At 40.9% G+C, this 62,134-nt stretch overlaps 1 protein-coding gene across 3 annotated transcripts; it reads right to left on the bottom strand.

The window, feature by feature from the left end:
- Positions 1-1,563: 1,563 nt before the first annotated feature.
- Positions 1,564-54,055, bottom strand: MIER1 (MIER1 transcriptional regulator). Of its 3 annotated transcripts, XM_032771902.2 has the most exons (14): positions 53,902-54,055; positions 40,374-40,398; positions 38,410-38,448; positions 36,969-37,114; positions 33,600-33,770; positions 24,239-24,371; positions 21,555-21,619; positions 19,020-19,092; positions 15,652-15,803; positions 14,568-14,649; positions 12,501-12,595; positions 10,079-10,206; positions 9,077-9,216; positions 1,564-4,873 (listed from the first exon to the last, which is right to left on the bottom strand). In XM_032771902.2, exons 1-14 carry the CDS (start codon positions 53,908-53,910, stop codon positions 4,548-4,550), a joined length of 1,584 nt encoding a protein of 527 aa, XP_032627793.1. In that variant the 5' UTR covers positions 53,911-54,055; the 3' UTR covers positions 1,564-4,547. The 3 variants fall into 3 exon arrangements, with proteins under 3 accessions (XP_032627793.1, XP_032627794.1, XP_032627795.1); XM_032771903.2 differs by lacking the exon at positions 38,410-38,448 and having other exon boundaries at positions 53,902-54,053; XM_032771904.2 differs by lacking the exon at positions 33,600-33,770 and having other exon boundaries at positions 53,902-54,043.
- Between the last annotated feature and the right edge of the window lie 8,079 nt (positions 54,056-62,134).

The raw sequence follows: 62,134 nt of genomic DNA, 5'->3' as shown, positions 1-62,134 counted from the left end.
GCACAGCTTGTTAGCTGTACAGCAATTTTCATGTAGGGAAATAGGCACCAATGGCCCTAGCATTAACACAAGCCATCAAGTTTATGCCATTCAAATTACACTCATATTAATTTATTTTTCTAACCCCTCTGTACAGATCATAGTTGAAAGAACATGAATCAATTTCCATATTCTTTATTGAAATGGGATGGAAGTCTGGAGCCATGGGCTGAGGCCAGGCAAGAAGCTTGCAGTGAAACAGGCAGAGCATGTGATCAAAATTCCATTTTATATCCAAGACCCCATGTCAGAGCAGAGCACTTCCCTCACACTCCAGGCCTCCCTCTCTAAATCCCCACTTCTTCTTCAACCTTCCCATACAGTCACTCACCATCTTCCCTGCTGATTACCCTCAGGGAACATGGGGCCCATAATCAGGGAGGGCACCCAATGCCTCTACACAGAGGCAACAGTGGTTGGCAGGACTTCCCTAGCATGGCCATATTTGTCCTCCAAAGCCATGGTCAGCAGCACTATGAGAACCCTTAATATTCAGATAACTAAGTGCAGACACACTGCTGCCCAGCGTTTCAAGGCAGGAGACAGACACTGGGCTCCTTGCATCTCAGGCCTCCCTCTCTGACCACCAGGCCTCCCTCTCTGACCACCAGGCAGCCCTGTGTGGGGCTAGCTGGATTTTAGGAGGTTTGGTAGGCATGTTGTGGGGACTGAGAGAAGGTGAACAAGGGGCCTGTGAAAGGGGAACTGCAGTTGAGCTGATAGCCTAGGATGAAGGTGGGAAAAGCAGTTCCTCTGGACTAAGGCATCTGTATTTGATACCTCCATCATGGAGGAAGGAGAATCTTAGTGGGGAGCTCTTAGTATGCCAATGCCTTGGTACAGAGACCCTGCTCACCCTGTGCTGCTGTATGGTAACCAGAGCTGGAGCAGCTCTCTGTAGAACCAAGGTCCCTCACCCCCAACCCCAGGTTCCCCGCACCCCTGTTCCTCCTCTGTCCCTCTGCACATCCCTCACTAAATCTCTCACCCCTCAAAGCCCCACCAACTTGTCTGCCCTCCCACATTTCTCTCAGAGCCCACCTCTCACAGCCTTGCTTGGCTCTCTGAAGGAACTAGTGAGTCAGGAAGGCAGGAGGCATTGGGAAAGAGAAGTAGCTGATGTAACTGCACAAGTTTGTTGGTTCACAGTGTAGCCCAATTAGATAATCACAAATTAGGGAAATAACTGAGTATGAGAGAAGTTTGGAGTTTCTGGTTACATAGCTAGAAAATGAGAGAGGAAAAAAGGTAAAATTTGAGAAGGTACCTTTCTCAGCTGTTTCCTCTGCAACAATTAGGAAACAAATAAAATTCAGTTCACAGAAGTGAGTCTAAAATTTGGAGACTCAACTCAAACTGGAAAGTAGAAGGAATTTCACAATCACAATCTTCCCTATGGAATCGCTACCAACTCCCCTGTAAGACATGACTGTACACTTGCATGTACTTCAGAAGCACAGCTATTCACTCAATTACAAGTTCTGCTCTGAATTTAAATACCTCAATAATTGTATACAAAGACAATCCATTTTAAAAAATATTTTAATAAGCTTTTCCAGAATTGCAGACAGGGAATGGGGAAAGGACAAGGGAATTACTAACAGTGCAAAATTACTGTGTGTGAAAAAAATGTATAAAAACTAATTTGTAAATTTATGGGTTTTTTCCAAAATATCGCTTTAAATCCTTTAGAAAGCCCAACAAAGGTTTGTTCTGTTGAACTGAATTTTTGATTGAGGCTGCACTCTTAAAGCACTTCATGAACCAGGACACCTGACCCAGCTGGATACATCATGACAGTGCTTGAAAAATCTACTAAGTGTTACACATAAGCTGCTGTCTTTTCAATGCAGTTTGGAAGCTGGTTGAAATATTCCTTGGTTCCAAACTGTGCTGAATGTTTCTAAAATGAATCAAAGTTACTATATTACTAGAATTTTAAATAGTACTAGCAGTGCAATGACTTATCAAATTCTAGTGGCTGCATTTTGAAGAACACGAACCAAATATTGTATAAAACACAACACAAATTATAATTAAATACTCCTTTAAGAATAGCTGCACATTACATATTATATGGTTACGGAATGTCAGATCTCTTTAGGCATACCACAAAAAGATTAAAAACAAATCAACATTTCTGAAAATGTACACAGTGCCATACTTTACACACAAGCCTGAGACAATTTACTTATAAACTCTCCTATAAAATGTTTTTGCAAGTATTTCAACTTGCAAACAAAACTGCATACAAATAATACATTGAAAATAAGATTCTGATTAAAGATGTAAAGATTTTTAGAAGCACTGCACTACCTTCATTCTGAAACTTTCTAAATATCATCTTTGATATAAGACTTGATACTTTGGATTTCTGTTAAACCACATTTTAAAATTGACAATGACTTCCTCCTAAAACGATCACTCCACAAGATTAATGCAGGCGATACATTAAACGCTCTCGATTATGTCTCTCTGTATAAACTGCTATCTAGTTTTAGTTAGATTAATGTCAAGGCCCTAATGTCGGCTGAATTCATTAAAGAGATCTCCTAAAACGTCTGAGAAAAATGGGCTAATTTCACACCCAGCCTAACTAATTACGTCAATAGAGTTACACCAGGTCTGAATTTGGCTCAGTGTATCTAACTGTGCCTCATGATTGTTTGTGAAAAGCAAAAAGTGGTGGGAGGGAGGAGTTGTGTTTTTGTCAGTCAATGTGATAATTAAATTAGTTTGAAATCACATGACCATAATTTTCAAAGTAAAGCTCTGAAGATGTATATAAACTTTTGAAGACCAGAAGACATAACCATGTTTAAAAAAAGGTAATAGTATATTTGTAAAACCACAGAAGTAGAAGACAACAGTTTATAAATTAGACAATCAGGGCAACGTTTGTTCTGAGTTTCTTTACACTATTTTGTGTAGCTGTGGCTAAAAAGCACTAGTACTGTAAACTTTGTACTTCATAGACATAACCTCCCACCTCAACAAAATTGCAAACATTTACTGGGAAAGCTAGAAAGAACAGATTTAGCATCCCCCTACCTTGATACGAGTTTTTCTTTCTAGCACCATCTCTTAAAATAGATACCAACACTTACTATTGCCTCTTACATGTATATATGTTTACATACATGCTGTGCCAACTATGTACATAGATTCTGCTTCTGCACCTGAAGTAGTCAATAATATGAATCCCAATGGTTCACACAGATGCAAGATGAGGCCCACAGTAGCCAGCTGTGCCTTAAATTCCTAACTTACACAATCAGAATCACTTGACCCATTTCCTACCCCTTCTATGGCCACTGAAATGCACAAGATTATTAAAAATCATCAATGAATAATCTAATGCCTGAACTTGGCTAACAAAGTTTAAACATATTTAAGGATTTGGCTGAAATTAAGCTTTTGTCTTACCTCAAAAATAAAATTTGAAAATGTATAATAAAAGCAAGAAAGTTTGTGCAATAAAAGCATCATGCTTAACTCCAAAATTCTCAAAATCACTATTTGTCCTTAGACAGAAATTTGAGAAGTCAGATTCTCATAATTATGTGACTGCTTTAACCATCCAATTTTAACGGTTTACAGTTTTCTGAGAAAAAACATGACTTGGTAATAACTACATAAACACTTAAAAATTTGTTTTTAGTGTTTTTTTTTTTTTTTTTAAGAAAAACTTTAGTAAAATAAAATGAAGCTGACAAGACTCAGAATATCTATTTTCTCATAAAAGTTTACCAATTGTACAAGTTAAGAAAATTATACAAGCTTTTGTTTTAAGAAAGGACAGCTCAATCAAGACATAAGTACTGTAAAAATCTTTCAAAGGCTACAAAGAAATCTGGAAAAATACAGAACGTATTTCTTTAGCCCAGATAAGAATATGGAAGACATCATTGATGTCAACAATTTTACATATACAAACCTGACTTGGTTTATTTTTTAAAAACTTCTATATATAAAAATAATCGTGCTCATAACTTTCAGGATTCATAGGAGTTCCTTAATTGTATACCACTTCTCTTCATCTAGACTGAAAATCTACACCAGCTTCTCCATTGTGTCTTAGAATTCTAAAATTTCACATTAACTACTTGTGACAATTTAAATTTGAATCAGCTCTTCTCTTTAAAAATATAATTTGTACAGTAGAACTACAGCTACAAACAATTTGAAGAATGTGTATAATAGAAATTTCCTTAATAAATTAAGCAGGAAATGTGTTTACCATATAAACAAGTTTATGGATTCATTTCTCAAACAACTTAAAATACCTAAATGTTGCCAGAACAGTAATAGCCCATAGGTCTGTGAAACAAAATATTCTAGTTCTGCATTTCAGGTCTGAAAAAACAGCAGAACTTCAGAGCCAACTAAAAGGTGTAAGAAAAATCTCAGATTGTTTCAAGGACTTTGATTTTGTAAGGTAACCCATCAACCCTGAAAATTTTAGGCACCCCAGAATTTACTCAAAGGAATAAAATCAGTTCCCATATTCAATCATCCAAAGTCTCTAGTTCTTCAAACTTCCCATGTGATATTGCTTCTTGAAAATACTCTGAGGAACCTGGACTTTCTTTTCCATTGCTGTTGATTCTTCTCCTCTTTGAAGGTCTTTCATTTTTTTCTTCAAAATCATTTTCATTTCTTGCAGCTGAATGAGCAAGTTTAGGGTCAATGGAAAGGTTTTCAGTTTCATATCCATTTGTGTCCAGATCTGTGAGAGATGTTTTCTTACCAACTGTAGGTCCATTCACATGCAATCCTTCAATTTTTACTTCATCTTTACTGGATATCTCACCTGGTCCATTCGTAGATACACCTGCATTACAGAAGAAATATGAACTAGACATTTAAGCAATTTCTATCAAAACAATAGACCCTCATAGATTCATAGACTCTAGGATTGGAAGGGACTTCGAGAGGTCATCGAGTCGAGTCCCCTGCCCTCATGGCAAGACCAAATACTGTCTAGACCATCCCGGATAGACATTTATCTAACCTACTCTTAAATATCTCCAGAGATGGAGATTCCACAACCTCCCTAGGCAATTTATTCAGCATTTTAACCACCCTGACAGTTAGGAACTTTTTCTCCAACCTAAATCTCTCTTGCTGCAGTTTAAGCCCATTGCTTCTTGTTCTATTAGAGGCTAAGATGAACAAGTTTTCTCCCTCCTCTTGATGACACCCTTTTAGATACCTGAAAACTGCTATCATGCCCCTCGGTCTTCTCTTTTCCAAACTAAATAAACCCAATTCTTTCAGCCTTCCTTCATAGGTCATGTTCTCAAGACCTTTAATCATTCTTGTTGCTCTTCTCTGGACCCTCTCCAATTTCTCCACATCTTTCTTTGAAATGCGTGGTGCCCAGAACTGACACAATATTCCAGTGAGGCCTAAACCAACGCAGAGTAGAGCAGAAGAATGTTTTGCGTCTTGCTACAACACACCTGTTAACATTGCTCCCATCGAATCACGACTTTGCTTTTTTTGCACGCAGCATCACACTGTTGACTCACTATTTAGCTTGTGGTTCAGCTATAACCCCTAGACCCCTTTCTGCGTACTCCTTCCATGACAGTCTCCTTCCCTTATGCTGTAGCTGTGAAAAACTGATTTGCTTCCTTCCTAAGTGGAGCACCTTGCACTTTGTCTTTATTTAAACTCATCTCGGGCTTCCTCATTCATTTCTCCAATTTTGTCCAGTCATTTGAATTATGACCCTTCCTCCAAAGCAGTTGCACTCCCTCCCAGTTTGGTTGGTCTGCAAACTTATATAAGGTAGCGTAACTTCAATATCGTCCCGAGACTATCATAACGTCTTGGAGCAAATATCTGCTAAAGAGTGAGACCCAAGCCACAGACCCCTGCGTGTAACCACACCACGTATGTAGTATACCTTGGTTCCAGCAGGATGGGAACCATAACAACTACTCTCGATGTTTCAGCCGGTTATCCAGGCCAGTTATGCACCCACCATCTATAGAGCCCCTTCTAAGTTGTATTTGCCTAGTTTATCAATAAGAAATCCTGCGAGACCGTTATCAAATGACCCTAACTAAGTCTAGGTACACCACATCCACCACTTCTCCCTTTATCCGCCAAGACTCATTATTCCTATCAAAGAAAGCTATCAGATGGATCTTGAAGAACAACTCATGTTCAAACACAACTGCTGGCTATTCCCATCACCTACCATCCTTCAATGTATTTGCAGATAATTCCTTTAATTACTTGCCCTCCATTTATCTTCCCTGGCCAGAATTAAAACTTAACTGGTCTGTAGTTTCCTGGTTGTTTATTTCCCTTTTATAGACGGGAAATATATTTGCCCTTTTTCCAGTCTTCTGGAATCTCTCCCGTCTCCCATGATTTTCCACAAGATCAATAGCCATGAGGCTCAGATACCCATCCTGCTATTAGCACCTCCTATCCGAGTATTCTAGGAACGCATTCATCAGGCCTTGTTTCTAGTGATTTTCTAACTTGATTCTTTTTTTAATTTTTTTCTTCTAAACCTACCTCTTCCCATAAGCATTCACTTCATGTTTCAGGCATTCACTTCAGACTTCTCGAGTTGAAGACTGAAACAAGAAGTCATACGCAATCATCTTGCCATTTTTCCAAGTTTCCTGTTACTGTTTCTCCCTTCCATCAATGAGCAGCGGGCCTACCATGTCTTGATCTTCCTCTTGCTTCTAATGTATATAAGAAGTTTTCTTGTTTCCCATTATTCCCATAGCTAGCTTTGAGCTCATTTTGTGCCATTTGCCTTTTCTATCTTGCCCCTGCATTCCTGCTAGTTGTTTGCCTATTATTCGATTCATTTAGCCTAATCTGACTGAGTTTCCATTTTGATTGACTCCTTTTTATTTTTTTAGATCATGCAAGATCTCTGTGGTTAGCCAAAGGTGGTCTTTTGCCACATTCTCTCTCTTGTCCCGCTACCCAGCCGGAAATAGCTGCTTTTGCGCGCCCTTAATAGTGTCCCTTTGAAAAACTGCCAACTCTCCTCAGTTGTTTTTCCCCTTAGTCTTGATTCCCATGGGACCTTACCTATCAGCTCTCTGAGCTTACCAAAATCCGCCTTCTTGAAATCTATTGTCTCTATTTTGCTGTACTCCCTTCTACTCTTCCTTAGAATTGCAAACTCTATGATTTCATGATCGCTTTCACCCAATCCATACTTGGGTCCATAAAACCAAAAAGCCAATCTTTGATATAAGTATCTTCATCATGTGATATCTTGAATTTATTGCCATTCCAAGAGATCCATCCTTGAAGCTATGCTAAGCTGTAGCTCATATACAGCCACAACAACATCCTATAGAATACAGCAGTACCACACAGTTTTGCTGGATAATCAAACTACAGCTTTTACAGTCAATCTAGTTAGGATACATATGTCTAAAGTACCACAGATCTCTCAGTCCTATTGTAAGAGTCATGCCTGTATCAAACTGAGAGGCATTACTGAATAGTTTTCCTCCAGGTTGCAGCACTCATTCTACAGTGCCCGGAAACGTCTTAATCAAAACTCCAAATTGTTACTTGATCTAAATAGTACAAGATGAAAGCAATAAAAGGAAACTGATCCACCATGAAGATAGTGTCAAGTTTCTGCGTCTAAGCTACAGCGACTGGAAGTTGGGGGGGGGGGGGGTGTTGGGAAAAATACTCCTAGCCCTGCCTGGAGGTTAGACAGACTTTCAGGTCCATCTCACGTGCAATAAAGGAGCTGTTTCTTTTCCACAATCCTACTGTAATTTTCCTCTCTACATTTTAACATTACTTAGCAAGAGATGATTGATAGTTTGTTCTCTTTAATTTTCAAAGTTGCTTAATGCATTCTTTTTAAGGCAGTGGTCCCCAGCCTTTTCATTTGGCAGGCGCCAGACGAAGGACCATGACAGCAGTGGAGCATCTGCCGAAATGCTGCCGAATTTCGGCAGTGATGCCTCTCGATGACATTGCTTGTCGGTGGCAAGCAACGTCATCGGAAGCATCGATGATGAAATGCCGCCGAAATTCGGTGGCATTTTGGCAGATGCTTGACCGCCAGCCAGGACGCAGGTGTATTTAGGGTTGGGGACCCTTGTTTTAAGGTATTAGATCATTTTAATCAAGGAGTAGCAATGACAAATGTTAAAATGTTCTAATTAAAATGCTCTTCTATGCTGAAGACTCCAACAAGAAACTGCAGAATTGGAAATTAATTTGCAAACTGGACACCATTAAATTAGGCTTGAATAAAGACTGGGAGTGGATGGGTCATTATACAAAGTAAAAACTATTTTCCCATGCTAATTTTCCCCCTCCTGTTACTCACACTTTCTTGTCAACTGTTGGAAATGGGCAATCCTGATTACTACAACAAACTTTTCTGTTGCTAATAGCCCACCTTAATTGATTACTCTCATTATAATTGGTATGGCAACACCCATTTTTTCATGTTCTCTGTATATATATATGTGTGTGTGTACATACATAACATATATATCTTCCTACTGTATTTTCCACTGCATGCATCTGATGAAGTGGGTTTTAGCCCACGAAAGCTTATGCTCAAATAAATTTGTTAGTCTCTAAGGTGCCACAAGTACTCATTCTTTCCACTTCAGATGCGTCACCTGAAGCAAGCACCGGAGAAGCATTAACATGTCACATCCACTGACTTTAAAGTTAAGTAACTATTCAGTTAAGCACCTGTACAGATGCAGGTAGGACTGAATCTGAAAAGGCTAAAACACTTAAGAGGAAGAAAGTTAAACTTGCCAAACATTTTGTATTGAAATTTGTGCGCAAATATGGTCTTTTAATTTTGTAATTTACCACTGATACCTGGGCCAAAACTCCTTGGAAATAAGGTATTTCAAGGGTTCTCTCTATGCTCATTAAAAAGAAAAATCCCTTTTATAACTTTTCAGCCCATTTCCAAGATTGCTATGATGTGGCAACTTTTTATAAGTTAGCAAGATAGGGCAAAAAAAAAATAAAATAAAAAAAATCAGTGTTTACTTACCATTTTGATTACTGTTGCTAGCTGTGCTGTCCTCCCTCTCAGACTGGCTGGTGCTGCTGTTTGAGGTTGTAGGAGGTGGTGACGGAGCTCGACTGGAAGCAGCACTTTCACTTTCATCTAAAAGACGGTCCATGTAATCCCTAAAAATGAACACTACAGTCAGCACTGGTTTGGCTTTTTAGAAGTTTGTTGTGTGTGTAATATAGTGTGTGTACACACTTCTTTTTTATACCTGCTTCAAGTATTTAGATGGTACCTTATACAGTCAGTTAATGTTACAATCTCCTTATACTAATTTTGATCCTCCTGTTATTTGTCCATGAGAAATAAGGGGCCATGTATAACCTGAAGGTTGTGTATACATGGAGTCCCCGAAATAGAATGTGATGGGAGGCTGGCATACCGGGGAGGGAATACTGAGGAATACAAGGAGCTTCTGGCTGTGTGCAAAATGCGCTCAACATACAGACGCAACAAAAAGTGTGGCCATCTAGTCAAATACTGAAAATAGTTACCTGCAAACATTTAAATGTAAACAAACAGGCTCTGTCTGCGTGCGCACACTATTGTTTGTTCTCTGAATATTCAAGTGAAGAAAGTTTATTGGCATGAATGTTTGCCAAAACAAAAAATTTAAAGTAACTACTGCAGAATACTTCCAGAAAGCCAAATTAAAATTTGTGATTGTGATGGATTTGCATAAAACATCCATCAATGAATGTAACTGTAGAAATTGTGATCTGTTCAGACAATGCACAACCAGAAAACAGGCTAAATTAAATTAATTGTTCAGTGTAAATGGTTAGCCTTAATACTAACAGGTGTTCTATTTTAGCAATTACATTAAAAACTGAACTGATTGAATCTCTTCTCCTTTGGCCACTGTCCTGCTGGAAACTGAGATTATGGAGTAATCAAGTTCTTACTCTATTTTAGAAGAGAGCAATATTAAAAAAAGACTATATATCTGACATGTATGTAAGAAAAGACAGCACCGCTTACGTTACACCAGGATGGAGATTGTACTTCTTTTTCCCAAATCGGGTCTGCTGTGCAAAGAAGTCATACCGCTCTGATTTTTTCCACATGTAATAAAATGCTACACACTCACCAACTGATCTTGTTCGTACCTGTGAAAAAGGTGCCACACAAAACATTGAAAATTCAAATGTATTTTCTGCTAGAGACCATGAGATACATTATACTTTGAGAGATTCTGCATGCCGAGAGCAGACTCAAAGCATACTATGAATGATTCCCTTAAGATTTTTCAGCTTTATATGATGAGTGACAGGATAAAAGTATATAAAGTAATAAATGGTATAGAGAAGATAGATGGAGAACATTTGTTCTCCTTGTCTCCGAACACAAGAACAAGGAGATGTTCAATGAAATTAAAAAGGTGAGAAATTCAAAACCAATGAAAACCTTTCCACACAATATGTAATTAAAAACCATGTAACTTACTGACACAAGAACTTGTTGCAGCCAAGAAATTAACAGGGAATTGGTCATTGATATGTAGATCAAAAATACCCTGCGTTGTGAAAATTCATGACAAAAGTTTTGGAAAGGATGTCTAAACCACGTGTTTCAGGGTTTATGCCCATCTTTAACTATTAGACTTTAGGATGAGAGCATTGGGATGGGGGTGTGGAAAGCAGATTATCCCACATCTGCCTATAGGAGGGATTTTACACTTTCCTTGGCAGTATCTGGTGCTGGCCACTGTCAGACAGGATACTGAATCAAACCAGAGGTCCATCTAGCCCAGTATGGCAATTCTTATATAGGTGTGATATACCCTTTTAGCATAATTCAGAAATATTCTGGAAGTTACTTTTCCAGATAAAGCTAAATGCCAAATCCTGATTTTGATCAATTAAAAAGGAGTAAGTTAAACAAACATTAATTCACAATGGCAGAAAAATTCTGTGCATGTCCATATCCACACATTTCAATGACTAGTTTAGCTCAAAAAAAAACAAAACACAAGGGGCATGGGTTCACACCCACGAGCAAAATCATGGCATACTACCAGTCATGCAACTATCATGCAAATACAGCCTAAGTATCTAGGTGGGAAACAAATATTTAATAATGGGCTCTTCAATCTACCAGAGATAGGTATAACATGATTCAATGGCTGGAAGTTGAAGCTAAACAAATTCAGACCAGAAATAAGGTGTACATTTTTGACAGTGAGGGTAATTAACCGTTGGAACAATTTACCAAGGGTTGTGGTAGATTCTCCATCATTAACAATTTTTATATCAAGATTGGATGTTTTTCTAAAAGATATACCTCTAGGAACTATTTTGGGGAAGTTCCATGGCCTGTGATATACAGGAAGTCAGATTAGATGATTAAAATGGTCCCTTCTGGCCTTGGCATCTATTTCAAATAGCAGAGTACTTTATCGCAGCACTGAGCTGGAGTAAGTCCAGTGGTGACAGGAGGTGTGTGCTGCAAGAAGAGCACTCAAGTGACCAGGGGAAGCATCGGGAGCATGCTAACACAGAGGATGCCTCAAGCCTTGACGCTATTAAGGGGAATGATTTGTGAAGCAGGTTTCATGCCCCTAGGTATGACGGAGGGAACAACTTTTAGGAACCTGGAGCAGACAATGTAATGGTCAAATGCTCATTTGACTTCACATTTTACACCTGCTGAGGATCTGCCCTAGAGACTGCAGGTGAGGTGGGCAAAAACTTACAATGGAAAACTGTAGAAAGCAGATTCTGAAGCTCCCCTTTCATGGGTTTTACATATGTTCTGACACCCCTCTGGACAAAAAGCAAAATCACCATTGTGTCAGTATTCCTGCAGATTGCAGTATGAATTTTTGTTGCTTACTAGAGGGAGACTCCACCTATAATTTTATTTCCCAGTGGGTTCTGTAAAAAAGCTTTCATTACCCTCCCAGGGCTCTGAACAAAGTACACAGTCCAATCCTGAACTCAACTCCAAAATGTCCAGGTAGTCAATCAGTGGAGAAACTCAAGAATTATTACCATGTGAAAATTCCTACTAACATTGCTGTAACTACCTTGGTTGCAGCATTTCTGAAGATGCCTACCACCCTCTACAGAATCTTTAAGTTTATTTAACAAGATTATAATACATTCTGACCAGTTAACCATTAGGTGATATTGACGATAAACTCCTTTTTGTAAACAGACCCATTTGAGGCCTTGCACAATGAAATCTCGTCGTTTCAGAATTGTTTTCCCACATCCCATACGTCAGCTAACTCTTTAAGCTAATCAGAACACCCTCCTGTGATAGATCAAGTGAAAGAAGGATATGTACAGTACAGTGACTAGAAAAAAACTGATTTGGAAGGAAGTCAAAAGATATTTAATATCTTTTCAGCTACAAAAAAAGTAGGCAAATAACTTTTTTTAAAATCAATCATCCTTACCTTGTTTGCCTGAATCAAATGAAAATCCTTTCCATAGGCCTTCAGTCCTTGTTCAAAATTCCTACATTCTTCTTCTGTCCAAACAGCTAACTCTTCTGAAATAAGGAACACAAGACAGAAAACATGCTTTAAAGTGACAGCATAATGATAACAAATGGAAACTCAAAAGTCTGATACAAGAATCACTATTTAAGTTTCTTAAAGACTCAGAAGCAGAGCAGGCAAGGAGTGCTAAGAGATGAGTGCATAAAGAAAAGAACAGAAAGAACTAATTTAAAAATTTTATTAAGATGATGTTAAAAAAGTGAATGGTACAGAGTTTAAGCATAGACGTTTCTGGTCATCAGGGAAAAACATACAGACGATTGAGGGTGCAAAGTGTGGTTTAAGATTGGGTGGCATAAGGAATACATTATCTGTAATATCTCCGATTGGGGGTAAAAGGTTGATGGGTCAAAGTACAGACACTGAGATATGAGGGTATGAAGTTCATAAAGTGGCTATGTTCGGGTGTGGAGTATAATGAATGGATAGGATGATGTACTAAGACAGAGGGTAAAAAGTTAAATGAATGAAGAAACAACAACAGACAGAAGGATACAAAGGAAAGATCTGTACAAGGACAGAAAGTGCACAACGCAGTCAAAGGCGCTTCTATAGATTTAGGTTCATTTATTAAAGTTTGGAATCTTTTTCTGTCAACAAATAAGATTTAGAGCAGGGGTCGACAACCTTTCAGCAGTGGTATGCCGAGTCTTCATGTATACACTCTAATTTAAGGCTTCGCGTACCGGTAATACATTTTAACATTTTTTTAGAAGGTCTCTCTAAGTCTATAATATATATATAACCAAACTACTGTTATATGTAAAGTAAACAAAGTTTTCAAAAACTTTCAGAAGCTTTATTTAAAATTAAATTAAAATGCAGATCTTATTAGTTTAGTGCGATCCTTGCCCTTGCTTTTCCTTGCTGAGTTTTCCAGTGTCTGGTGGCACGTATTTGGATACTTTAAGCAGCACACAGGCTTCTGAGTGATCAGTTGCTAACTGGCTGGAACTCCAAATTGGCAGCTGAGGTGAGTGGAGCTGAAGGTCGTAGGGCTGAGCAGGACTGGAGGCCGGGACCCTGTCTGGCAGGGGGCCTGCACTGGAACTCCAACCAGAAACAAGGTGAGTGGGGCTGCAGCGGGGACACTGGCTGGCAAGGGGCCAGCAGCCAGAACCCCAGGGCGGTGGCAGGCCAGCCCACCCAGCTCTGGGGTTTCGGTGGTGGGCTGAGGATATCCACCTGCCCCTGCTCTAGGGTTTCAGCCGCTGGCTCCTGTCAGCCGGGGTCTCAGCCTGCTGCCAGTCTGGGGCTCCTTCCCCCAGCCCAGCAGCGGGTGCTGAGTGGGACTATTGGCAGGACCTTGGCTAGCAATGGGCCAGCAGCGTGAACTCGAGAGCGGTGGTGGGCTGAGTGGCTCAGCCCGCCCCATGTGCCATCAAAAAATCGGCTCGCATGCCATATGTTGCTGGTCCCTAATTTAGGGGCCTAATCTTTTTCTACTTTGAATTCTTGTGTATTTCACACACATTAACTTGAGTGAATTATATAAAAGTCCAGAGGCATGAATAGAGAGAATAAGCCCTCCACAATTCCTATTTTAGTTGGATGCACTAAAATTCTACATTTAGGAAGTTACAAAGTAATGAATAAAAATGTCAAGTTTTTATTCACACACTCTTCTTGTGAGTTATTGCCTAGGTACTTATATATTCATACTATACCCATCACTTCGTCCTCCAAAATCTCATTTTGGCCCTCAACTTTTAGAAGCACAGTGTCAAGCTCATATGGCTGCATTAGAAGTGAACTCTGAACATGGGGTCAGAGTTCATTAATTCCTGGATTTGAAGAAGAGCGATAATAGTGCTACAAAATACTGATGTGAAATCCTGCCGTAATTGGAGATATCTGACAGAAGCAATCAATGCCCAAATTATAATGATTTTGCCAAATTAAAGGAGGCATGGGATAAAAAAAAAACCACACAAGTACATTTAAAATTTGATGTATTCTTACCTCTGGCTGCTTTTACGTTAAATCTTAATCTTCTCAATGATTCTTCTGTATCAAAATTGCACTTAACCAATTCATACAATGCCTGGAAAGGTGAAAAACTACACATTTAATATGCGCGACTCCATATACTACTGAATTTGTGTATTGCTACAATGGTGCAATTATCAGTTACTTATTCTGAAAAGTCTACTTTCTCTAAAAATCCAGTAGAACAAATGGTTTTAAAACAGCAATATAAGTATACAGAAGACTTACAGATAACTTTTAGGTTTTACACCTCCTGGATAGCGTATGTATAACACACACTTTTCCCAACATTTCTTGTTCTAAAATATTGTATTGCAGTGTTATGTACTGTAAAAATAGTTTCCCTTCTTTATCCTAATTTATAGGACACATTTTTACAACTGATCTTTAAGATGCAGAAGTGAGGTATAGCCTATGACCACTCTGTGGCGAGACTCAGAAATGAAATTCTGATATCCCAATAAACGTGCACATGTGGTTAGTTACACCAAGAGTAACCAACCTGGGCTGGAAATTTTGTTTTTACCATACATCCTAAAGCTTAGCAAATCTGCAGGACTGGTCGTCTTGTGCTTTAAGGAATTTATGCACATTTCTTCACAGGTCCAGCTCCCCTCTCCAAAAGATGCATATTAACAAGATTTACATTGTTCTGACATGAGAATTGGACACGTGCACACATCAAAGGGCTCATCAATGCACACATTTGTCAAGTCCATGTTCTTTTGCTCCGGGCAAGAGCAGAATTTGGTTTTAGTTAGTAAAGTGCTATAAACTACAACAGGAAGATAGAGACCAGAGCTTAGGTTATTGCAGATAAAAATGTTTCTTAATGCACTTAATTTTAAAACTGAATACGCATTGTGGTATTGATTTGGGTTCTTAAACATTTGCTTTTGTTGGGGACAAGAAGGGTGGAAGCAATTCAGTTCCTCCGATGGGGATAAGAGAAAAAAGAAGCAACCTCAAATCAGATTTTGAGGTATGGGGGCAGCAAATGCAATAGTTACAATACAAATTATAACACACTATGGTCACTACAAATGCTAATACGTACCTGTTCATTGTCTTTAATATGTGATCCTTCAGGAATTGCCTCTAGTCCTTTCTCATCTCCTGTTCGCCTGGAGGCTTCGTTGAGGAATTCAATCACTTTATCTTCTGTTAAATAATCCGGATTCCACAGCAGCTGGTCATCATTTTCATACACTAAATTAAGAAAAACATAAGTGAAGCATATTCTGTAAGACTCCAACTTCTACTCAACCTCAAAGAATTGCTAGTTTAAAACACAAGAACATTGAAAATTACGTACATGACTAATGGGACAATCTGACTGGGCAGAGGACTGAGCATTATATTCATTTGAAATGTATGGTACTATCAATGCTCTTCCAAATGGTTTCTATGGTTCGCTGTTAACTATGTTAGATCATGTACATACACACACAGAATACAATGCAGTGCTGCAAAATACATTGTGCATCTAATCAGATCTGTTTCACAGGGCTTGTCTACACTGAAAACACTGCAGTGCTTCAATGAAGATACTATCTACACTGACAGGAGGGCTTCTCACATCAGCATAGGTAATCCATGTCCCAAGAGAGATGGTAGCTAAGTCAACAGGAGAATTCTGTATACACTGGGGGTTAGGTCAGTTTAACTGCATCATTCAGTGGTATGGATTTTTTACATCCCTGTGCGATGCAGTTATACCAACCTAATTTCCTAGAATTATCCCTAAATTCTAAAAATAGCCTACATGTTCTTCAGAACAACTTAGTTCTGCCCACATATTAACAACGTGCTCTCTTAACAGTAACACAATGCCGCTTAGCCTCTCTTGGTAGTGGATGTGGCCTGGGGTAAAATATGGAAATCTTTCAGTTCCCAGAGTGATTTCTCCATTTCCAAATCAAATAGCTCTGGATATCATTGTCCACCTCTGCTTGCCCATCAAGGGGATGATCTGAAGATTTTAGCAAGAAAAAAAAAACTCTCTTCATCATAGTTAAAATTCACTTTTCTGTCATGTCAGAAACAAACAGCTCTGAGCATATCCTTCACAACTTGGAGGTCCTCAGCAATGATACACTGGGAGCCCTTTTTGCCTTTTCTGTCAGTTAGTCTAACAATGAAGTTTCAAAATCAAGCAGCCATATTATCTTAGCCAGCTCTGTAATTTGCTATGCACATCTGAAGAGTAGCATTTTCTTCCCCAATGGTTTAGGAGCTTTTACACTTTTGTCCTTGGTAGTGGACCAGTAACGACTAGCCTTCTTCGAGAGGAGTAAAGAAGTTCAGCGTGTAGATAAGAAGCGTAGTCGGGAAAATAACAAATACTTTCCTGATGTCTTGTATTTTCTAAATGGACAACCTACCCTAAATTCTCAATTATTGAGGGACAATCTTCACTCATTGCTATATTTGCTTTCCACAACCAACTCTCTGTACAACTTTTCATGAGTGATGTACCCAAATACTTGGATGCTAATATCTAAACTGTATTTTTTAATTTATCCACCTAAATTTGGGTTATTACCAATTATGCACTATATGTATTTTATGACTTTAAAAACAAACTTTGTATTTGTGGATCATCTAAGCACTATATCCAGATGTACAAAGATACTTCTCTTAACCTGTGTATTATATAATTTAATGTTAGCTTTAATAACATTTTTAAATCTACTCAAGTTCCCTCAGAGACCTGGGTCAGATCTTTCACTGAATAAATTTTCCTAGTGCCAAGGGATTCGACACCAACATAATCCGCTCTTCCATTGTCCAGGTACCCAAGGGTGAAACATGAAACAAACATCAGACACCAAAACACGACTGGAGCTACATTGATCATGATGTTAACTAAACTCACCTACCTCATGTCTTCATTACTTATTTTTCCTGGGCTCTGCTCAGCTCAGGGCAAAAGTGTTTGCCTTACGAGACACAGATGCAGAGTCCCTAAGTATAAACTCTTTCAATTAACAACACAGGAGTCAATAAAATTGGATTGGGATATCCACAGAGAACGTGATAGACGTGTGTGTGTGGTGGTGGGGCAGGAGGAGAGAGACGAGGCCTGCATAATCACTTCAAGGAGCTGGAACTTGTAGACTCAGTTTCAGTGGGAACAGTTAATAAAGGCCCCACAAAGAGATAATTTATAAATATCCATCTCCCTGAGAGAAAATAGGTAGCTAGTGTGTTCATCCTCCACAGACACTGTGCAGTTACAGGAGGGACCTGGCTTAAAGGTAGCAGATTGGCCTGTATTCCCAAACAGAGAGGGGACCCAAGAACTAAAAGGTATACAAAACTGCCAATATGTAAGCTGCAGCACTTATGTACCAAGGCATATGCATCACAGACTGGAAATCCATACAGGAAGAGTTCAAAGAATAAATTATACCAAACTGCATTTGTTATGAAATCTTCACGGAAACAGAGTAAGTCATTAAGCTATTATGTTCAGACAAGTGCTAAATTTTCTAGATGGTCACAATAATGTAATCTACCCAAAATTACAAATGTTTATATTAGCAGTACATAATAAGTTATACTTTAAGAACAAGATCTCATCAGCTGAGAGTCAAAGGGTACGACTGCACATTGTCAGCCTCATTTATTTTCCCATTGTAAATGTCAACACTAGTCCAATTTGAGGCCCATGAATAAAGGTTTCATCCAAATACAGTGGGTGGAGAAGGAAAAAGTACAGAACAAAAATTATACCAGCACTAGTGTAACAACAATTTAGTGAAACTTTAATTCCCCCGCCCTCCCCAAACAGTCTGTGTCCATGACTCATATTTTCAGTTCTCAAACCAGTGACTGGATGCAAGGCATGAAAAGCTGGTTTTTGTAGGCTTCTGCAGTGAAAAAAAAACCTATATAGTTTTATTACAGGAGGCCACAAGTCATTTTCAGTACAGTAAACTAATAAGAATGGATGAATCAGCAGCAAATTACAAGTATACCTTGTTGAATTTCAGAGAAATACAGAGTTCAAGCTCTATGTTAGATACCTACCAGATAAAGAAAGGAGCACCAAAAGTAGTTTCTCCACAGCTAGTAGCATATACTTCATCTTTTAGTGCATTAATATTTAAAATAGATTTATTCCTTCCAGTGACATTTTTTAATAGCAAGAGCAACTACCACACCATTATAGCTAGAGATGCATTATGGCTTCCATTTTAAACCCAGATTCATTTATCTGGAACTTTCAACCTATCTAGCTGTAATTTTTTGGACTTGATCTCTGCCTGATTTTTTTTTAATTCAAGCAAAGAAAGATCTGCCATTTCAATTAATAGCATTTAATTTTTTCTAAGATGCCCTGTCTGAAATCCGCCCTCAAACTTTAGTACAGAAATTCGAACAAATCATTTCAGAAACGCTGACAGCATCAAAGCTCACCTTTCTCATTCTCCTTGTATTTGCATATGCCAGCTGGAATTTCAGCTTGAAACATAGAACCCACCATGATTTCCTGTTTTAAAAACAAACAAAATATTATTTTATATATACACACACACACACACAATGCATTTGACAGTCTTATTTGTTTTCTATAGAATGAAAGAGTGACAATATCCTTTTAAGCACTAAAAAGTCCTGCCACCAATAACCTACAAAATGTGTGACAAAAACTAATAGGAATTAAAAAAAAACAATATGGAAATTTACTTTTTGTCTATGAGGCTTTCATAGGGTATTAAAAGAAACATACAATAACACTAAAGCTGTTCATTTTTAACTGTTGGGAAAATCAGGAGAGGAAGCAGATAGATAATTTATAAAACTCAAAGTTATCATGAGTTAAAACAAACTTCAATCCTTTTCCTCTATTTTGGGAATTAAAACCCTTCACATTGTGCAGAAAATGTATTATGGTTATTTACTTTATGTGGCATAATTGGCAGAGGAAAAAGAAAAGTAAATATGCATTTTTCTACATCTACTTATTGAGATTAAAAACAATTACATGTACTTCATATAATGCTTAGGTTGTATTAAAGCACCCCATCTGTAATGATAATTAGAACAAAGATAGCAATTATTTCAGTGTGATTTCTCACTTAAATCACAGAATTTATTTCACTAAATGAAGTTATGTTCTCCTGATCGGTCAGATGGAGACTGATGGATATAGAGCTGCTCTGTGATAATACTGTATGTGACATGGTTATCGGGATTTCACAGTATGAATATGTTGGTTTAGTTTAATAGCAGGCTGCTGGAAAATACAAGCAGGAAGTGAAACAATAGTATACTAAGAGGAGGCCCCGAGATATAAACCTTGGTATCAGAGGCCTGGTATGAGGCCCAAGGCCTGAACTAAAGTAACGGTCAAGACTTTTCTAACATAAAGCAAAGTTAAGCTGTGAGCCGGAGGCAGGCCCTGCTCACAGAAGCTGGCAAGGAAAGGGCTGATGCTGCAAAAAGAGACATATCTAAAGGCACTGGACACCAGATATCAGAACATTCGCATACTTGTACACTCTACACAGATAACAAGGAACAGGCTGATCCATCCCAATGACAGGGCCAAAAAGGTAATATGATGAATAGAGTTGTTTTGTTTGAACCAACATGTAAAAGGTGAGAGGCGGCACCTTACTACGTAGAGGGGTTGTACCTTGCTACGAAGAGGGGTTGCACCTCAATACGTCAGGAGTGATGTGTAACTTGTTTGTACCTCTGTATAAAGAATGCACCTCTGAGTGGATGTCTTGGTCCAGCCTAGGGGGCAATGGAAAGTCCCACCACTGACTGAGATGAGTCCATTGTCAGGCAGCATGTATGTACTAGCTAGCAGCACCTTAGCAGCATCTTGACTTCTATGCCACGGAAAGCTGGAGACTGCTTCTCTTCAACAGTAAACCTGGTCCGACGTGCCTTCGTACCTTACTAGAGGCTGTGGTCATTGAGGTGTCTCTCAGGGTCTGCTGTGCCAACTATCTGTGCAGAGCCGGAGCAGCACACAGAAAGAACACACGCACGCAGCCAACTGATATCAACATTGAACAGAGGAGAGTACCACACCGGGAGCATCCGACAACAAATAGCTCAAGATACACTACTCAGTAAATGTTTCAGCATGGTTAAAACACAAGGCCTGAGCTACAACTGAAGATCCTACCTCTAGGTTACAGCCTAAGTTACAGAGACACAGCTAGGGGCCAACAGATCAAAGAGACTATAATACTGTGTTCAGAGATCAGCGAAGCTGTTGCCAAGAAGCTATTTGGACTGAAATCCCTCTCCACCCCTCACGGGACGTCCGAAGAGGTAGGCCTCCCTGGGTCACCACACCGATGGTAAATCTTAAAGTAAGAAACATGCATGTAGACTGTTTTAAAATCCTTCTTCTCGTGTTATGCTTTATTTCTACTGCTAAGATTAAACAACACTTCGGTTTGAGAAGACTGATCACTGGTAAAAAGGAACCAAACTCTGCAAAAGAACTGCAGGTGTCAAACCCAGTCAGACATACTGGGCTAAGCACAGCCTGGACTCCAGGCAAGGAAGTCAGAATGGGGGAAATCTAAAAAACGGAGGCTACTCCTATGCAAAGCAGTCCTTGTCCCTGAAGGGAGTGAAAATAACCACGAACTTCAGAAAATAGACCGCAAAGAGAAAGCGAAGTTTAAAAAGTTTAACTTGGCAGTATTTGTATTTTACCTGCAAAAGTATTATGAAATAATTTATTGAAAACAAACTAAAGATGACAAGCTGGTGGTTTTAGTTAAATCAGATGATCTTTTCCACCTCCTGGATAAACTGAAAATTAGCAAAAAGAAGCCTGTGTACAGGAATTAATTCCAGTGAACTCTTATTTCCTGTCTCCTTCTGCCGATAGGATACAATGCTGACTTATGGTTGGAATAACCAACAGTACACTACATTTAATAAAGATATATCCTTAACAGCAAGTCCTCAAATGTTTACCTTCTTCCAGTCTTCTGAAGGAATATAATCTTCATCTTCCTCAGATTCTTCTTCTATTTCACTGTCTATAAAGAAATTTTTCAGACATTATTTACATGGGAAGTACTACCATAAATCCTGTTCAGGCCAACATTATATGTCAGTAAAGTATGCCTTGAGACAGACTGCTCAAAGCCACTGCTGGCTGTGACGTCACAACCACCTTTCTGTGAATGAACATACAGCTGGTATCTCACCAAGGAGTAAAACAGGAGACCACCACAACTTGGTCTGTTTTCCAGTTGAAAGGCATCCCATTGTGCCTTAGAAGAAAAAAACAGCTAATGTGCTTACCCAGAGTGGTTAAATATCCTGTTAATTGGAAAAACAGCAAACAGGAAGAAGGTCGTACGTTTTTAAGATGCAAGTAAACGAACAGTTTATCCATTTTTGGGCCTCACCATTAGACTTAATTCCCCTTCATCCAACTCTACCTGTATAGGCAGACAACATTCCAATTGACCAGGTACAGCTGTTTTCTGCAGGCATGCCAGTGTCTTCAATGATTACACTGAACACCAGATTCTCCTTACTTTCAACATAACTAGCAGGCTTCTAGGCTAGTCACCCTCATTTCATTTCAGATCCTGCATCCATCACTGTCTTTTCTCATCCTTACAGCAACACTGGCACCACTGCTAGCCTCTGTTGAACTGTTTGTACACTAGAGCACAACATGTGGGTCACTCCAAATCCAGCTGTTACATACTCAGGCAATGGCATTTAAAATTGCTGGACTTCACAGCGTGCTCAGCTCAGAATATGCACTGAGAAAGCATATTCCTTAATACCTGTGACATTCAGTACTTGCATTTGCTATAGTGAATTTAACATTTAGGGGTCCTTAAGTCAGGATGTGTGTCTCTACGGAATGTTGGATAACAGTCTGTATTAGGAACTATCATTTGCCTCGTGTTGAACGTAGCCACATTAATGTCAGCACGTGAGGATCAGGTAGCAGAAAGATAGATCCTTTTATTAAATGCAAATCAGCGCTCTGTTAAACACTGGCAGAGGAACTAAAAGCTAACCTAGGACATTTGTGTTAGATAAACATTAAAAGCAGAATGTTACTCAGACTGTAAGCTCTTTGGGGCAACGGCTGTCTTTTTCTGCTGTTTATTGTGTGTCGAGCACAAGTCCTGGTTCATGACAGGCTCCTAGGTGCTACCGCAATCCAAATAATAAACTTGAAAATGACATTTCTAATGACATAACTAGTGATGCAGATGTGAAGAATTTTAAATGTTAATTTCCTTTATTTTAAAGCCCTGGGTATATGGAACTATAAGCAACCTTTATCTATAAGGTGATAATGTTTGTTGTAAACTCCAAATACCAGGAATGATACATTTTACCTTCCTCTGGTATAAACGGCTACCCCACACAGTGAAATATGTGGTTGTCCAAATGACTTGGCTGGTAATACCAGATGCTACTCATTAGGAGAATGCAGGTTTGAGACCCAGATGAGTAATATTAAAATAGCAGTGAGGGCTAAAGGGAGGGTTACATAACATTAGATCAGCAGTTCTAAGTGCCTGCAAGAGTGAATTTTAAGCACAGTTAAGAAACAGACACATGAACGAAGAGTGGAAGTATGGAGCAGAGAAATGGTAGCATTGAAAATGACATTGTCAAGATAAATATTTTAAAAGCAAATTTCCTTCTCTGTATTGCTATCTCCACCGCAGTTTATTAAAACCTGAAATAATTTTTTAAATCTATTTTAGTTTGATTATTTTTATTCATTTTTCCGTTACTGAGATTAGACAAAAAAAACTGTTTTACTTTTGTTTCTTGTCAATTTCATTTTCTAGTTCTCACTCACCAAGACATGGGTCTCAAAGTTTTTCATGGAGTAGACCACAACTTAACGGATACTGTCTTGTGGACCAGCACCTCTCTCATTTATAATTTAGTCTGCATGTAGCAACTACAGCAATTGCTTACTTGGAATATTTATATAAGAAAACAAAATATGCTATGGTCTTTTTAGGGTGAATTAGCTATTGAAAATAAGGAGGTGAGCCAGCACCCTGCAGCCAGCCAACTCTTCTTGGACCATCAGCAGTGCTCCACAGACCACAGCTGGGGAAACACTACAGTTGAGCAATACAGCAATGCAAGGTTACAAACACTGCAGGGAGTATTCATACTGATCCTTCAAGCAGGTCCACATGGGAAGACCACTGAAGTTACTGGGGCTTCAAGGTGTAGAGGCTTGCCCAGGTGGACCTATTTGCAGGACTGGGGACTACGTTTCCACTGAAATGTTAAGAAGTTATTGATAGCATTTCCATCAGCCTTAGGTTTTGCTTTTCTTTTTAAATTGTACACCAGATTTAATTCTACACTTTTCCTTTAATAAAACAAATATACAAAGTCCATGACGTGTTTAAAAAAAAAAAAAAAAAAAAAAAAAAAGAGGCTTTATCATATGCTAAGGAGAGTGGACAACAAAAAAAAGCCTATGTCTAAGCGAACTGATAATAAAGAACAGCAGTGGGAGAAGAAAAGAGATCTGACAAACACTTCTAAGCTGTAAGATGTAGATTTTTTTAGTAACTCAATTTCATTAATTCTAGATCTTAATAAAGTTATGACAATTTAGATGATGGTGCATAGTACTAAACAGCACATACTTGCATCAAAATATTTACATCGACGTGGATGAATTATCTCCTGTGGATCTTGAGAAGCAACAGATGGTGCTGGGTCATCATTGGAGGATTGTGTCTCATCCTCCTGACCTGATGAATCCTTTATGGTCTCCTCCTTAAATACAATAAAGCAAACAGGAGACCATTTACACCTTCTGCATTAGAAATCATCTCTCTTTTTTGATAATATTTTATTTATATTTCCAGAAATTTCAAACAAAAGAGGCTGTTGTACACAAAGTATAGGCTGTAGTGTTGCAAATGACAGGTACTGGCTGTGGACAGCCACAAAGATTGTTTAGATGCATTACACAGCATTGATATAGATTTTGAAAAAATATTTTAAGCAGGTCAGGTTTAACATTAAGTTTTAGATGAGCTAACCAGACAATCACTGTATCTAGTTTTTCCAGCATGGAAATTTAGGGTTAAAGTTTTATACCACGAGCAACAATAAGTACTGTCACACTTACGTGAAGTATCCTATACCTAAACAGGCTTTGAGCAGGGATGGGGATATGTTGGATTTCCATTACTGAGAAATTCTGTGTTTCACTAGGAGCAATTCTGGGTGTACAGACCTAATTTTTTGTTAAGCTGTTTGTAGGGATATGCAACTTGCGGATCTTCGAACCAAAGGATAGGTCAATTTCACAATCTTATTCATGTGAAACACTAGCTTTTCACAACATTCTCATACTGGGCACTCAAAGTGTGTCAGTGAACCTACAGATAAACACTGAATGGTACAAACTGCCTTCACCTTTAAGTAGTGAGGTTTTTTTATGTTTGATGGAGTAAGTTATATGCAATAAGCTAAAAAAATTGAAATTATAAAGGCAGAGTTCTTTACAGCTCTATTGCACTTAAAGTATACCCCTATCTTTAAAATCATTCCCCCAGAATTTTGGATGGTCTTTTAATATCAGGATTAGGAAACACTGGATAATCATTTCTAATCACATGGAAGGCTACAGCTACATTACCAGCTAGGGATGAGATTCCCAGCTCGCATATACATACAGAGAGCTGGCATGAGTAAAAAATAGTGTCATAGCCACAGCAGCACGGCTCAGCCATGCCAAGTATAAACCTGCTTGAACCTCATGTGGGCATGTACTTGGCCCAGATAAGATGTGCTGTTGTCCATGCTACTGCAGATATGCTGTTATTTATACTTGCGCTAAGCATGTGTATGTGAGCTGGGAATCACACTTCTACCTTGTAATGTAGATGTAGTCAAAAAAAAGTTACTCTTCAAGGTGTGAGGTGTCATAAAAACCTTCAATAATTAGATTTCACCTCACAAGAAAAACATACCAGCATACTCCAATTCTAACATCACTGAGTTAAGTAAAAATGGTAAAAAGATCAAATATTAAAAGAACAGATGCTATACAGAAATGAAACCATCATAGTGGGAGATATTAGAATTAAAGAAAGTTACATGAGAATGGTTAAAAAAATGAGTTAGTGGATTGATTTATGCATTTGGTGAAGATCACTAATGCAACTTGCTCAAACTTATTTGTTGCAACATCTCAGACATATTATACACATCCTGTATGCTTTCAGTGATAAAGCAGAATATAAGCTGCAAGTTTAATAAACAGGAAATCAAAAACAGTCCAAATGCAATACAGCCAAATCAATGGTTCCATAGGAACTTTTTATTTTTTAATTTATTGTCATTTCTTTTAAATTCCCACCCTCTACGTTGCACTAGATACACCCTCCACCTTTGTTTTCTATGGCTTTGTTTGCTTCCTTAAGTACAATATCCGTATCTTAAAAAAATTCTCTCTCTGAGTTATTCAACTTGCACAGACTTTGCAATTTTTACCGGGGAGCTTTTAAATCACAAGAACAAACTTTCATGCTTTAAAGAGCTGCTCATGTACTCAACACATTTCATCCAAAGGCTCCAAACCTGTAAACTGATACATGTGGGCAAGAGCCCCATTGATACAAGGCATGGAAGTGTCAATAGAATATTGACGAGTGTTCAGAAGGTCCAGCCACACACGAGCTTGCAGAGTTGGGGCTCTATTCAGCATGAAACTTACAAATGGTCAGAACTTTGATAGGTTATAACAAAAAATTGAGGTTGACATAAGGCACTGATGCTCCTTAAGAAGCAAGAAAATGCCATGTTTTGGCCATTTTTGCTATACTCCTATTTTTAGAAATATAGTTAGAATTTTACAACATAATTTAATCTTTTAACTAAAAATTGCTGCTAGGATTTCACTCATATGTTGAGCAGAGACCCAACATGTAAGAGTTTGTGTTAAAGAGCACTATACTTTGCTCATCCAAACATTCAAGGCAAGCGGCCTACTGTAATGTGTCCTAGCGTGTATCAGGGCCTGCTCAAGATTTTTTGCCGCCCCAAGCAAAAACACACACGCCACACTGCAAAGTCCAGACTGCTGCTCCTGAAATTGTGCCACCACAAGTATGGTCTTGGTTTGCTGGTGCCTAGAGCTGGTCCTGGCGTATATAAACTTTTATTTGCTTTATCTTAAATGGGATTTACATTACAGGATCTCATAAACAGCTGCGTCCTTAGCATGTCCTTAGGTCTAGACAAAAGTAAAGGCAACCTTTTAATTAGAGAACTGGCAATTTGTGCAAGAACTAATTTCTTGCTGTGGTAAGGGGGCTAACCTTTCTAACTTGTGAACATGTAGATTTTTAAGCAGTAGCACTATGTACAAATCCATATTAAAAAGAACACAATTAGATACCAACTCAAATTCTAAGCAGGTGACAGATCAGTGTGTAACCCTTCATTCTTAAAGGTATCAGCATTAAAGTACTCTACCAGCTAGGGGAATCATGAATTGCTGATCACCACTTTATTAAAGTAGGTAAATTAGCCAGAAAGGGGAGCAAATAGACTCATAGACTCATAGGTCAGAAGGGACCAACATGATTATCTAGTCTGACCTCCTGCATAAAGCAGGCCACAGAACCCTACCCATCCACTTTTATAACAACCCCTAACCATTGAAGTCCTCAAAATTGTGGTTTGAAGACCTCAAGCTGCAGAGAAATCACGCAGCAGGACGCCATGCCCACGCTGCAGGGAAGCGAAAACCTCCAGGGCCCCTCTGCCAATCGCCCTGGAGAAAAATTCCTTCCCCGACCCCAAATATGGCGATCAGCTAAACCCTGAGGCATGTGGGCAAGACTCACCAGCCAGCACCCAGGAAAGATTCTCTGCAGTAACTCAGTTCCATCCCATCCAACATCCCTCAACAGACCATTGACCAGACTTATTCTCCTGATAATCCAAGATCAATTGCCATATTAAACTATCCCATCATATTCATCCCCTCCATTACTACTATCGAAGCTTAGTTCTTAAAGCCAAATAAGTCTTTTGCCCCCACTACTTCCCTCGGAGGCTGTTCCAGAACGTTCACTCCCTAATGGTTAGGAAACCTTATCTAATTTCAGTTTAAACTTCCTAATATCCAGTTTGTGTACCATTTGTCCTTGTGCCTACAATTAGTACTAAGCTTAAATAATTCCTCTCCCTCCCCTAACGTTAATCCCCCTTGATATATTTATATTAGAGCAAGCATATCGCCCCGCTGCCTTCTTTTGGCCAGGCTAAACAAGCCAAGCTCTTTGGTCTCCTTTCATAAGCAGTTTTCCATCTCATGATGAGTTATTGAAGTCCTCAAAATTGTGGTTGAAGACCTCAAGCTGCAGAGAAATCCACCAGCAAGCGACCCATGCCCCACGCTGCAGGGAAGGCGAAAACCTCCAGGGCCTTGCCAATCGCCCTGGAGAAAAATTCCTTCCGACCCCAAGATATGCGATCAGCTAAACCCTGAGATCTGTGGGCAAGACTCACAGCCAGCACCCAGGAAAGATTCTCTGCAGTCAACTCAGTTCCATCCCATCCAACATCCCCTCAACAGACCTTGCCACAGACTCATACTCCTGGATAATCCAAGATCAATTGCCCATATTAAACTATCCCATATTCATCCCCTCCATTTACTTATGAACTTAGTCTTAAAGCAAATAGTCTTTGCCCCCACTTTCGCCTCGGAGGCTGTTCCAGAACGTTCACTCCCTAATGGTATAAACCCTTATCTAACTTTCAGTTTAAATTTCCTAATATCCAGTTTGTACCATTTCTGTCCTTGTGCCTACAATTAGTACTTAAGCTGTAAATAATTCCTCTCTCGCCTAACTGTTAACCCCCTGATATATTATATAGAGCAAGCATATCGCCCCGCTGCCTTCTTTTGCCAGGCTAAACAAGCCAAGCTTCTTATGGTCTCCTTTCATAAGGCAGTTTTCCATTTCTCTGGCATCATCTAGAGCCCGCTCTGAACCTGTTCCATTTGATCTATCCTTCTATAAAACCATGGGACACGAGAACTGCACACATATGTCCAGGGTGGGTCTCCCAGCGCCTTCTATAACAGTACTAACTCTCCTTATTCTTGCTGGAATACCTCGCGCTGATGGCACCCTAAACCGCATTTGCTTTTTTACGGCCATATCGCATTGGCGGTCATGTCATCCTGTGCTATCAACAATACCAGGTCCTTCTCCTCCGTGCCTCCAACTGGATGCGTCGCCCAATGTTATATCTAAAATTCTTATTATTAATCCCTAAGTGCAGATGACCTTGCACTTTTCACTATTATATTTCATCCCTTTACTATTACTCCGTTTACAAGGGGTGTCCAGATTCTCTGTATAGTATCCCGGTCCTTCTCCGTTGTTAGCAATACCCCGCAGTGTGTGTGGTCAATCCGCAAACTTTACTTAGCACATTCCCGCTCCTTTGTGCCAAGGTCAGTTAATAACAAGGTTTAAATAAGATCGGTTCCCAAAACCGATCCTGAGGGACTGCATAGTAACATCCTGTCCAGCCTGACGTTCACACCTTCGTAATGACCCAGTGGGTCTCCCCTTTAACCAGTTCTTATCCCCTTACAACTTTCGTATTCATCCCCATCTCTTTCAATTTCACTAAAACATTCCCCCATGCGGAACCGTGTCAACGGCCCTTACTGAAGTCGAGGTAACTTAAATCTACCGCATTCCTGTTCTAAGTAATCCGTCCACCTTCTCAAAGAAGGAGATCAGGTTTGGTTTGGCACCGATCTACCTTTTACAATCCATCAAGGTGTTGCAAAAATGTCCTCCCAATATACTCCATGTTCTGACCTCACTAAGGTAGCTTCCCCTGCTAATCCCGCCTTTCTTCCACTCCCTGTAAGCTTTCTGCTTTTTCCTAATCCCCTCTCTGAGATGCTTGCTCATCCAGCTTGGCCTACAACTCCTGGCCATGGTTTTTTCCCCCCTTTCTTGGGATGCAGTCTTCCGACAGTTTCTGAAGCTGCGACTTAAAGTAATTCCAGGCCTCCTCCGCATTTAAATCCACAAGTTCCTCTGTCCAATCCACTTCCCTTACTAATTTCCTTAACTCTTTAAGAGTACATCATTCAATTAACGATACTTTGAAGGAGTGTAATCATAGTTCAAAAGCTGAGAAAAACTATGCCTCCTTGACTGTATGGGGTTAGTATGTGTAAGGTTAGAGTCAGAGTTGATGGCCAGAAGGGACCACCAGATCAACTAGTTTGACCTGTTGTGTATCACAGGACACCAACACCTCATCCACATACTAAACCCAAGAGCTGAAATTAGACCAAAGCAATCAACAGTAGACCAAAGATTCATCATGTATTTTATTGACCTCCTGATATGATTGACTGTGGTGATTTGATCAACTGTACATCTCATTTCATGTTGTTAATATCTTGATTAATCAATTCAACCTCAACTGTAGCCTTAGATTTAATCATTGTATTGTTCCATCCTGTTTGTTTAGGAAAACTATATTAATTTAGCCAGTGATATGTTGATTTAAATTATATTTGCTTTCACATGATCTTAATAGAATCCATAAATCATACCAAGTTGGTTTCTCTTTCAAAACAGCAAGAAGGATAAATAACCTCAAAGGCACAGGTGACCATGGCCATCATTTATATTTCATTACCCTGTACACCTATCGTGCAACCTTGTGAGTCACTTAATCTGTCTATTTTAGTGTCCATTTCTATAAAATGGGTAAGATAGATCCTCAGTTCTGAGTACTATAATAAACAGTACATTATTTATATTAAGGACAATATTTCCTTTTCCAATCCATACTAAGCTTCCTAATGTCCCTTGATCCTTTTGGTATAACTATACAAAGGATTTTATATTACTACTGTAATACTGTAAGATTATATATGTTTTAAAAGTCTACCAACAACGGCCAAGTTATAATTATGTCATGACAGTACAGAAGAAATCAAAACCAGAATAATTACAACTATAGTTAAAGGCAGGGTCTGGAGACCTACAAGCAGAAAAATGCCTGCTAAAATAAAAGATGCTTGTTTATCTTAAGAGTTCATAGGATTGCATTTTAAAGAGGCCATGATTATAATGGTATATTCTCATAAAATATTTGAGCAATCATTTATTTTTAATTATTTATTATACAGGAACAATCACTGTCAGTCTTTAATGTCAGTCAAAAGTCATTTAAAATGGTTAATTTAAAAAGTTCAGGCAATCTGCAACCATCATGGGATGACTCTTTATTTCAGTACCACCCCTCATCAATTAAATAACTATTGAATTATCACATCCATAGTGATAGGCTCAAGTATATAAAATACTTTGTTTTCAGAAGAGTAAGACACTATGCTTTAAAGCCAGGGGCAGTTCCAGGCCCCAGCACGCCAAGCGTGAGGTCCACCAAAGCTGTGGGATCAGTGGACCCTCTGCAGGCAAGCTGCCAAAGGCAGCCTGCCTGCCGTGCTTGGGGAGGCAAAATCCCTAGAGCCGCCTCTGTTTAAAGCAGACTATGATCTTGTTGTGTATAACGCTACAATATATGCAATTTATAATATGTCTCTATAGCATCCAGAATTGAAGCTATACAGACGAAATACACCAAGTCTTTATGGGATTAGTAGATGTTTAGAGCTTACACCTGAACAAGTGAGCAAAGTTCAAGTAAAAGTGCCTTTTATAGGAGAACAGAAATTGCTGGACTGGGTCAGACCGCTGGGCCAACTAGACGAGTTTATGCTGGATCTCACAGGGACTAGGTATTAGATGAAACGGCAAGCAACTTAGCAGACAACAGTTATGGTTCAACATGTGTAAAAGGGCCAAAGCTCATTGGTAGTTGATCCTTAACCAAATATAACTGGATACAAAGCAAGAGGGATGAGGGGAACAACACCTACTTCAGCCCTCTGATAAAACCAACTCAGGTTTGGGCCATGTGGACCTCTTACACACACATCCATTGGCTGTACCATTTGTTGCTTCTTTTACACTTCTATTTGGAGACCTTTTGAAATCAATTCTGCAGTGTTTAAGAGTGCAGTAATCATAATAGATTTGTCTCCCAACATAGTGCAAACTATTTCTGTTTCAGTTTCTGTACCAGATGACTGGAGGATAGTTAATGCAGCATCTGTTTTTTAAAAAAGCCTCCTAAGGCAATCCTGGCAATTTCAGGCTGGTAAGCCTAACTTCAATACCAGGCAAATTGGTTGAAACTACAGTAAAACACAGAATTATCAGACACCTAGATTAACATGATTTGTTGGGGAAGAGTCAACATGGCTTTTGTAAAGGGAAATCATGCCTCATCAATCTACTAGAATTGGTCACCTAATAAATGTGGATAAGGGAGAGATGTACTTGGACTTTCAGAAAGCTTTTGACACGGTCCCTCACCAAATGCTCTTTAGCAAAGTAAGTGCTTGGAATAAGTGGGAAGATCCTCTCATGGATCAGAAACTGGTTAGAAGATAGAAAAAAAGGGTAGTAATCAATGGTCAATTTTCAGAATGGAGAGAGGTAAATAGTGGGATCCCCCAGGGATCTGTCCTGTGACCAGTGATTTTCAACATTTTCTTAAATGGTCTAGAAAAAGGGGTAAACAGTGAGGTGGCAAAATTTCCAGACAATATAAAATTACTCAAGATAGTTAAGTTGAAAACAGACTGCGAAGAGTTACAAAGGGATCTCACAAAACTGAGTGACTAGGCAACAAAATGTCAGATAAATTCAAAATGCTGATAAATGCAAAATAATGAAAATTGGAAAACAATTTGAACTATACATACAAAATCATGGAGTCTAAAAAATTAGCTGTCACCACTCAACGATCTTGGACTCACTGTGGACAGCTCTCTGAAAACATCTGCTCAATGTGCAGCGGCTGTCAAAAAAGCTAACATTAGGAACCATTAGGAAAAGAACAGATAATAAAACAGAAAATATCAAAATACCACTATATAAATCTATGCTATGCTCATACTCTGAATACTATATGCAGTTCTGATCACCCCATCTCAAAAAAAGATATATTAGAACTGAAATAGGTACAGAGAAGGGCAACAAAAATGATTAAGAGCATGGAACAGCTTCAGTAGGAGAAAAGATAAAAACGACTGGGGCTTTTCAACTTGGAAAAGAGACGACTAGAGGGGATATAATAAAGATCTATAAAATTGTGACTAGTGTGGAGAAAGTGTTATTTACTCATTCATATAATACAAGAACTGGGGATCACCCAATGAAATGAATAGGCAGTAGGCTTAAAACACACATAAGGAAGTACTACTTCTCACAATGCACAGTCAACCTGTGAAACTCATTGTCAAGGGATGTTGTGAAGGCCAAAACAATAATGGAGTTCAGAAAAGAACTAGATAAGTTCATGGAAGATAGGTCTATCAATGGCTATTAGCCAAGATGGTCAGGGATGCAACTCCATGCTCTGGGTGTCCCTAGCCTCTGCCTGCCAGAAGCTGGGAGTGGATGACAGAGGATGGATCAAATCAGTGATTGCCTGAGGGATAGCTCAGTGGTTTGAGCATTGGCCTGCTAAACCCAGGGTTATGCGTTCAATCCTTGAGGGGGCCATTTAGGGATCTGGGGCAAAAATCTGTGTGGAGACTGGTCCTGCTTTGAGCAGGGGGTTGGACTAGATGACCTCCTGAGGTCCCTTCCAACTCTAATAATATTCTATGATCTGCATTCCTTCTGAAGCACTTGGCATTGGCCACTGTCAGAAGACAGGATACTGGGATAGATGGACCACTGGTCTGACCCAGGGTGGCTGTATTTATGTTCTACTGTGGTTTGGCATCTTGTATCTCCATGAAGGGCTTTTATGAGCTATTAGTGACTGAACTAGAAGGAGCATGCAAACTAGTTCAGAATTTCAGAACATAGTACTAGACAACTGAATGGGAATTTTTTTCCAATACATACAGTCACTTACTTTGTTTTCTCCACTACACCCACTGTTGTCATCATTATCAACATCTTCATCATCTTCTCCTTCCTCTTCCTCCTCTTCCTCCTCATCTTCGTCATCTTCGTCTTCTGGGAGTGGGACTGTACCATCATAGCCATAAAGGCTAAGTAGTTCATTAATTGGCATTTCACCTTCCTGAATAACAACATCCACCAAGCAAAGTTTTGACTTCCACAAAGACATTTCACATTACACAGACCCTTCTCCACATTTTACACACAACCTAGCATGGGTAAATATTTGAGGAATGCATGTGTTAAGGCTATCTGAGCTAACATGAAAATGTGGTCATTGGGGAAAAAACTGGAAACCTTACAAATCTGGGGAAAATTACTAGCAATATAGGAATTTAAACCTGATTTTATATACATATTCCCATGCACAATACTGACTAGCAGGTCACTGTTCACACAAATAACACTCAGTTCATCATCACGGGCAAGTAATAAATACTACTCAGCACATTGTTGCACTACTTTTTAAAATGAAACTACTAAAAATTGTCTACAAATGTGCACAGTTAAAAGTAACCCTTTAAAATACACCGCTACCTCGATATAACGCAACCCAATATAACACAAATTTGGATATAATGTGGTAAAGCAGTGCTCCGGGGAGGGGGGGGGGGGGGCTGCGCACTTGGTGGGTCAAAGCAAGTTCAATATAATACAGTAAGCTTTTTTTGGCTCCCAAGGACAGCGTTATATCGAGGTAGATGTATTTGTCCATTTTTAGGTCTTTTAAACATAAAGAGGTTCTGTTCTGAAAGATGACTACATATGGCTCCTAATCTTTTTTTAATCATCATCAACAGTTGTGTCGATACACAAAGAAGCAAGGAATCCAGCTGACAATCCCTTAGCACTGTAGTGCTCCCAAAAGCAAAAAAAGTAAAAATGTATTTTATCATGAAGCCAGTAGACAGGACACAAGCAGCAGATCAGTTGAGTTACATATTCATTCTTCTTTTGAAGAACTCTGTATAGCTCGAAAGCTTGTCTCTCTCACCAGCAGTAGTCCAGTGAAAGGTATCACCTCACCCACCTTGTCTCTCTTTACTTAGGTGGATTCTCTGAGCCTGCCGTACCCCATTACACTCCAAAAAGCTTTGGGTTCTAGCAACTGTTTGCGACAAGGTGGGGGTCAGTTGGTATCGAATTACGATCTCTCTGTTATCCTATTTGTAGAAATACAAGCACTGTAACTGCATAAGTCTGAACTTTCCCCAGGACAGTTACCGTATCCCAGAGAGCTTCCCTGCTCTGGAAAGATGTATGGCACCTTGAAGGAACTATAACAGAGATCCATCAAGACTGCAATCTAGGGCCATCACTTCATTTCTCAACTACTGGTCCACTCCCATGAAACAATGTTGTTTTTTTTTCTACACAGGGGCCTACAAAGGTAGAGTGGGAGGGAGAAAGGAAACAACTGTTAGATCTGGAGCTTCTTATTGTGAGGACATGGCACAGAGTCTGAGGCCCTATTTAAGGCCATGGAGAGTATACTCTCCATAGGTGGCCAATCACCACCACATGTGAACTTCAAGAGAGACTGCCCAGCCTGAGATGCTGACAAACCTCAAACCTCAAATAGGGGTCAGCTCAGACTAGGGGATGGTATGTCTCTGGACTTTGTTATTTTTAAGGATCTATGACTCTTGAATGCTTTAAAGGTAAAGTCACCATGGTTCAGCAATTCCTTTGCTAAACTTGCATTCCTTTCTCTCCTACTACATTGTCTCTGAAGGGGTTAAACTAGTAAGCCCGGAGGGCCCACAACCTAAGTGGAACTCATGGAACATGTGACTTGGGAGGTCCAACACTGGTTTCGGGATACACAGGAGCTGGATGGTGGCATTCTGCCTCTCAAAGAAGGGTGTCAGACAAGTGATCTGAGCCTGGGAAGAGAGTGCTCCAGAGCTAGAACCAGTGACTAAATTCTGCCCAGACCTAGTTGGCTTGGATCCAAGAAGGATCCACTCACAACAGGCTGATAACTGTACAGTGGAATACAGGACCAATTTATAACACCCTTCCTCTACAGAGGGATAGCACATGGCTCTCTCTAGATCTAAACAGATCTAAACAGTCTTGCTCAGCAGAGAACCAAAACATGGAGACCCACCATAGCTTCCAATTCCTGCCAAGGTGCAAACTCTGGTCCTGACCTTTGAGCACTGCCATGGCATCACAAGGTAGTACACAATTATACCACCAAGCTGACCCTTTAAAAAGTTATATAAAACATACGGAAGGAAAGCAGTTGTGTTGAAAGCTCTCTCTACATACTTGAGGAATCCTATTTCCCAGAATTCACCCTTTCTAGACTAAGTGTCTCGAAATTTGTAATAAACTGATTTACTTAACTTCATTTTCATCTTTAATATCAAACCTGCAATTACAAATGTAAGTGACAACTCATTATTCTTACTAAAGATTAAACAGGCTAAACAGCTTTTTAAAGTTGAACAGATAGTGATTTACTGTAGTTGAAGAAAATTGTACTTTAGATACAAGTTTGAAGATAATTACATGTGCTCAAAGCCTTTCAACCAATGAAATCACAGACCACATTTAAACTAGTTTAGAATTTATTATGAACGTCCTTAAACCATAAAGTATTGTTCCTGACTGAATAACCAGTTGCAACTGAAGTCAAAATTCTGCCAAGTTAATATCCCCTAAGAGCCCACTTAAAGTAGTATTTAAATGACAGCAAGAGCCCAAGATAAAAATAAATCTTAGATCACAATTATTTTCAGTACACATTTTAAGATGTATGCATAGTTATCATTAACTGGAGTTCTAATCTCAGCTCTACTGACAATTCATTATGTGGTCTTGGGCAAATTGCTTAATCCTTGTCTCAGTTTCCCCAACGATAGAATGGGGCGAATACTACTTACTTCATCACAGGAGTGAAATGAGGATGAATGTTTGTACAAAGAATTTAAAATGTAAAATTTAAAAAAAAAGTTATGGGATGAAGGAGTTTATTTACAGAAACTTAACATGTACTATCAAATGAACAGGGAATAATCATTTTATGTAAAACAAACATTTACCTAGAGCACTGCATTTATGATAGGTCTAAAATATGACATCTACACGAATAGGTATAAACAAAAAAACTATACCTCAACAAGCATTGCAGTCTATTATATACATATCAGCTTCTTTGCTACAGATTTTTTTAATTGCAAGTACCTCAACAGGTCACCATTCTTAGGATTTGTTTGTTTGCCAATGTATTTGTGATCAAAATCCAACAAAATGTAACCACTTTGCATAAAATGGTATTTTTCTTTTATAACTGATAAATGCTATTTACCCTTGTAAGATCCTCTATTTCAGAACTGAAGTTTGTTTCTCCTTCCATCATTTCCTCCTCTTCTAATGTCCGTTCATCATCAAAATCATGAACCAGCATATCAGCTGATGGGTCAAATTCATGGTCATCAGATGTTGCTGAACCTCCTAGTATAAAAAATTTGAAAAGAATTTGATCAATCACATCATGGGTTTAAGGAGTTAGCTTGGTATTGGGGCTGTCAAGGGATTACAAAAATTAATCATGATTAAATTGCACTGTTAAACAATAATAGAATACTATTTATTTAATTTCTGGATTTTTCTACATTTTCAATTGCACTACAGTACTTGCATGAGGTGAACTGAAAAATACTATTTATTTTATCATTTTTACAGTGCAAATACACCTCTACCCCGACATAACAAAAATTCAGATACAATGTGGTAAAGCAGCGCTCCGGCAGATCAAAGCAAGTTCAATATAATGCAGTTTCACCTATAATGCAGTAAGATTTTTTGGCTTCTGAGGACAGCATTATATCGGGGTAGAGGTGTATTTATAAAAAAAATATATAAAGTGAGCACTGTACACTTTGTATTCTGTATTGTAATTGAAATCAATATATTTGGAAATGTAGAAAAAACATCCACAAATATTTATTAAATTTCAATTGGTATTCTATTATTTAACAGTGCAATTAAAACTGACTAATCGCAATTAATTTTTTAAAATTGCGATTTATTTTTGAGTTATTTGCGTGAGTTAACTGATTAAATCGACAGCCCTACTTGGCATTAATAAATATTTCAACAATAACCAAACTAAAAACTAAAATAAAATCTAGATACGGAAGATGTTTCCGAAGTTTTAAAGAATTCAACTGTCCTATTTATTCAAAGGAGAGGTTCATTCTCTGTTTAGATGGTCAAAAGCTATAGAAAGAATCAGAGGTGAGGGTTTGACCTCAGTTTTCAAAGTACTGCACAGCTGCACGACACCAATTGCTGCTACACGCAGACCTCAGCTTAATCGCTATACAACTGATAATTTAGGGATTGGTGTCTTCAAAGGCTCAGATATTCAACAGCCTGCACCAGGAGTTCTACACTGGGCAAATTACTACAAATATTGACCCTGATGTACATGAAGGGAATTTTCTTGGAAGGTACCATTCTTAAAACTGAAAGGGCATGAATGGAGTATTGTTATTCATAATTATAGATTAGAAGGAAGTTTTAAGACTTTGCACGCTACGTCAAGACCTTGGCATTCAGGCAATTTCTACCTAATTTTTGTTTTCCCCCCTTTTGTATGATTCTTTGCAAAAAAAGTCTATATAAAGTAACAATTAGCAGTAATAAGTGAAAAAATAAATGAAAGGCAGACTGCTAACAGACTGAGCACAATGCTGAAACCCATAAACTATTGATTTATAATCCCAGCACTTCTAACTACTTGCCTTGGGCAAGTAACTTCATCTGTGTTTCAGTTTCCAAATCTGTAAAAAGTGGTAATACGTAGCTCACAATGGTGTTATGAGGATTAAATGTTTATAATTCCATTTTAAAATATAAATGCATTAACTATCATCATTAAATGAGTTTTAGCAATATTTAAGTTTTCAAACATGTTGTAGTCCAGGGATATTAACAGCGAAATTTAGCATCTACTTTGCAATGGGAAGCTTAGTAAATGTCTTCAGGTTATGAAGTCACTGCAGGTGACAATTTCCATCACAGAAAAACAATTAAGAGATCTAAGAAAAAAACTGTTTAAAACATGAATTTAAATGTTAAAGGAATGGGAAAAAAATCACTTATTTTAATAAACATTTCCACCTTTTTATGGTACCTAACACTTCAAGGTAGTCATGTATGCTGCTATACAATTACATGAGGTATTGAATTATTTTGTTTGGTATTTTCACTACATGAGAGAACACTACTGAACAATGATGCTCTGTAAAATCTTAAAAATTTGATTGCTTTTGTTGATGCAGTAGCTTCCAATGCCAAAACCTGATCTTTTGTAGGACTTGCACCAGAGCAGATCTGGCTTTCATTTGAAACACTCTCACCATAATTTGCAGAAAACATCTATTTGATGAACAGATAATTTCATAAACAAAAACAGCATATTCAGTACCTAAAGTAGCAAAAATATCCAGACACTAATTCTAAAAGAAACTCCAGTTTCTCACGGAATACCAGTATACATAGGTGTGATTTTTTGCTGAAACAGCTACAGTGGTCAAGCCCCTAGTGTGGATATAGTTACAGAAGTATAAAAGGCCTTATACTGATATAACTGAATCTACACTAGGGGTTTGTACTGCTTTTATTACTAAAGCATATTTAAGTGGTATAACTGTTCAAGATAAGGTAGTCCAACAAAAGCGAAGCTGCTAATGTTGGAAGGCGTGCATTTAAACTACTAGGATGTTAATCTTGACAAGGGCAATCATCTTGGACAAAGCGTTATAAAATTAACTCTCATTACTATAGTAGCAAGGTGTGAAAAAGCAAGCACTCAGTATTTATTACAACACTGCACACTAAAAAGCCCAGCAGAAATGAGTTAATCATATCAGAACATCAGACACCAACCAGTTTTTAAAAGATGTGATGGAAATTCCTGTTTTTCAGTAATCCATAGAAGCAAATATGCTCCTATTGATTACAGTCCACAGAGTGTACTGCAGGATCAGTGAAAAAAAGCCTTTGTTTTTCCTGTTAGCGAGAGTGAATTTCATGCATGGAAAACACGGGACAAGTATAACTGTCACTAGTCAAGTACTAGATAAGGTTTTCATCCCTCAGCCATGAGTAGCTGCTATGCAAACTACAGTGCTCTGTAAATTGACCTTACTCTTGACTAACATCAATTTCTGCACTTTCAGTACTGGTCATCTACTAATCAAAGGCTGCCAATTATGTCAAATTGTATGGTGGTTTTGTGATGTATGCAAATGAAAAATACAGTTAGTATACATATTCCTATTTTTGTCTTTTAAATGACAAATATAAAATATATTTATAACTAGAATTAATTACAATCACTACAAACAATTAAAGTATGCCAAAATGTAACCATGATTAAAAATCAAATTGGAAGCTATCATCTTCAATAATGGTTTACATAACACAACATAAGATGCATAGGAAAGACACTTTCAAAGGTATATGTTATTTTTAAGATTAATTTAAAAGTGATTTAACTATTCAATTAACAAACCTAATTAAAAATTAGAACCATACAACAGTGAGAAACCTGTAGTAACTGGGAATATGCAATGTCTCTAATTTCAACTTTGCACTGTTAATTCCAATAGCAATAATATTAAAAAAAAAAAAAGAAGGTAATGACTAGCATTTTACTGAAGTGTTCCCCTCTCTCTCAAACATATTACATTAAAATTTTTACCTGGGCTTGAAGACTGAAGAGAAGGCTACAAAGGAAAAAGAAAATTAGTTTTTCCATATTAAGTCTGTACAAACATAGAAGGTGAATTCAATAGCTGATCTGATACAAACGATTATAAAAAAGCAGTGAATTGACAGTCACGTTTTCACCAACATATCAGAAACATCTTAGACATTCTAAGTGGGTTTAAAATGACAAACAAGATTCATTTCCTTCTTTATACTTCCAGCCTTGCTACATTTAACCTAATGGTAAGAATTCCCCATTTTGTGAAGCAGTGACTGAGTTCCTGAGAGTATAAAATACAGCAATTCTGAAACCAAGGTAAATAGCCCCCATCTCCCAAATCATAAGTAGTACATCAAAAAAAGCCCTATATTTAGATAAAATACTAAAAACTCCGCCTCCCCCCCCCCCCAAAAAAAAAAAAAGAAAAGAAAAGAAAAAAGGGAAGAAACTGCAATAGGAAGTCCCCGGAAAGCTTAGGAAGGAGACAAACTATTAGATATCAATTTGTGACTCAAAACTGGGAGAAGTTTGAAAGTTTTCTTAAAAGCCATCTGGTCCTGCCCAAACACTAGTGTAATGCTAGTTTGTCAGAAAAACAGGGAATTGTATTGACATTATACTGTAAACAATATTTTAGAATTCTGGAATATAAAAAAGTCGGTACTTCAGCAAAGACTTTTTATTATAGAGGTCCCCCGCTGGTTTTAGTGCTCTATATAGGTTAAATCTCTTCCATACTGACTCACTTTAGCAGCCCATGACCTGCATAAGGCATTTCCAGGACACTCGCTCCCATAACGTAAATTGCATTGATATAAACCTTCTAAAGCAACTTGGAAAGAAAACCGCTTTCAGATTAGCAATTTTTCCAAATGTGAAATACTAATATTTTAAAAGGACTAGCTAAAAATGTTAGTTTACTTGACAATGTTTCGTGTTAGAGCTACAGATGTGCACAAAAATTACCTGAATATTTTTGCCCTTCTCCTAAGCTGCATCCTACTACAATGGTCAAAAAGATTTGGAGGTGTGTGTAAGGGGGCTATTGTGGCCAGCAGGATTCACTATATTAACATATACATACCAAAAAAGATAGTGAACATACAAATATTTATTTCAATGGAGCTATTACAGTTTATTTTAGTTACCTAAGAACGGTCATCCTGGGTCAGACTAATGGTCCATCTAGCCCACATCCTGTCTTCTGACAGAAGCCTGTGCCAGATGTTTTAGAGAATGAATAAAACATGGCAATTACAGAGTGATTCAACCCCACTGCCCAATTCCAGCTTCTCGCAATTAGAGGTTTAGGGACACCCAGAGCATGGAGTTGCATCCCTGATCCTTTTGTCTAGTAGCCACTGATGGACCTATCCTCCATTAACTTACCTAGTTCCTGTCCTCGGGAGCCAAAAAAAAAAATCTTACCACATTATAGTTGAAACCACATTATATCGAACTTGCTTTGATCCACTGGAGTGCACAGCCCTCCATCCCCGAGCACTGCTTTACCGCATTATATCTGAATTCATGCTATATAGGGTTGCATTATAGCGGAATAGAAGTGTACTACTTTGTTTGTTTTAAACCTGCTGCCCATTAACTTCAGTGGGTAACCCCCTAGTTCTTTTGGTGTATAATGGGGTAAATAACACTTTCCTATTCACTTTCTTCACAACATTCATGATTTTATAAACTTCTGCCATGTCTCCCCTTAGTTGTCGCTTTTCTATATTGACCATCCCAGTCTTTTTAATCTCTTCTCATATGGAAGCAGTTCCATATGCTAATTATTTTTGCTCTTTTTTTTGTATCTTTTCCAATTCTAAATTTTTTTTTTTTTTTTTTTTTTTTTTTTTTTTAAAAGACAGGATGACCAGAACTGTATGCAGTAATTAAGGTGTGGACATACCATGGATTTATGCTGAGGCACTATAATAGTTTCTGTCTTATTATCTATCCCTTTCCTAATGATTCCTAACACTGTAGATTTCTTGACTGCTGCTGCACATCGAGCAGATGTTTTCAGAGAACTATCCACAAAGACTCAAAGATGTCTTTCTTGAATGGTAACAGCTAATTTAGACCCCATCATTTTGTATGTATAATTGGGATTATGTTTTTCAACATGCATTACTTTGCACTCATCAACATCAGTTTTGTGAGATCCCTTTGTAACTCTCTGCAGACTGCTTTGGACTCATCTTGAGTAATACAGTAACTCCTCGCTTAATGTTGTAATTATGTCCTGAAAAATGCTACTTTAATTCTAATTTGGATTTGCTTAACATCGTTTCGCTTAATGTAAATGGTGGGGGGGCTAGGTTCCAGGGAACTTTTTTTTGCCAGACAAAAGACATATTATATACCAGGGGTAGGCAACCTATGGCACATGTGCCGAAGGCAGCACGCGAGCTTATTTTCAGTGGCACTCGCACTGCCCGGGTCCTAGCCACTGGTCTGGGGGGCGCTGCATTTTAATTTAATTTTAAGTGAAGCTTCTTAAACATTTTAAAAACATTATTTACTTTACATATAACAATAGTTTAGTTATATATTATAGATTTATAGAAAAAGACCTTCTAAACCTTAAAATGCATTACTGACATGCAAAACCGTAAATTAGAGTGAATAAATGAAGACTTGGCACACCACTTCCGAAAGGTTGCCGACCCCTGGTCTACACATTTGGCACCATGCAAAGTTGTGGATCTAGTCAAGGCAAGGGCAAAACAACATTTGAGTTTCTTGCAGCAAGATCTTAATATGGGCCTAAAAGTTCAAACTCTAAAAATCCAAGCAATAGCTGTTGTCTGTTTGCTATTTCTAGAATGCTGAGGTAGAATTTCATCTCACTCAGGCATAATATTTCACAAAGCTGCCTTGCTTCTCAACCCTTTGCCAATAAAGAGAAATCTTGCTTGGGATGTAAACCTTGTATTAAATGCCCAGACTAAGTATCCCTTTGATCTCCTGTCAGAAATGCCCTTATTTTTTGTCTTTAGCACACAGATATTTTGCTGAAATGGAAAGGAGCTAAAGATGGGTAGATGCTGTGGAACTTCATAGCTTGGAGAGGTCTGAGCTGTAGACAGTGCATGTTCTCTCATGGCTTATTTCTTTGGTTCCATGGCTTGTGAGGCATGGCATGCTGTAGTGTAGATCTGCAGAGACTGTTTTTGGAGAATATACCTTGATTATTGGTAGCTGGACTTTTCTTTATTTATTCCCTCTTTTACCTTCAAGCAGTGAAAAATTGTTCTCTTGCAGTTCACACTCTTAAGCAACACCACAGAATTTAAGAAACTGGCTAGTTTCTTTGCTTCTGAGAACACCCTAGGTAGCATCAATTAAGCTGAGCTGTTTATTATAAACTAAACGTTGCTGCTACTTGCATTAGCCAGAGTTCCCACTCACCATTACATATGCCCGTTTCAGATTTATACCACGGGCTCTCTTTTGTAGCTATTCTATAAAATTTATCCTTGAAAATAAGGCTTTTATTTGGAATTTTCTTACTCAGTAGTTTCCCCCTCCCTCATGTTTACTTTGCATGGACTAAAATTTAATTCTGTCTACTCATTTCTTCAAGCATTGTTGACCAAGCTAAAATAAGTACAGTTTGAATTTGTTAAAAGGTGGGCATACTGCAGCAGGTACAAGGGCCTCATTAATTCACAGTAATTAATGGACCAATTGTGTATTGCTCAGTTTTGCAAATTTAACGTAGGGAAACATAAAAAGCAATATTGAGCATTGAATTTTGTAAAGGTAATGTAGTCAACAGGAAATCTCTTTCAGTACTGTTAAGTCCTTGCTGAAAAGTGATGGAGAACACCGTTTTCCAGACAGTTAAATTATCTAAGTGAAAATTGGTGATATTCTGCTCTGTGTTTTATGTGACATAGGTATCTTTTAAAACCACGTGCCCAAACAGTGCACTATGGAGAATCAGTAGCAATCTATTGCTTAATTTGGATATTAGTAGATCACTAATTTAATTGCCATCTGTATGTGAAATATTTCAATAAAAATATAATTATGCAGACCAAAAAAAAAATGTGAAGCGTAACTAGCAAAATACACACAAACTAACAGCAAAAAATTAAGTACAGCAAAAGCAGGAAGCCTGCCAAACAGTCAATGGGACTACTGGACAATTGAGGTGCTAAAGGAGCACTCAAAGAACATGGCTGTTGCAGAGAAGCTAAGTGAATTCTTTGCAGTTGTCTTCACTGCACTGGCTCAGGTGTGGGAATCACCCTCAGATCCCTTCTCTTTTAGGCGACGGATCTGAGGAACTGTCTCAGTTTGAGGTGTTAGTAAAGGAGGTTTTGGAACAGATTGATAAATTAAACAGTGATAAAAGTCACCTGGACCAGATGATGTTCTGAAGAAACTCAGATATGAAATCACAGAACTACTTACTGAGATATGTAACCTTTCACTTAAATTAGACACTGTACCAGATGACTGTAAGGTAGCTAATGTAATACCGACTTTTAAAGGCTCCAGAGGCAATCCTAGCTATTACAAGCGAGTAAGCCTAACTTGAACACTAGGCAAAATGGTTGAAACTATAATAAAAAACAAGACTGTCACCAACATAGGTTAACACAACATGTTGGGGAAGAGTCAGCAGAGCTTTTAAAAAGGTAAATCACACCTCACCAATCTACTAGAATTCTTTGAGGGGAGTCAACAAGCATGTTGATAAGTGTGATCTTGTTGGTATAGTGTACTTCAACTTTCAGAAAGACTGACAAGGTCCCTCACCAAATGCTCTTAACCAAAGTAAACAGTCATGGGATAAGAGGGAAGAGTCCTCTCATGGATCAATAACTAGTTAAAAGATAGGAAACAAAGGGTAGGAATAAATGTTCAATTTTCAGAATGGAAAATGGCAAACAGTAGGGTCTCCCAAGTATCTGTATTGGGACCAGTACTATTCAATATATTTATAAATGATCTAGAAAAGGGGGTAAACAGTGATGTGGCAAAGTTTGCAGCCAGTACAGTAACTCCTCACTTAACATCGTCCCAGTTAATATTGTTTTGTTGTCACTTATCTATTAGAGAACATGCTCATTTAAAGGTGCGCAATGCTCCCTTATAACACCGTTTGGCAGTGGCCTGCTTTGTCCATTGCTTGCTGGAAGAGCAGCCTGTTGGAGCTAGTTGGTGGGGTCTTGGAACCTGGGTGGCCCGGCAGCATCCTATTAGCTCCCCTAAATTCCCTGCATAGCAGCCATCCAGCAGGCTATCAAGTGCAGGGCAGTTCAAGTGTCTCTCCCCCTGCTGACGTGTGCTGCTCCTGCCCTCTGCCTTGGAGCTGCTTCTGGGCGCTTCCTGCTTGCTATGCAGGAGGCTGGGGGGAGAAGGGGGAAGGGTGCTGATGTCAGGGTGTTCATCCTCCCCCTGCTCCTGTAGCCGATTTCCACAGGGTGTGAGGGGGAGGGTGACATGACAGGGCTCAGGGTGGAGGGAGCTTGCTGGCAGCAGCTGCTGTCTCAACTTGCTGATATACTTTAAAAGGCAGTGTACTTAGAGTGGGGTCAGCGTACTTAAAAGGGCAATGCACCTCTCTCTCTCACACACACACACACACACACACACAGTCTCTCTCTCTCACACACACACACACACACACACACACACACAGTCTCTCTCTCTCACACACTACCCGGCACTTTGGAAAGTGGAGGGAGTGGTGCACTCCAGTGGGATAGCGTGGGTTCATCATCACGTTCAGTTTCCCCAGGGAATGTTTGAAACCACTGCCATGCGTCAATTGTGTCTCTTCCCTACATTCGTGCTGCCTTGTAGATATGAGGCTACATTAACAACTTGCTAACCCTTGAGGGTTCAGCTGAATGTTAGTTCATCATTTAGCAGCAAGGGATTCCCTGGGAAATATCCCACCCTCTGACTCCACCACCTCAACCAAGCTTCACAATCATCATTGCTGTGTACCGTATTAAACGGTTTAAAACTTATACTGTTTGTGTGTATATATAACAGGTTGGCAACCTTTCAGAAGTAGTGTGCCAAGTTTTCATTTATTCACTCTAATTTAAGGTTTTGCGTGCCAGTAATACATGTTAATATTTTTAGAAGGTCTTTTTCTATAGAAGTCTATAATATATAACTAAACTATTGTCGTATGTAAAATAAATAAGATTTTAAAAATGTTTAAGAAGCTTCATTTAAAAATTAAATTAAAATGCAGATCCCCCTGAACCGGTGGCCAGGCAGGACCTGGGCAGCGTGAGTGCCACTGAAAATCAGCTCGTGTGCTGAAGGTTGCCTTCCCCTACTCTAGAGTGTTGATTTCAACACCTGGGAACTGCAGGAAAACTGGCTAGTCGTAAAAAAGACCCTACCTAAGAATATTTTCAAGAAATTCCTGTACCTCTGTGTAAAATGAGGAACATGCAACAACCATAAATAGTGCAACAAACAGATGGAAGGCCTTGCTGCCAGAATGAAACATTATGAAAAATACTCATCAGAAGGCAATGACTGAAGATGATGTGCACGTCTGAACAACCTGGACCAACTGATTAGTAAACTTATATTTACACCATTTTTATGGACTGCCTACCATGTCTTACTATGGTAGTCTTCATGGGTGGAGGAATATACACAATGATCCAGTAATATGTGCTTGTGTGACAACAGATGAAGGGGGTTGTCCGTCTCACAGAAACAAACAATGCATCAGGAAAGGCCCATACAGCAGAATACTTAAAAGTAACAGCAGTAAAAGCTATAACAAACTGAAAAAAAATTCAAGTGTCAAGTGTGCAGCTTTGTCACAGTCAATGCTGCAAATATAGCAAAGATAACAATGGGAACTTGAAATTTGACAAATGGGTGCAGTGCTCATTTGAGGCATCTTTTACCCAAAGACCAAAGTACAACTAGAGGAACACAGGAAAAATGTTGCTGAATTTACAAAATACTTCCCTAACAAGTTATTTGTTTCAGCTTCACTGAAGAGAGCAGACGAAGCTAAACTGAGGGTATGGCTACAGTCACACTTTACAGCGCTGCAACTTGCGCGCTCAGGGGTGTGAAAAAATACCCCCCTGAGTGCTGCAAGATACAGCGCTGTAAAGCATCAGTGTAATCAGGGCGGCAGCGCTGGGAGCGCGGCTCCCAGTGCTGTACGCTACACCCGTAAAGGATGTGGTTTACATGCAGCGCTACTCTCTCCCAGCGCTGCCGCTCCGACCACACTCACACTTCAAAGCGCTGCCGCAGCAGCGCTTTGAAATTCCAAGTGTAGCCATACCCTAATTCTCCCCCAAGATCCATGAAGGAATCCAGTAATTGACTGTTTCAAGCTATTTATTAAGAACTAGCCTATTCTGATGACTATTTGTGAAGAAAATACATATGGTACTATCAGAGCCAACGTAGTCAACATCCAACTATGGGAAAAAATGTAGTACGGGGGAAGTCACATCTTACGTGAGGGTTAGGTTCAGAAGTCAGTGCACAAGGCAAAAATAACGCATAGTCAAACGCTCATTGAGTGGAATGATGGGCGAATGGCATGCACTACAGGTATAGTTAAATTTAAATTGTTATTTTTCTCTTTTTTGTTTTGTTTTGCCAAGCGCATATAGTTAAAAACAAACACATTAAGTTAAATGCGCCTATGATGCGACTCCACTGTAGCAGGTATACAACAGACAAATACAATGGAGGGTGCTTAGAACTAAACTACTCTATTCAGATGCAAACATCTGGGACAATCAGTTTAGCTGACTCATCTGAAGGAAGGAGCAGTAGAAAGTTAACCAAAAGACAGAATAAAGGAAGTCAGGGGAGGGGAGAAGGCAGAGAAAGAAGGCAAGGATTAACAGCAAGCCAGATAGGAAGAAGTGATGTGGTACAGAAGAGAGCAAGATCACCCAGCATGTAGCAATCTCACAGAATCATAGAATATCAGGGTTGGAAGGGACCTCAGGAGGTCATCTAGTCCAACCCCCTGCTCAAAGCAGGACCAATCCTCAACTAAATCATCCCAGCCAGAGCTTTGTCAAGCCTGACCTTAAAAACCTCTAAGGAAGGAGATTCCACCACCTCCGAGGATTCCATTGCTTCACCACCTTCCTAGTGAAAAAGTTTTTCCTAATATCAACCTAAACCTCTCCCACTGCAATTTGAGACCATTACTCCTTGTTCTGTCATCTGCTACCAACGAGAACAGTCTAGATTCATCCTCTTTGGAACCCTCTTTCAGGTAGTTGAAAGCAGCTATCAAATCCTCCCTCATTCTTCTCTTCTGCAGACTAAACAACCCCAGTTCCCTCAGCCTCTCCTCATAAGTCATGTGCCCCCGGCCCTTAATAATTTTTGTTGCTCTCCGCTGGACTCTCCAATTTTTCCACATCCTGTAGTGTGTCCAAAACTGGACACAGTACTCTAGATGAGGTTTCATCAATGTCAAATAGAGGGGAATGATCACATCCCTTGATCTGCTGGCAATGTCCCTACTTAAACAGCCCAAAATTCCCTTAGTATTCTTGGGAACCAGGGCACACTGTTAACTCATATCCAGCTTCTTGTCCACTGTAACCCTTAGGTCCTTTTCTGCAGAACTGCTGCCTAGCCATTTGGTCCCAGTGCATGGGATTCTTCCGTCCAAAGTGCAGGACTCTGCACTTGTACCTGTTGAACCTCATCTGACTTCTTTTGGCCCAATCCTCTAATTTGTCTAGGTCCCTCTATATGCTATCCCTACCCTCTAGCGTATCTACCACTCCTCTCAGTTTAGCGTTATCTGTAAACTTGCTGAGAGAGCAGTCCACGCCATCGTCCAGATCATTAATGAAGATATTGAACAAAACCGGCCCGAGGACCGACCCTCAGGGCACTCCGCTTGATACCGGCTGCCAACTAGACACGGAGTCATTGATCACTACCCGTTGAGCCTGACAATCTAGCCAGCTTTCTATCTACCTTATAGTCCATTCATCCAGCCCATACTACTTTAACTTGCCGGCAAGAATACTGGGGGAGACTGTATCAAAAGCTTTGCTAAAGTCAAGGAATAACAGATACACTGCTTCCCCCTCATCCACAGACACAGTTATCTCCTCACAGAAGGCAATTAGGTTAGTCAGGCATGACTTGCCGTTGGTGAATCCACGCTGACTGTTCCTGATCATTTTCCTCTCCTCTAAGAGCTTCAGAATTGATTCCTTGAGGACTTGCCCCATGATTTTTCCAAGGACTGAGGTGAGGCTGACTGGCCTGTAGTTCCCCAGATCCTCTCCCTTTTCTTTTTTAAAGATGGGCACTACATTAGCCTTTTTCCAGTCATCCGGAACCTCCCTGGATCGCCATGAGTTTTTAAAGATAATGGCCAATGGCTCTGCAATCACTCAAAATGTAGATACCCAATCAAAATAAAACCTTTTGTAAAACTTGTGTGTGTGTGTATATATATATATATATATATACACACACACACACACATATATATATATGTATGTTAACAGTGAGACTGTCCCTTTCCAGCCAGTGTCAGTCACTTTCCCCATATTAAAATAATGCAGAACTGCAAAGAGGTATTAATTTCTCTTCAAAAGCTTATAATCAGGGAAAGAGTGAATTAAATTGCATATATACCATTACTAAATGAATGTACAGTACAACCTTTGAGTTACAAACATCAGAGTTATGAACTGACCAGTCAAACACACACCTCATTTGGAACCGGAAATACACAATCAGGCAGCAGCAGAGATCAAAAAAACAAATACAGCACAGAACTGTGTTAAACTACTAAAAAAATAAAGGGAAAGCAGCATTTTTCCTCAGCATAAAGTTTCAAAGCTGTATTAAGTCAATGTTCGGCTATAAATTTGAAAGAACAATGTTTTGTTCAGAGTTACGAACATTTCAGAGTTATAAACAACCTCCAAGCCCGAGGTACTTGTAACTCTGAGGTTCTACTGTATAAGCCAAATGTTTCTTTAAACCCACGGCTCTTAGAGTTAATACTACTTCTCTATCTCAAAGAAAGCTGGAAGGCTAAATTCACTAAAATTTGTCAGGTGCTCCAACATCACAAAAATGCCTATAAATTAAAATAAATAAATATAGTCATTAGTAATTAAAACCAAACAATATAAAAAAAAAGAACAATCAAACCAGTATTAACTTAAAAAAAATAGTTTCATTTTTGCAGATAAAAATCAGTTTCATTTTCTAGTCCCATTTACTAGTTTGACGGCAACTCAAACCCCATTATACTATTTCAAGCCCAACACTCCATTAAATTAAAAATAATCCACAAAGGCTTTTCATATTCATATTATATTTGTTCAGCATTTTAGGTCTATAATTTTGGTCTTTAAAAGCTAGCTGTTTGTCTCTTGAACACAACAGTTTATGATACTTCCTCACGCAAAGTATGTCTACTCTGCAGCTGGAAGCTTGCTTCCCAGAGCGCATAGACAGAAACAGGGCTTTGAAGCTGTGCTCCGGCTCCAAGAAAAACCTGCAACTCCACTGCTCTGGAGCCGCTCCGCGCTCCAGCTTTGGATTCCACTCCAAAGCCCTGGACAGAAATGCACTAGCTCTGCTTAAGCTAGTGTGCATAAAACAGTAGTGTAGCCTTGGATAGTTCAGGCAGCAGTTTGGGCTAACTACCTGATACAAATCCACCCAGACTCCCCAGGTACACATCAGAGTTGCTACCTGTGCTATCCCTGGCTACACAGCTATTTTTAGCACACTAGCTCAAGCAGAGCTAGTACATCTGTCTATCCGCTCTGGAAAATGCATTTCCCACTACAGTGCAGACATATCTTTACGGTGAGACTGGACTGCCCGTAGGAGGGTCAGCACTGAATTCACAGCCTGTGGAAGAGAGGGATGTGTAGGTTTAAGACACCTTTGAGCCCTTCTGATCCTCAGCTTCTTCCTTGCCTCGGTGTAATACAGACAGCCCTCGGGGCCTAAGTTATTAGCAACCCTTCTCCACAGTGCTACTTGATGTGACCCCCATTTAGTCAAATTTAGTCTAAACTTCCAATCTGAAGTCAAACAAAATCTCTCAATATTGTTCCTACACAAGCTGACATTCTCCCAGAAGTGCAAAAATTGCCTTTTCCGATCCAGTGCTTCCTAACCCTGATATGATCTTCCAGCCTTGCTCCCAGTACACCTGCTACCACCACCTACAAAGACAGCATTACAGCAGCATCTTCGTAAGCTCCTGCACCACAGAAATCTTTTTATAGCCTGATTCAGGGCTTCTGGAGCCCATTTATGCTGCTCTAGCTCCATAACGCCATGCCTTCAAAGGGTCACAGCAAGGATGAGAATCTCCACCTAAGTCCACATTCCTAGAAACAAAGTTTTAAAATAAAGCTCTCTGAAGTTCTCCTGTGGCCTCTGAACAGTTTTTCTTTTATTCAGTAGCAACGTATCAAGCCCAACAGAAGTATAGCTCCAGAACAAGGCACATTAACATGAAATTAAAAAAAAAAAAAATCATGATTCACCAGCTTCACCAAGATGGCTTTCTACAGCTCTATCTATATGCACTCTGGAACAGAAGTCCCATTGCACTGAGAATTGTATAATCTGTTACAATGCAAATATACATCGAAAATACAGTATAGAGAATAACTTTTGAAAGGAATGCAGAAAGTACCAGTTACTGGCTCCTGCAACAACATGGTGAACTTGAGTTCACACCAGTGTAGCATGCAAAAGATTTCAAAACTAACACCAGTATTTAATTGACAAAATGTGCAAGCAGCTAGTGAGACTTTAACACACATAGATCCCACATGCTGTTATATCCAAAACATCAAGTGTCCCTACATCTCTGTGGCCTTGAAGATATGGGAGGGAAGGGGAGTTACATATTTGAATTTCTTGCAGGTTATGAAAATACTGAGGGAGGAGATCTATGACTTTCACTGAATCCCCCCACCCCTAAGATACTGAGAAAAAAAATTAAGGTGTTTATTTCCCAACTGTGGTGACACTGAGGATATGATAAACATATTGAGCACCTTATAGCACAGACTTCTGTGGCAGCAAGGGGTCTGAATGCCAAATCAGGATCTTCACAGGGCAGGGGAGGGGAAGAAGGAACACACACTGAAAAGAAGTTTCAGGGGATAGCCATGTTAGTCTCTAAAAACAAGGACTCCTCATTTTTATTTTTATTTTTTTTTACTGACTAACAAATGTATGTGGGCAAAAGCTTTTGTGGGCTATAACCCACTTCATCAGATACATGGAGAAGAAAATACAGTAAGCAGAGCAACTCCCATCTTTTCATGTGCTGTACATTTATAACTGCTTACTGTATTTTCCACTCCATGCATCTGATAAAGTGGGTTATAGCCCACGAAAGCTTATGCCCAAATAAATCTGTTAGTCTCTAAGGTGCCACAAAGATTCCTCATTGTTTTTACACTGGAAAAAGAAAACTCTCCCCAAGTCAAAATAAGAGGAGGGATGAAAAAGAGGTGATTTCATAACCCCTAGTTTAAAAAAGGATAACAGATCTGATAGTCTAAAGATGGAGGGGGCTCACTGAGTTGATTAAACTGAAAGTTTCTAAAGACACTGTCCCTCTACAGAAGAATGGCTTTACTGTATAAATTGCAAATAAACATTTCCAATATGATTCACTGAAATGGTTCCAACCAGCATATTAGTTGAAACTTCCAATCCCAAGTCAAAGAAAATCTCAGCAACATTTCTACTGCCTCTGTCCAGAACATGAAATAAGCAATTCCCCAAGAAGGGGAAAACACTGTCCTTCCATATCCGGTCAGAAGAGGCAAATCCCTGCCACACAAACCTCAAGTGCGCCTTTTTACAACCCATTATACACGATCCACAAAACAGAAGAACTACAGATAGTTCTTCCCCATTCTCCCCACTTGGAAATCCCAGAGTAAGGGGAAGCTCTTCCTTCTTTCCCCACCAGGAAAAGCAGTGCCTCTCTCCAGGCACAGGGGTTACCTACCCACACCCAGCTGCTGCTTCCACTCCTGCCATAGAAGTAACATCCCCCTTGCTAGCTGCCTCCCCAACTCCCTAATGGTAGGCGCCCCTACCGTGACCGGCCGCACAGTCCCTCCCATAGGGGCGGCGCCCCTAACCCCCCCCGTGGCGGGCGAGGCCTCCCTCTACCATAGGGGTGGCGCCCCTCCTCCCGTGCGGCGCCCCTAACCCCCCCCATAGGGGTGGTACCCCCGTGGCGGCCGCGCCCCAGTCCCTCCCTCAGGGTATCGCTCCGGGCACCGAGGCAGTAAGGGGCGCGCCCCTAAACTCCTCAGGCACAACCCCCCTGTCCCGACGTAGGACCCCCCCCCGCCACAAGGGGCGAGGCCCTGACCCGGGGCAGAGGCCCGTGAGAGATACAGGGCGGCCTCTGCTCCCAGGTAACTAACTTGTGGGAAGCTCCTCTCGGCCGCAGCCCCGCGCAACAAGTTCCTGGCCGGCCCCCGCCCCAGAGCCGGGCTCTTACCTCCGCCATGTTCACTGAGCGGGCGGGCGGGACCGACAGGGAGCAGGGAGGGTCACATCGCCGCCCCTGCCTAGGAAGCGGCACCGGCGGCGGCGGGTCACGGTCTGTGGAGCGGCCGCAGGGGGGCCGCCGGAGGCAAAGACACCAACGTCACTCCGTGCAGGCGGCGGGCACGCCCCCGACAGCACACTCCAGGCCCGGCCCGACACGGGAACGCGCGCTCCCAAGACGTACAGCACACAGCTGACGTAGAGAACAGAAAGCCCCGCCCTATCAGGTTCTACTCACCAGCAAATAGGGAAATCCTTCTTCCCCCAGCCAGCAGTACAGGCCTCTGGCCGTCAAAGCCCCTTAGGTCTAGGCACGAGCGTGCGAAGACCGCTCCGGCTGGCATATGGTGCTGGACCCCCATGTCACTAGCTAGCAGCACCCCTCCCCCCAGTGTCACGAGTCTAGCAAAAGAGCGGCTCCCTCTACAGCACTCGCAAATGCTGGTAACAGTCACCTACAAACAGGGTTCACTTGAATAACCAGCATAAGCATTCTCCTTTCCCCAGTGCAAATCACCAGCCGGTATACATCCCACCCCACCCTGTGCAAATCAAGACACCGGGACAAACAGTACAGTACTCATCTTCCCCCAAGCCATATAAATCACCTGCACACTTACTTCCCCTAACCCCTCTCCCTTCCCAGTGAAATCACTAGCATACATTCACCTCCCAGGCAATCACCAGCATACACATACTCCCGATGCAAATCACCAACCAGCAAACAGGGTTCATGCTCTCTAAATCACCAGCAAATTGTTATTTACAGTATAAGCACTGTCAACAGTAAATAGAGTCTCACTGGGTACCCGCTGCCAAAGTGCCCCAAAGACCCGCGGTGGGGTCCTTCCACCCCAGGACCTGCCGCTGAAGTGCCGGGTCTTCGGTAGCAATTCGGCAGCGGGGGGGGAGGGGTGGTCCTTTTGCTCTAGAACCTGCCACCGAAGTGCTCTGAACATCTGTGGCACAGGGGTCCTTCCACCCCGGGACCCGCTGCCGAAGTGCTGGGTCTTTGGCAGCAATTCGGCAGCGGGGGCCCCCCGCCGCCAAAGACCCCAGGCCCCCCGAATTCTCTGGGCAGCCTGGGAAGGAACCTTGGATAAGTGTGTAAATTCATTTCCCATTACAGTGCTGGTACCCCCAACTTAGCAGGACACAGCTATCAATTTTTCATTAAATCACTTGTACTAGAAGAGGTACAATAAAGAGAGTTAAAGTTGTTAACTGCTTTTCATTCTCCTCAAGAGTTAGGGGGTCTTGTGGAGCAGTTTATTTATGTGCACAAGGATATCCCTTGAATCCTTCTGAGATATTTTGATTAAACGTCCAAGGAGGCACTCTACAATACTCTCCCAGAGATTTCTAGGGATAGCAGCCTTTTTTCTTTCTCTGTGGTAGGACACTTAACCATGCCAGTCAGAGATAACATTATCAGGCAACATTGCAGTAAACAGGCTAGCAACATACAGGCCCTGGGTGGCTTCGAGACACCAGCAGCAGCAACTGTTCTCAGCGTGCCTTTGTTACCCGAGTCAGGAGATACAGTAACTCCTCATTTAAAGTTGTCCCGCTTAATGTTGTTTTGTTGTTATGTTGCTGATCAATTAGGGAACATGCTCGTTTAAAGTTGTGCAATTCTTCACTCTTACATTGTTTTGCTGCCTGCTTCCTCCACTGCTGGCAGTCTCCCTACGCGCCCCCCCCCCCCCCCCGCAACACCTCCCACTCGCTAGCAGACCCCATGGATCAGCGCCTTCCCCCTCCTCCCCTGCCTCCTGCCTGTGGCAATCAGCTGGCTTGCCGCATTCTGGAGGCAGGAGGGAGGAGTGAGGACTTGGCATGCAGGTTCCCCCTCTCTCCCCTGCCTCCCGAACGCTGCAAGCCAGCTGATTGCTCCGGGCAGGAAGGAGGAGAGAAGAGCGAGGACTCAGCACGCAGGCTCCCCCTCCCTCCCTTGCCTCTCGAACGCAGCAAGCCAGCTGATTGGCCGGGCAGGAGGGAGAAGCAAGGACTCAGCGCGCCTCTCCCCTCCCTCCCTGCCTCCCAAAAGCGGCAATCAGCTGGCTTCAAGCATTTAGAAGGGAGGGGAGGAGCCAGGACGCCATGTGTGAAGTAAGCGGGGAGGAGGTGGGGGGGGAGAAGAGGCAGGTCAAGCGTGAGAGCTTGGTGGAAGGGGTGGAGTGGGTGGGCTGAGGGTTGAGCCCCCTATCCCTGGTGCTTGCAGAGTAGGGGAAGCGGCCTTGGAACCTAACCCCCACTATTTACATTAATTTTTATGGGGAAATTGTATTTGCTTAACATTGTTTCACTTAAAGTCTCATTTTTCAGAAACATAAAACTACAATGTTAAGTGAGGAGTTACTGTATCAGCTAAAATCACCACCAACTGTGGAAAGTGGTGCCAGTATTCAGTGCCATTGCCCCACATTCCCGTATAGTTTCATGCAACCAAACAATTCCCTCCTCATTTCCCTCACCCCTGGCAGGCTATACTCACTATGGCTGGTGCTGTGCATGGCAATATGCACAATCACTGCAAAGCAGAAGTGTTATGAGCAAGTCTTCTTTAAAACTTTTGAGGAACAAGGGAAAAGAGTTATGAATTTTAATTTCTGATTTCTGTGGTAATTCTGTGTGTTTTATTTGTAGGTGTGGCCATTTTAGCCTTGAGGAGTTCCCCCTCTGCACCCATGAGCTAGATAAGGAGGAGAAAAAAGAGGACTCAATGACATGTTCTGCAAAATCCTGCAAGCCACTGCTGCATCAGACCATGAACAGAGGGGCTTGGAGGATGAATACTGCAGACTGTACAGCATGGGAAAGAGCTGACTGCAGCAAGGTCCAGGAGGCCTATCAGGAAAAGGAGAGGGAGATGCACCATAGCAAACACAGATGCTGCAACCTTTTGTAGACCTACAGGTTCAACAATGCCAGGCTTGCCTCCCTTTGCAGTCCATGGAGAACTGAAGCATAGAAGCTCCTTACATACCCCCCTCTCAGCATTCCATGTGGCATCAAGGGCCGCATTCCTACCCCTGCCATTCCATCCTGTGATACAGTAAGGACAATCACAGCTTCACACAAACTGACCTGTGGGAGTCACAGTTGGTGTATGTATATCTAAATTGGACATGAATGTTCCTTCCTCTTTTTTATGCTCTCTCCTAAATTTATTAAGGTCTTAATGTACTTACTTCTAACTCTTTTGTTTGGAAAATAATTAATCTTTATTACTTTCCAACAGATCTGCATAAATGCCTAGTGGCAGTGAAAGCAGTGGTATTGTACATTATGACACAACACAGGACCAGTGACAAACACAGTATAATAATCTTAAATTTACAGCAAGCACCACAACATTAATGGGTGCATTGTCAGTGTTACATTTGCAGATGTACAGCGAGAACATACAGTTTCTAACAGGCCCCCAAACTGCAGGGTCAGGCAGCGCAGAGTAAACCACAAGGTATTACTGCACCTCACTGTTGAAGTGCTCTTTCAAACCCTCCCTGAGCTGTATAGCTCCATGTTGAGCTCTTCTGAAGCCCTATATCTGGCTGTTCTGACTTAGCAGACAGCCATTCTCTCTCCAATCCAGCAGCACTTTTCCCCCTGTACTTCATGATAATATACAGGACACAGCAAGCAGCTATAACCATTGGGATTTTTTTTTCCCACTGAGATCCATTCTTGTGAGTAAACAACACCAGCACCCCTTCAATCTACCAAAAGCAACTGTCATTCTGCACCTGCTGAGCCAGTAGCTGAATCTTTCTTTGGTGCTGTCAAAGTGGCTGATATATGTCTTCATGAACCAGGGAAGTAAGGCATATACTGAGTCCCCCAGGATGACTATTGGCATTTCAACCTTGTCAGTGATAATTCACCAGCTGGGAAAGAAGGCTCCTGCTTGTAGCTTTCTGAACAGTCCTGCATTCTTAAAGATGCAAGTGTCATGCATATTCCCTGACCAGCCAGCATTGTGGGTGAAGTGTCCCCCATGCATAACCACAGAAAAATGGACCTTTCTGTTGATATACTCTGTGGGTGATCTTGTGCCAAAATAGGGATATGTGCCCTGTCTTTCACTTCATCAGTTTGGGAACCCTCCATTACGTCCTGCACGTTGCTGAAAGTCTCAGTGCCATGTAGCAGGGGACAATTAATGGCCCTGCAGACTTGCAAGACAACAGCCCCCACTGTAGATTTTCCAATTCCAAACTCCTTTCCCATTGACTAGTAGCAATCCAACACAGGAAGTTTCCATAGTCCGATCACCACTTGCTTCTCCACTATCAATGCAGCTCTCATTTTTGGTGTCCCTGCAATGCAGGGCTGGGGTGAGCTCGACACATCCAAAAGTTCTGCAGCCACTGCTTATCATCCCAAGGCTGCATTTGCTTCTTGGGCCCAGAAGTGGTGCTCCACCCTTTGCAGCTGCTCTGTGAGCACCACCACCAATCTTGAATTGGTTCTCTCTATATCCCACAGCAATCGGCCCTCCAGGAAATCATCATGTTCCCACAGTTTCTCGCTGCGGTTCTGCAAGGATCGTGCATCTTGTGCTTGCAGTGCTCATGACACCAAAGCAGAGCTGTGCAGGCTCCATGCTTCAGTTAGAGATGGTAGACAGTGAAAATTCCTGTGCTGGTTTGTGGGATTTTCAAAACTGGTGTAAAAATTATGGGATGGAGATGGCATTATGGGCTAGAGAAAATTGCATGATGGGAACCTCATCCTGCATTCCCAGTCACCTCTGCGCTACTCATTTCTGCCCTGCCATGCATTGCCAAAGCTGCTGAAAACCCAGTGTTCTGGTGGTGGCAAGTTGCCCACTGGGATACGACTGCACTCTACATTGAAACAAGCACTCCTGGTGAGTATGCGCACCACGGACACAAAGAGCCAAGTACATGAGCATTAGCAATATACTAACTGCGACAGCTTTATGCTGACATAACTTGTTGACAAAAGTTTGTAATGCAGACATGCTCCTACTCACAGGTTAACTTTACATATGTGAGTAGTCCCATTGAAGATGAAGCAAATAGGTCTTCTAAGAACCGGTGTTCACCAACTCCTGCTTTAAGTGACAGTGTTGGATGGGATATAACTAGCAGAAGAAACCTCTGGATCCCACATTTGTCTAGTCCCAGTACTGCCTGTTTGCCCTATAGTTTCTGAGAACATGGCTACACTGCAGCTGCTACAGTGGCACAGCTATGGTCATACTGTAGACACTTCCTACATCTGTGGATTTAATTAATCCGTCTCTCTTAGGCCTGGTTACATGAGGAAATTAGGTTGGTATGTCACTTGAGATGTGAAAAATCTATACCCCGGGTGACACAGTTAAACCAACCTAATCCCTGGTATAGACAGCGCTAGGTTGACAGGAAAATTCTCCTGTTAATCTAGCTACCACCTTTTGAGGAGGTGGAATACCCACGCCGATGGAAGAACCTCTCCTGTCAGTGTAGGTAGTATCTTCCCTGAAGGACTAACACAGCGCAGCAGCAGCAGTGCAGCTGTAGGGATTTATGTATAGACAAGACCTGAGAAGTTGTAGCTTGGTTGACAGAAAAATTCTTCCATTGACCTAGCAGAGTATACACCAGGGGCTAGGTCAACCTAATTACAATGCTTAGGGTGCGGAGTTTGTCACAGTCCCGAGTAACATGGCTAGGTTGATCTAATTGTTAAGTGTAGCTGAGGTCTAAGTAATAGTCATATTTCCATTCAGATCTACCTAGGCAGGCTCCAGCACTGTTCAATAGTGGGTATAATGTCACCACCAGAATGAAGATGTCACACAAACTTTCCAGAAAGGCAAGTTAGAGCATACATGCCACAGGTCCAGAAGGCTGACATTAGGAATAATCTTAGAAAAGGGGATACTATATTATGTACAGTACTTGGAAAAGTCTGTCATTCTAATTTTCTGTTGCTGTCTACAGCCCTTATAAACAGGTGATAGGTAGATCATTACAGCCCGTTTTTATCTATGTGCAAAGGGCACCATCTTTTCTATAAAAGCAAATAAATTTGTATTAACCACAAAGTCCAACTGAAGGATTTTGATTATCAACAGTAGTACTTAGAGCAGGGGTGGGCAAACTATGGCCCATGTGCTGAATCCAGCCCATCAGGGCTTTGGATCCGGCCCACAGATTGCCATTCCCGTGGCGCCGCGGGCCCCGTGCCACTCCCGGAAGTGTCCGGCACTGCGTCCCCTGGGGAAGGTGGGGACAGAGGGCTCCATGCACTGCCCTCGCCTGCAAGCACTGTCCCCCGCAGCTTCCATTGGCGGGGAACTGTGGCCAGTGGGAGCTTCAGGGGAGATACCTGCAGGAGAGGGCAGCACGTGGAGCCCTCTGCCTCCCTCTCTCCAAGGGTGTGGTGCCGGCTGCTTCTGAGAGCGGCACGGCACAGCGTGGGGCCAGGGCAGGCAGGGACACTGCCTTAGCCCCGCTGCGTGTCGCTGCCACCCTGGAGCTGCTCTAGGTAAGAGGCACCAGGCCAGGGCCTGCACCCCAAACCTGTGCCTGGAGCCCCCTGCCACACCCCACACCTCTCCTGTACCCCAATCCCCTGCTGCACCCCACACCCTTCCTGCCCCAACCCCCTGCCCTGAGCCCCCTGCCGCACCCCGCACCCCTCCTGCACCCCAACCTCCTGCTGCACCCCTCCTGCACCTCAACCCCTTACCCTGAGCCCCCTGCCACACCCCGCACCTCTCTTGCACCCCAACCCCATGCCCTGAGCCTCTAACCATCTGCCCTGAGTCCCCTCCCACATTCCGCACCCCAACCCCCTGCCTTCAGCCCCCTCATACATCCGCACCCCAACCCCTTGCCCTGAGCTCCCTCCTGCACACCGCACCCCCTCCCACAGCCCGCACTCCCTCCCGCACTCCAGTCCCCAACCCGCTGCCCGAGCCCTACATTCATGGCCCTGCATGCAATTTCCCCACCCAGATGTGGCCCTCAGGCCAAAAAGTCCCACCCTTGACCTAGAGGCTCTGACCAAGACCAGAGCTCCATTGTGGTAGGCAAGGCTTTGGAGCTGTGCTCCAGCTCCGCTCCAGGCACAAACCTGCAGCTCCACTGCTCTGGAGCTGCTCTGCGCTCCAGGTTCCACCCCAAAGCCCTGGTGGTAGGCACTGTAAGAGATAGCAAGTGACAGACCCTGCTCCCAAGGAGCTTACCAACCTAAAGACTGGCAAAGTGTTGGAGAAAGGAAATGTTATTAGCCCTATTTACAGATGGGGGGACAGAGCTTAAGTGACATGGGAAATTTGCGACAGCCAGGAATTAAACCACAAGAGCATTCTTGACTATACATTGTATCCCGTTATCTAAATGTCGCCCCACTACCTATAACAATCTAAATTAATACCAAAAATAGCTAAACAATGTAAGCTTTTTAATTTTGTAAATTTCCAATCTCCTCATGCCTCACTCTCTCTCTCTCTCAAAATGTTGAGGGGGGAGGGGGGAACCTGCATCCACGCTGTCTCTAGGTGAGACTTTTTTAGTCTGTGGTTTGGGTTTGTTTACCTTTTTTAGGTCAAATGTGTTATACAATATTTATAACCTATGATTATTACACTCAGACTTCAATGGCACCAGTTTTTCAATACTCACATTTTAAATACTTTAAGAAGTTCTGTTACTCTCCTGGACTGTTTAGCCACATGGATGCATTGTTGCTTTCCTTACAAAGGGAGAGAAGAACACAGACTTGCCCCGAGTCCCAGTTAATTTGAAGGCAGTGTTTAACATCTCTCTCGCAAGGATTTTGGTGTTTCAATGAGAAAAGGGGGTTACAGGGCCCTGAGCGGCCAGGGAAGTCCAGCTCCTCACTGGTTTTGGGCGGCGGGGGGGCAGCTCCTGGCCCCTGGTTTGTGTGGGTCCGGATCCTGACTGGTGCTGGGGGGGAGGAGTTCCTGGCTCTTACTGTGCGGGGGTCCGGATCCTGACGTGCTGAGGGGGAAGAGCTCCTGGCTCTTACTGTGCGGGGATCCGGATCCTGACCGGTGTTGGGGGGCAGCTCCTGGCTCTTACTGTGCGGGGATCCGGATCCTGACCGGTGTTGGGGGGCAGCTCCTGGCTCTTACTGTGCGGGGATCCGGATCCTGACCGGTGTTGGGGGGCAGCTCCTGGCTCTTACTGTGCGGGGAT

The sequence above is a fragment of the Chelonoidis abingdonii genome, chromosome 7 (assembly GCF_003597395.2).
Source record: "Chelonoidis abingdonii isolate Lonesome George chromosome 7, CheloAbing_2.0, whole genome shotgun sequence".
Lineage (NCBI taxonomy): Eukaryota > Metazoa > Chordata > Testudines > Testudinidae > Chelonoidis > Chelonoidis abingdonii.
Note: the sequence above shows the minus strand (reverse complement) of the source record. Positions and strands in the feature narration are given on the sequence as shown.

Bases quoted from the DNA above. Each gene is read 5' to 3' on its own strand.
- MIER1 (XM_032771902.2), bottom strand. The intron at 15,804-19,019 runs GTGAGCTTTGAT...TTCTTAATTTAG, and splicing joins ATACAAGGAGAATGAGAAAG to TGTATGAAAATGATGACCAG. The intron at 14,650-15,651 runs GTACGTATTAGC...TCACCTTTCCAG, and splicing joins ATATTAAAGACAATGAACAG to GCATTGTATGAATTGGTTAA.